A 72,089-nucleotide genomic window follows, 5' to 3' on the forward strand; every position below is an offset into this window, starting at 1 on the left:
TATTTTTGTGTCCTGAATATAACATCACTACCTCCACTGCTACCACCATTGTTATCATTTATCCATAAATATATAAATATTTTGATACTTAAAAATGTATATACCTGAGGGATAAGTAGTATAATATCATTATACATATTTAACAATATAGGAAACTGGGGTACAGAAGAGTAAAATGACCTGCCCATCATCACATAACTTAGTAAATATCAGGATTAACACTACCACTCCAGTGGTCTCTACATCATTTGGCACCTGGCAAATTTCTCCAGAATCGCTTGGTTGAATTGATGATAATCAACCAACAAAAATATTAAGTTCCACTCTATGTGCTAGGCACTGTGCTAAGCAGTAGGGCTGGGACAGAGACTAGATAGGAATTAGAGCTATGATATCACTGGTACAGGGAACTCCCAGGTAAGGAAATATCTAGCAATCCGGACTGACACCTGCTCTGTAATTGTAAGTCTTAAAGACTAAAGAGAATTACCTAGAGAAATGGAGCCTAGAGAAGGGAGTGGTTTAATTACTCATGGTCAAATAGCCAGTATGTATCAAAGACAAGACTTGAAACTAAGTCTTCCTTATGTAGGGATTAGCTGTCTATGCACTATGCCATGGTGAGGATACAAATTTAAAAGTCAAACCTGTCACTGCTTTTAAGCAATCATAAATTCTGATGAGGGAAAAAATGTGTTCTATGTACAAAATGAATGCAAAGTAATTTGGGGGAGAATGTTCCCAAATAGCTGGCGGGGGTAGAGAGTCAGGAAAGACTTCCTGTAGAAAGTGGCTCTTGAGATAAGTCTTGAGAATTCTAGGAGGCAGAAGTGAGACTGGGGAGCATTCAAGACATTGAGTATATCCCATGGAAAAGCATGGAGAAGGGATATAGAGCTCGATGAGTTTGAAACAACACAAGGGTCAATATAGTTGGATCACAGAGGATATGATGAAGGATTAATGTTTAAGAAGACTAAAGATAGAAAGGGCCAGGTTGTGAAGACATTTAAATTATATATACATACTATACACACACACACACACACACACACATATGTCTGTGTGTGTGTGTGCGGTGCGTGTGTGTGTGTGTATAACCTTAGAGGAAATAGGTAATCTCTGGAGTTAATTGAGTAGTATAGTTAAAATAATCAGACTCATGTTTTAGGAAAATCACTTTGTCAACTGGATAGATACTGGATTAGAGTAAGGAGAGCCTTGAGGTAGGATACACCAAATGGGATACTACTGAAATAATACAAGTAACATGTAATAATTGCTTACAGTAGGGGTGTGGTTATATGAATGAAGAGGACACACACATTATCTATAGAGATATTTTAAAGATAAAGTGATTGGATGAGTGAAGTGAAAATTAAGAGTTAAGCATGTGGCCAAGGTTATAAACCTGATTGATTTGAAGGATGATAGTGTGCTTAACAGTAAAAGGGAAGTTTGGAAGAAGGGTGTATTTAGAGTGAAAGATAATATATTCTATTTTAGACATGTTGAGTTTGAACTGGTACAAGACATTCAGTCTGGAATATCATCTTCATGACACATAATTTTAGCTCAGGAAAGAAATGTGGTATGAAAATATAGACCTATTAGTCAGAGGGCATACAGATTGTAATCGAACCCATGGGAGCTGATGAGATAATCAAGTGAGAGAATATAGAAAGAAAAGAGAAGAGAGCCTAAGAAAGAGCTTTTGGTCATACTCACAGTTAGCAGTCAATGGTATGACTGATGAATGAAAAAGGCCAACCAGTCAGTCAGTTAGCCAGGATGATGCATTTATTAATTATTAACTGTGGATGAAGCACTGTGCTAAACACTGATGTAAAAAGAATGAAAAACAATCTCTGCTATCAAAGAATATACATTCTATTGGGGGACATAATGAACCAATAGCTATATACCCACTATAAATATATCTATATATGCACGTATATTAGGTAATCTCATTTCCTTTCTGAAGAAGGTTGTATTTGAATTGAATCTTGAAGGAAATCAAGGAAGCTAGGAGGGGAGGTGAGAAGGGAGAGTATTCCGGGAATAGAGGACAACCAGTGGAGAGACAGATCCTGGAGAGGGAATATCATGTGGGAGACACAGAAAAAAAGGCCACTGTTATTGGAGAGCAACATGAAGGAGAGTAAAGTGTATAAAAGCTGCAAATGGAGGAAGGGGCCAGGTTGTGAAGGACTTTAAAAATCAAACGGAAGAACTTCTATTTGATCATGGAGGAAATAGAGATCCCTGTAATTTATTGAGTACGAGAGTAACCTAGTCAGATTTTCCCTTTACATAGGTCATTTTGTCAGTCAAGGGAAGGAGCATGAAGAGTGGTCATATAAAGACAATGAGAACCAGGAAAGAATAATATCATAAAAACCTGGAGTGGAAAAAAGATCCAAGAACAGAATGTGACAAACATTGTAAATCCTGAAGAAAAGTCAACAACTATTGTAACAACAATGTTAATTGCTGGTACTGTGGCTGTGTAAGACCAATAACACCATATAGCAGTAAGGCAAAATTCATGACCTCAGAGAGGGCCATGGACATGCCCGAGTTGTTTGGAATCGCGAAGTATAAGGGATTCTCTAGGTAGAAGACAGGAAATATAACATTTATTTAGATTCCAGAGGATCAGATTCAAGGACCAATGCCCCCAATTTGATATTTTAGCAATAATATTCCAAAACTGCTAAGCCCACCTCACTGTAGTAAGAAGGAAATTATAACAAAATATTATAGCAAAAAACCAAGCCTTATTGTAGCTTCCCCTTGATGGTAGGGTCCTTCTATAAAAAGATCACCCATGAATCCTAACTCTCTGCTCAGCACTCTCTCCTGCGGCTCTGCTGACTCTTAGTTCCCTGATTTCCACAACTCTCTCTTGTTCAGCACTCTCCCGTCTGCTCTTTCTATGCTGGCTCTCTGCTTCTGTATCCTTCTGCTCCACTGCTCCCAGTCCTGCTGCTCGCAGGTCTGTTGCTCCCAGTTCTGGGCTCTCTTTTTATCCAGTCCTAGCCTCATCTGATTGACTAGAACTCAGCACATATACTATTGCCTCTGGTTTTAGCAACTCCCCTTAGGGCCCTGAGGGCTTCACACCGACATCAACTTATCATCTAGTAAGTAGGGTCTTGGGCCCTACTTACAAAAAAAATCTAATCAGGCTTTCCCATTTAGACCCACCTGAACCCTATTTAATGTGTGGGGAAGATCTTTGATCAGATTAATACTACACACCAGCACAAAGGAGGGCTGCTAGCACAGGTTCTTTGATCTGCTTTGCTAAGGAGAGCAATTTAAAGTGGTTTCCAGTCTCACTTTAATTTAACAAGCATATATCATTCACTTATTTCAGGGGAAAAAGTCAGTACCCTGAACTTCAGAGCAAATACAAACAGAAATTATAAGCAGAGATTACATAAACAGAGCAAAATAACACAAATCAACTGACAGGCTTCTATGTGTCTGATCATAGCAATACAAACACGGTTACCAGAGAGAAAAGCAACAACATCTGGGTTTTCAAAGCCGGGGGGCTCCTTAAAGGCTACCCAGAGTCTCCATACTAACACTCTTCCAATGAGTGTGCCTCCAAAAGCAAAATGCCAGCCTCAGAGCTCTTATACCCTGAGGGCTTAGAGCCTACTTAGGAACATGGTGTGGGACCTGGGGCCCAGGGCTTTCTTGTTTCTTAAGCAGGTCATCAAGGACTCTTGATTCAATCAAAGACTCCCAATTGAAACAAAGGCACTTGATTACTTCAGTGCTAAGAGGCACTCAAACAAAAACAACAAAATCCCTACTTTGCTTGTCATTGCATTTCAAAGGCAAGCTCATCAAAGGTACTTGATTACCTCAGCATTCCAAAAGAAAAAACAGTAAAAGTGTCCTAGCCTGATTACCATTACAATCCACCCCTCCAGGATCCTTGGCCTACACAATCCAAATGGTCATGTATTCTAGCACAAATAGAGGCATTATATTTTGTGATCACATTCAGGGAAATAAAGCATAACATTCTTAACAAGATAACAAAACATATCATTCAATATCATTCCCCCAAATACTTGTTCACAATACAATACAAAGTACATATTTACAATACAAATACAATACAATCCATCCCTAGGTCACAGCAAATTACAATCTCTTTAGTAAGTACAGAGTGTCCAAGTGAAGTCCTTCTTGAGGGTGTGTCCTTTTCCCTACACTGCCATTAGAGGTTTCCTCCTGGCACTCTCAGATACCAGGTATGCTATAATGAGCAAAGTCCCAACACAAATAAAAAAGTCCAAATAAAGTTCTCTTGGGGGTCTGTTCTCCCTACAGTGCTCCACCTCCCCCCCCTTTCAAAGTCCTGAGGGGCAACTAGGCAACAAAGTCAACAGGGTGGGGTCCTTAGGGGTCCATGGCACTTCCCCCCACCCACCGTAGCAAACTCCACCCTCCCCCTGGCTCCCAAACCATCCCAGAAGAAGACAGAAAAAAGAGCACACTCAGCCCTTCCTGCAAAGCTTTTATCTTGCCACAGGGCTGAATTCTGAGCTCCTGGTTCTGAGTTGTCCAGCAGGAACAGGCAGCTCCTGGCTTCTGCCTGAATCTTGATGCAGGCACCTCTCTGTTCCCCTCTTGCTAGGTGGGTACCTGGGCAGTTCTCCAATTTTTCTCTCACCTCACCAATCACTCTTGCCGGGTGTGTACAAAGGCAATTCTCTACTCCTACTTCAGGGCTCCATGTACAATACAATCTCAGGAAATTCACCTTTCCAGCATAGTCTGGATATGGGCTAATCCATTCAAGCACTGGTTCTGGCCATCCAGCCTCCCTTAAGCCTCTGCTTGTTTTCCCCCCTCAGCCTCTGCTATGGCCTGTCTCCTCCATAGTGCTAGTGGGGTAGGGAAGGAGAGATTATTTCCCAGGGGTCCTGTTCTGGGCACCCAGGGAACCACTCCAGTCACTGCTACTTGCCTCTCACTTTATTAAGATTGAGAAGAGATCATTGATTTTGGCAATTGAGAGAAAATTAGCAATATTGGAGATATTATTTTATTTCAATGATGAGGTCATATGAAAGAGGATTTAGATATGAGCGAATGAAGAGAAAGGGGAGGAACTGAGGGTTGATAGCATCTTCAAAGAATTTGGCTGAGAAAGGAAGGTGCTACATAGCATAATTGATAGCAGAAGTAATGGAATCCAGTAAATGTTGTTTGTTTAAAGGAGAGGAAGATTGTCTGGAGTGTATAAATCAGGGAATGAATCATTCGATAGGGAGAGATTGAATATTTGAGAATGCAGATGATAGTGATATCAATCTGGTTAAGAAGGGGAAGGAATGGGATTAATGGACCATGCAAAGGGCTTAGCTAGATCTAGCTGTTCATCAGAGAATAAAATGAAGAAGGAAAGAGTTCGGAATGAGAGAAAGGGGATCTCAAATAAATTATCACAATTTTTTCAGTAAATTATGATATGAGGACTTTGTTTGAGAGGGTAGTGATCATGGTTTTTATTGGAATCTTAAACAGAAAAGTCGAACGATGGTCTAATGATAATAAGTTCATCTATTCCAACAAAGGAATTTGTTTTGTTTATCCCTACATTAACCCCATGTTGCTAATGCTTAGAAAGCCCAGATATATGTGTGAACTCATAAGAGGGATAAGAATTTGGCAGGGTTAGTAATGGGTGAGATTAGAAAGCAATCATCTAAGATGGAAATGATAAGTAATATTAAAAATGACTCATATTCCCTGTCTTCAGGGCCTAGTATCTCAAAGAAGAAAATGTATGAGTTTCTTGTGTATTACTCTGGAATGGTCTGTTCAAGACTGGCACAAAAGAGATAAGGACAGTCTTCATATTTGGGAAGAAAATTTTAATCCGTCTGAGACAGGAATGACAAGGAACATTACCAGTAACTCACCTGCATGTAGATTTACAAATTATAAAGTAGAAATTTCAAGTATTACTATCTCCATTTTACAGATGATAAAACTGACATGGCTTACTTTTCCATAACAAGAACATAAATCCAGACACTTTTGTTCATACCACAGTGCTTTTTGCCTAAATTATACCGTTAGAAAAGCATGAAAATGAAACTATAAACAATAACAGACCTAATTAAAACTTAATTGCTTTTATGATAGTGAGAATTTAAGGTTTTTTTTTGTTTTTTTTTCTTTTTTTTGGAGGGGAGAAGGCAAGACAATTGGGGTTAAGTGACTTGCACAAGGTCATGCAGCTAGTACATGTGTCAAGTGTCTGAGGCCGGATTTGAACTCAGGTTCTCCTGACTCTCTACTACTCTACTCACTGTGCCTCATTTTTTTTAAAATTTAATTTATTTATTTAACATATTTAGTTTTCAGCATTGGTTTTCACAAGAGTTTGAATTACAAATTTTCTCCCCATTTCTACCCTCCCCCCCACTCCAAGATGGCATATATTATGGTTGCCCTGTTCCCCAGTCAGCCCTCCCTTCTGTCACCCCACTCCCCTCCCATCCCCTTTTCCCTTCCTTTTATGTAGGGCAAGCTAAATTTCTACTCCCCATTGCCTGTGTATCTTATTTTCTAGTTGCATGCAAAAAACTGTTTTTTGTTTTTGAACGTCTGTTTTTAAAAACTTTGAGCTCCAAATTCTCCCCCCTCCTCCCTTCCCACCCACCCTCCCCAAGAAGTCAAGCAATTCAACATAGGCCACATGTGTATCACTATGTATAACCCTTCTACAATACTCATGTTGTGAAAGACTAACTATATTTTGCTCCTTCCCAACCCATCCCGCTTTATTGAATTTTCTCCCTTGACCCTGTCCCCTTTTGAAAGTGTTTGTTTTTGATTACCTCCACCCCCATCTGCCCTCCCTTCCATCATCCCCCCCTTTTTTTATCTTCTTCCCTTTTCTTTCCTGTAGGGTAAGATACCCAATTGGGTATGTATGGTATTCCCTCCTCAGGCCAAATCTGATGAGAGCAAGATTCACTCATTCCACCTCTCACCTGCCCTCTCCCCTCCTCCCACAGAACTGCTTCCTCTTGCCACCTTTATGCGAGATAATCCACCCCATTCTATCTCTTCCTATCTCCCTCTCTCAATATGTTCCTCTCTCATCCCTTAATTTGATTTTATTTCTTTTAGATATCTTCCCTTCATCTTCAACTTAGCCTGTGTGCACTCTCTCTCTCTCTCTCTCTCTCTCTCTCTCTCTCTCTCTCTCTCTCTCTCTCTCTCAATATGTGTGTATATATATATATATACATACATACACATTCACTTATATATGTATATATACATAAACATACACATATATGCATATTCCCTTCAGCTACCTTAATACTGAGGTCTCATGAATCATACATGTTATCTTTTCATGTAGGAATGTAAACAAAACATTTCAACTTTAGTAAGTCCCTTGCAGTTTCTGTTTCTTGTTCTTTTTCTTGATTACCTTTACATGCTTCTCTTGATTCTTGTGCTTGAAAGTCAAATTTTCTATTCAGCTCTGGTCTTTTCACTGAGAAAGCTTGAAAGTCCTCTATTTTATTAAAAATCCATATTTTGCCTTGGAACATGATACTCAGATATGCTGGGTAGCTGATTCTTGGTTTTAATCCTAGCTCCATTGACCTCCGGAATATCGTATTCCAAGCCCTTCGATCTCTTAATTTAGAAGCTGCCAGATCTTCGGTTATTCTGATTGGGTTTCCACAATACTCAAATTGTTTCTTTCTGGCTGCTTGCAGTATTTTCTCCTCTCATCTGGGAGCTCTGGGGTTTGGCGACAATATTCCTAGGAGATTTCTTTTTGGGTTCTATTTGAGGAGGCGATCGGTGGATTCTTTCCACTTCTATTTTTCCCTGTGGCTCTAGAATATCAGGGCAGTTCTCCTTGATAATTTCTTGAAAGATGATATCTAGGCTCTTTTTTTGATCATGGCTTTCGGGTAGTCCAATAAATTTTTAAATTATCTCTCCTGGATCTATTTTCCAGGTCAGTGGTTTTTCCAAGGAGATATTTCACATTGTCTTCAATTTTTTCATTCCTTTGGTTCTCTTTCATAATATCTTGATTTCTCATAAAGTCACAATTTCCACTTGCTACAATCTAATTTTTAAAGTACTATTTTCTTCAGTGGTCTTTTGGACCTCCTTTTCCATTTGGCTAATTCTGCCTTTCAAGGCATTCTTCTCCTCATTGACTTTTTGAAGCTCTTTTACGATTTGAGTTAATCTATTTTTTAAGGTGTTGTTTTCTTCAGTATATTTTTCAGTATTTTTTTGGGTCTCTTTTAGCAAGTCATTGACTTGTTTTTCATGGTTTTCTCGCATCCTTCTCATTTCTCTTGCCAATTTTTCCTTTACTTCTCTAACTTGCTTTTCCAAAACCTTTTTGAGCTCTTCCATGGCCTGGGACCAGTTCATGTTTTACTTGGAAGTTTGTGTTGTAGGCTCTTTGACTTTGTTAACTTCTTCTGTCTGTATGTTTTGGTCTTCTTTGTCACCAAAGAAAGAATGCAAAGTCTGAGACTGAATCTGGGTGCGTTTTCGCTGCCTGGCCATATTTCCAACCAACTAACTTGACCCTTGAGTTTTTCAGCAGGGTATGACTGCTTGTAGACTAAAGAGTTCTATGTTCCATGTTTGGGGGGGTGGGATGTGCCAGCTCTGCCACACCAGCACTGCGCCTTCCCCAAGAACCCCCAGCCCGGACTGGGCTTAGATCTTCTGCAGGCTGTGCACTCCTGCTCTGATCCACCACTTAATTCCTCCCACCAGGTGAGCCTGGGGCCAGAAGCAAGAACAGCTGTAGCTGCCCCACTACTGCTACCCCCAGGGCTGGTAGCCGAACCGTGAACTCCTTCCACTCCCGCAGCTTTTCCCACTAACCTTCTCCACTGTCTTTGGTGTTTGTGGGTTGCCGCAGCTCACTGATTCAGATTGGTATGGCACATTCCGCCCGGCTCCTGGTCTGGTTGGTCCGCACCGCTCACACTGGGCTCTGCTCTGCTCCACTCCCAGCTTCCAGCTCCGTGTGGGATAGACCTCACCCAGAGACCATCCAAGCTGTCCTGGGCTGGAGGCCTGCTTCCCTCTGGTGTTTTGTGGGTTCTGCAGTTCTAGGATTGGTTCAGAGCCATTTTTTATAGGTTTTTGGTGGGACTCGGGGGGGAGGTCACGCTAGTCCCTGCTTTCCAGCTGCCATCTTGGCTCTGCCCCCCCCGCCTCATTTTTTTTTAAATCTGTTTTTACTGAAACATAAAAACAGGCTCACACTAATATCTTCATGCACATAAGTATGGTGAGAAATAGGAAGTAATGATTTTTTTTCAGAGAAAAAACACAATGAATATGTGGCAGGTGGGATTAAGGCTACCAATTAGACTGGACAGCAAATTACACTATTAGTAGAAAATGGAATATAAAATTTTTAGAAGTAAAGATACCAAGTTAACAATGTTAACAAGCTGGAAAACATCACCTGAATCAACTACAAAGAAGGAGGTGTCCATTCAAAGAGAGAATCTTTTGGTGAGAAATTAGTAAAATCAAAGCTGTAGGTATTTTGAAATCAATAATTTCAGATGCACACAGCATGTGTGGGGGGAGAGAGACAGACAGATATATAGACAGAGAGAAATAGAGAGAGAGAGAGAGAGAGAGAGAGAGAGATACAGACAGAGACAAATAGAAAAAGATTGAGAGGCACATAGAGATACACAGAGAGAGAAAACGGGAGGGAGGGAAGAACAGTGCAAGGAAGGGAAAGAAGGAAGAAAGAAATGTAGGAGAGGAGAAAATCAAAAATCAGGAAGAAAATTAGAAAAACAAACTAAGAAAATACAAGGTGTGATAATAGTCGTTTGTTAAATCTTCTGACAGAGATTATCTAAAAAATCTTATAGGCTATTATAAAATTAAAATGATGTCCTCAGTGTTATTTTTCATTCTGAATTATTTTTTATCAATTATTAATTGGTTCAGAATATTAGCAAGTAGAAAAATGTGCATTTCTATTGAAAGGCACAGTATACATAGGAGCAAGCCAAGGGATAATCAGTATATAAAAACAACATATTTAGCATGATACAATCATTCTAAAATTCTAGCTAATATAATTAAACTAGAATATCTTAAATATTTAACTACCAAACAATTTAATTTTTTATCACAGTATGTTAAACTATACCATAATTATGTTCAAAAGGCAACTGATTATAATTTCCTACCTTCTTGATTCATGTTCATTACAAAGATAAGGATTTTATATAGCTTAGCACCACATGGACTAAAGAGGCCTCCTACAGAAGCTTGGGGAACATAGTCTAACAACAGCAGCCAACCAACATTCATTAAAGGCCTATTATATGCCATTGCATAGAACCGGGTTTGAAATAATAAATCCCTGCCTTAAATATAAACTGAGAGTCATTTTTCCCATGTTATACAACTTTATAGGGACTCCCTTGAACTTCAGTCACCCTATATTTACAACTAATTAGTCATGTGTAGATGATTACTCCTGCTCAAGGGTTTTATTACAGTTGAGAAAAGTAAAAAAAAAAAATGAATCAATGAGTGATGAATTTCTGACTAAAACTGAAGCTAAGTGGTGCAATTCATGAAATAATTGATGAATGATAATTTAATATAATATAGGACAGAGAGTTCAATGTGCTGTTGAATTAAGTATAAATTGTAAGGAAGGAATTAAAAAGACTAGGTAAGCTACTGGAATTCTATTCTAACAATCCATATTCTGTAATTGGATGGCCCTGAGGAAGTAAATAAACGTGAAACCTTTGGTTAACCAGGTTCCCCTGAAACACATCAACTAAAACCTCAACTGGGGGCTAGTAGAAAAGAGCTCAGTACTTGGGAAAGTCAATAACAAATACATTTGGATACAGCAGGTGATGTACACTATTTCTTACTGTTAGTCTTTGTAAGCAGTGTGGTTTGCAATGATTTTATAAATTAATAAGATTCTACTGAACTGTGTTTTACAGTTATTGATGATGTTTCAATTTCCCACTTCTACCTGCCAAGTAAAGATAAAAGAACAGGTCTTTGAAGAGTAAGTATAGACCACATCATTAATAAAAACTTTTTTCATTGCTTTTTGGGACAATTATCGCTTGCTGGAAAGGGTGACTGTGTAACAGAAGCTGTCACTACAGAGGTGTCTTGGATAGCTTAACTTCCCATGATTATAGTTCTTTGATTTTTAAAATCAGAAATATTCTTTTATCACAAATCTGTGGTGGTGACTACTCAGTACTTTAACATTTGATGATGATGGGGAAGAGTTTTCTAGACCTATACTTGCATTAGTGTAGAGACATCCTGGTATGGAAATTTAATACTAATACTAATGCTGATCAGCAACTTGGTATTTTAGAGGAGTCTAAAGACAGAAAAGTCTTAGGTGTGTGTGTGTGTGTGTGTGTGTGTGTGTGTGACACAGAGTGAGAGAGTCAGAGAGAGAGACAGACAGAGAGACAGAGACAGAGAGAGAGAGAGAGAGAGAGAGAGAGAGAGAGAGAGAGAGAGATGGATCCTTTTAGGCAATTGGAAGAACCCTATAAACCATTTGTCAGAGTAATATTTGAAGTATATAAAAATAAAATGTGATTAGAAAGAAAAAATATATTGAAATGCAGTTATCAGAAAGGATTCTGGGAAGATGGTAGAGTAGGTCAGAGTATTTTCAGCTTTCTAAAATTCCTCCACAAAAAAAGAGAGAACATCATCTCAGAGAGAACATAGAGCAGAAGAAATAAACAAAAGTTAGGGCAGAGGTTCCCAAACTTATTTGGCCTACCACCACCTTTTCAATAAAAATACTCAGCTCCCCTCCCCCCAAAATATTTAACCCTTTAATATTTTTTTTAATTTGTGTCATTTCAAAAAAATATAACTTTTACATGATACATGTTAAATTTAATAATTTATTGTAAACTTGTGCGTTTTTTCCTGCATTGAAATTTTGATGGTGCAATATTGTGTCATGTAACCTTATGATTTCATATTGTAAACAAGTCATTATATGTATATATTCCTGCCAATGCAAGCTGAACTTCCTGACACAGTGCAACAGGCTCACCTGCCAGTACTTGCTTGTTAAGACCTGTCAAACTTGACCACTGATCAGTTAGAACTTGCATTTTGTGTGCTTATTGAAAAATAATGGAATCACTATGACTTTAACTTGTTACATAACAGATGAATGATGTATGAATATTTTTTTCAAAATTCTCTTCTCTTCTTTCCTTATGTATCCACCGCCCCCTTACTTTTTTTCAACACCCCTCAATTGCACCTGAGCCTACTACTGCCCCCTTGGATCATTCCAATACCCACAAAGGGGCAGTATTGCTCCCTTTGGGAACCTCTGTGTTAGGGTAAAGCAGTTGTTCTAAGACAACTTGAGAAGACCATAAGAAAGACCTGATCTCCAGGGATGGAGGTTCAGCCTGAGCTAAGCAGTTCGGCCTGAACAAAGTACAAACACTTCATGTCCAACTCTGCAGAATCAATAAACAAGAAGACCTGAAGGCAGTTGGGTTGGGAGGCAGCCTTAGATATTTTCATCTCATGAACAATATGTGTGTTTGGGAAGTTGGGGAAGGGGTGGGGGAGCTAACCATTGAATAGAAGAATATTGAAGGACCTTCCACTATGGAGGGATGTCAAGAATAGATATGCTAACCAGATGTGTCATAGGCTGTGGCTGCAGTGGACAAGGAGCTAATACACAACTGGAAAGTGCAGCTGCAGTAGCTGCTGGCTGTGGACTCTTACAGGACAGCAGAGTTTCAGTTCTTGGGCAGAGTTAAAAACAATAATAACAAAGTTCATATGGAAGAACTAAAGGTCAGGAACTTCAAAGAAACTAGGGCAAAAATATGTAAAGGAAGCAGATCCAGCAGGACATACCTTAAACTATATTATAAGGTGGGAGCACTGTTGAAAAGTAAAATGGACAATGCCAATTATTTTAAATTAAATTTTTCTTATATAAATAAAACGAATGTAGCCAAGAATAGAAGCAATGTAGAAAATTGGGGGAGGGACTTTTATAGACGCTATATCAGATAGGATGTGATTGGGTTGGAATATTGCTGTGGTGTGAGAAATGAAGACCTGATAGATTTAGTACAAAAACACAGAAAGACTGGGCCTTATGAAGGAAGATGCTATCCACAGTCAGAGAAACAGACGACAACTGGAAACAAGCATAGTACAGTTTTACATATACGTGTATGTTTATAGATATCTTTATCTGTATATTACTAGAGCTATATATAGATGTTTATTTAGAAAGATCTATTTCTATTATCTATATCCATGCTGAATTTTAGCCTTCTTTAGGGAGGGAGGGAGTAGGAGGGCAGTGGGAAGAAAAGGGAAAAAGTAAAGTAAAAAGTACAGAGCAGAGAACAAAAGAAAACTTGCAAGGAAGCAAAGAAAAGCTGGGCAGCTTTGAAAACCATGTGAATATTTATTATATAGGTTTCCTTGAATTTAAATTTATTGTTTTATATTGAATCCTCTTCTATGTTCTGTGTGTACATGGCAATGTTTTTTTTTCTCATTTTACATTTAAATTTAAAATAAATTTTAAAAATTACCCCCCCAAAAAAACTAAGGCAATTATTAAAACATTTTAAAAAAAGAAAATAAATTAACATACCCCAGGTTATGATTCCTTTTCTTAGAGAGTTTTTCAGGCTACTTAGAAAGTAAGCAATTTATTCAAGATTACATAGCTAATATGGGAAACCTATGATTTTTTTGGCTTAGGGAACTTACCCCAAGGTGACACCTTCTCTCTATCAATGAAGATCAGAACCTGCTTATGCAACTTGTACTCTGAAAATTTCTTGGAGTGATGATAGATTAAGTGATTTGCCCAAGCCAATATATGGCAGAGGCGGTATGTGAATCAAGGACTTCTTGACTCTGAGACTAGCTCTCTATCCACTATGCAACATTGCCATTGAAATTATAACCCGTACCTCAACTATCTCCCTTAAAATAATCAGCAGTGCCAATGAGTTGCAGTCTTTGGGCTCCACAGGATAGTAAGTAAATATTAAAGACATGGATTAATCTTCAGTAAATTATTGTTATGCTATGGTCTAGCATGTTATTTCACAATGAAGCAGCCTTTGATCATCTGACAAAAAAACTAAACAGTTGTTCAATATTTAAAGGAACTATGATATCAGTATGGGCATTTTCCTATTGATATAGAATCTAATTCATCTACAAATTTGTAGAAGTCCTTCAAAAGATATTTTGGCCATAAAAAGGTATTACTTTGCAGCTAACCCTATAATAAACCCCTCTGAACAAAAGCTGACTGGAAAACATACATAGCCTTTCACCAATCCCATATTTGAGTTTTACCCAATTGGATAAGTCCCCACCATTGGGTACATTCTGATAACATTACTTTCTAGAATCAAAGGTCACGTCCATGGCACTATATGTCATTAGTTTAGGACTTTATGGAAGAAGAAAAGTGCCATCTTTACTAAAATTTGCAATTTTAATATTGAGAAATCAGAGAGAAGTAAGGTTGTAATGTATTGCTGAGGCAAGTCAACAGTTGCTATGTTGCTGTGACAAAGACAACCGTATCTCCCCAAATGTCCTAACCAGCAATATAATTGCTATCTTGTATAGAAAAGAATTCTTTTTTGGGGGGGAGAAGTAAGGTTATCACAGCCAGTGTGATAAAAAAGTCATAGAATTTAAATTGTTTCTGACCACATGTTAGGGGACACTTGAAATGAGAGACCAAAAAGGAAAAAAGATAGAGGATAGAACAGTGGAATTCAATTAAAAGGATATAAAATTCAGAGAAGAAGTCTAACGAGATGCAAGTAAAAGAAGTATTCTAATAATAAGTCAAATTTTCCTATTAATCTATGTCTCCACAGAGAATACAATGAGAAATTTTGGCAGATTGTGAAGATCGTTGCTTATAAATCAACATGAAACCTCTTTGAGGAGCCATTGACTAATGACATAAATTATTTCATTTCTCTTTTATTATATGATTGCAAATTAGTGGAAGGCTCAGTCAATATTGAGCGATTTCACTTCCAATTGATTTTATTTAGTTGTATCATTTGGTTTTATTGTCAATATATTCTTAATTCAAGATGATATGTTCTGTTCTGATGCTTCATAGATCATTTTGACATTGAAAGATAATGATCATGTGGTATGTCCTATTTTTCTTTAATTTTAAATTAATTCTTCAGTTTAACTGATCATTAGAAAAGTGAAAATGCTAGACCAAAGGTCTAGAGTCAATCGGAAAAGGTTCTTGTCTTTTAGTAACAGGAGATTAAATTTTAAACTAAATGATGTAAACCAGTACAACAAATTAATTGTAATCTAAGAGGGGAAAATATTTATGCCATCATTTTGGGACTCAGAAAATGAAAAGAAAAATAATGTCAAGACTAATGCTCTTATCTTAGATATTTTCTACAAATTTGTAGAAACTGCACATCTGAAAATTCTGCAACATTTTAATGAGACTTAAAGATTGGATGTGCTAAGTCATTCACAACTTGACTTGTTGACAAAAGAATGAGTGACTGCTGTTAGGTTTACTTCGGCAATGAAATTAATGACAAATATTTCCACAGTCAGCTTAACTGCCTCAAGAAGAAATCAGCAAAGCAGGCAACTTTAAATGTTTCTACTCAGGATAAGTAGGGAGGGTGCACTTAACCAACCAAATGATTTTAATTACAGCAAAAGTTGAGGAAAATAATAAGACTTTTTAAAAAAAAACTTATTATTTCAAGTCACCTCTAGTCCAAGTTATGGACTAGTCCCAGAGTCTTTGGAACTTTTAAAGACCAATTTCAAATGAATGCTACACAAAAACATCCAATGCGAACCAATAATTGGCTGAGGACCCTGTTTGTATCTAAAACCCTTTAGATTAGCCAGTTTCCTTATTTTGGTCTCTTTCAAAAAGATGATTTAAGGAAAGACCTCAAAATTAGTTATTTTGATATGTCAAAGTAAATTGATATAGACACATAATTTGGGAGAAATATTTGGTCCTAAGGATATTCAGCAACTCTGCTTCTACATTTTCCCCTGCACAAACCCTCCACTCTGAACAAGTGTTTGTTCATTTTTTCTCCCAAAGTCATATGTCTATCTTTCTAAATGTATTTATTCTTTTTTGTTTATTCCTGGAATGCCTTACTCCTTTTTCTTCTTTTTTTTTCTTTTTAAGTCCTAGCCTTTATTCATGTCTACTTTTTACAAAGACCTCTTTAGATTCTGTCTCAGAAAATAGCATATGCAGACCTCCAATACCACTACAAACCCAGGAAGGTGGGAATGCTACTACTGAGAAAAGAAAAGTCATTGCTAACTCTGAACGAAGGGACTTGACTTGGGCCGCAGCTCTAACCCCTCAACGGGACTGGGATGAAATACGATGATGAAGTAGCTGGATATTACCTAGAACCAGAGGGCTGTCCTCAAACACTCTTTCAATTGTTTACACCATTGACTCTCCTAGCCTTGGCACCTTCATCCTCTAGATAATGGAGAAAGAAATCATTTGAAATGGCTGTTCTTTATACTAGCCTGATTCCTTGAACTTTTGATTTTTGTTTTTAATGGCCAATTACAGGAAGCTATTTTTTGCAAAATGTTTTTTCAGGGGTCTGTTCTGCAAACATTTTATTTGGTTTTTCATTCAGATGCATTATCTAAGTTTTCTACTGTGTATCTAAGATATAAATTGAGGCAATTTTCTTATAACAGTTTATATGTCTTCAATAAATTGTTCAAGTTACTTCTACTGTGGCCCTTTAAGAATATTCCTTGGTATATTCAGCTTTTCTCCTACGATTCTTACTATGTTAATTTCCTCTGCATAAGTGGTTTTGGGTAGTTCCTGAAATATTTTTAAACTTTCTGCCCGACCCTGTGGGAGGATGCACTCATGCATGACTGTTAAAGCAAATGCCAGCTTTTTGGAATCATTCTGTTTATTTATAATTCCATAATTCTCCACTAGTTGGATTCACACCATAAAACACAAAAAGATTTTTGTCTTCCAGTATAAGAATGCACATCTTTTTTTGAAAATCATATGAGGCAGCATTTTTCTCCCATGTCATTACTAGGCATAATTTCTACAGCTGATATTAAGTGAAAAATTTATAAGACTAACTTCTTCAATTTTGCTCTCTTCAGACTTTAGTAAGTCCTTGATTTCATCTCTTAAGTCCTCCAAACTAGGTTTAGGGATGAAAACATGCCTTATGATTTCACTGCATTGGTTGGCAATGGATCCTTTTTGTGACTTAGAGGTGAGGGTATTGTTACGAAAAACACAGTATGAGCCTGGCTTATTACTGTTGAAATTTGATTCCAATTTTCTCATGTTATAGTAACAATGTATAATGAAAGCATTCATGTTTTCAGTACCTATCATGTACCCTCACAACTTGCCTTCCTCAGTGACATTGCTGATTGTAACAACAATGTTGCTAGCAGCTGCTGTGGAGGTGTAAGACCAATAGCACCAGCACACAGGAGGGCTGCTAGCACAGGTTCTTTGATCTACTTTTCTAAGGAAAGCAACTTTAAGGGGTTTACAATCTCACTTTAATCAAATATACATATATCATTCACTTAGTTCAGGGGAAAAAGTCACCACCCTGAACTTCAGAGCAAATAAAAACAGAAAAGACAAACAGATCAACAGAAAGGCTTTGTCTAATCAAGACATCACATGCACAGTCACCAAAAAGAAAAGCATCAACATCTGGGTTTTCAAAGCCAGGGGGCTCTGTGATGGCTACCCAGAATCTTGTCTGATCAAATCACACAACACTCTTGCAGTGAGTAAGAGCCCCAAAACAAAACACCAACCTCACATCTTATAAATCCTTCTCAGGATCAGAGGGCATCACAACCATGTGGCTGAAACCTATGTGAACTAGGTTTTTTTTGTTTCTTAAGCAGGTCAAAGAGTCTAGATTCAATCAAAGAAACAAAAGATAACAAAAAGTCCACTTTGCTTGCCATTACATTTGAAAGGCAAGACTTATCAAAGGTACTTGATTATCTTAGCATTCTAAAAGAGAAAACAAAAAAAAAAAAATCCTACCCTAATTACCATAAAACTGATTTGCACCAGTATATGATGCCTTCTTGTTTAATCAGAACAGGAAAAAAACATTACTCAGTTTTTCATGCTGATCATTATTATAGTCAAATGATAGATACTTTTTTTTTTTTTGCTTTTTGGCAGGGCAATTGGGGTTAAGTGGTCACACAGCTAGTACAAGTGTCAAGTATCTGAGGCTGGATTAGAACTCAGGTCCTCCTGACTCCAGGGCCAGTGCTCTACTCACTGAGCCACCTAGCTGCCCCAAAATGATAGATACTTAATAAGTGTTCATTCACTTGAATGGAACTAATAATTAAATCCCTGTGGGTTCAATTTTCACTTCCATGCAAATAATTCTTAAATCCCTATATACTGCCTAATATTTCTCCTGAACTCTCATCCCATATTACCAAATATCTGCTAAGTATCACCAACTGTGTGTTGGACCTCTATACCTTGATGTGCCTTTTCAAATAACAAGCCAAATAGAACCCATTTTATTCCTGCACTCTCTTTCCTCAATTCCTATATTTCTGTTAAGGCTGCCACTATCCATCTATTCATTCAAGCTTCTACCTCCCAAGACAGCTTTGACTTTTTTCTCCCTTAACTCCCATATTCAACATATCTCTAAGCTTTGTTGATTTCCTCTTCCATAATCTTGCAACCCCTTCTCTGTATGGCTACCATCATAACAAAATCATCATCCCTTTTGCCTCAGTGAATAATTTTAGCCTTTTTAATCAATCAGTATTTATTGTTTTTAATGTGTGCCAGGCACTGTACTTTGCTTAGGATACAAAAAAGACAAAAAAATGCTTAACACAATTCACTTAGCTTCTCTGAGGTAAGGAAACTGAGGGTGAGAAGTTACATAATTTTCAGAAGATGCCTCAGCTAATAAGGATCTGAGGTGGGATTTGACTCCAACTCTTCCTTACACCAACTCCAGAACTCTATCTACTAGAAAATATTGTATCATATGATTTTCTGACCATCAACAAGATCTTTCTAATAACGTTTTCCCAATTACACATTAAAACATTTTTAACATTTTTTAACCTTTTGCGTTCCAAATTCTATTCTTTTCCTTTGTCCTGCCCTTCCCCTTCCCTGAGATGGTAAGCAATCCAATATAGTTTGTGGATGTGTAGTCATGTAAAACATTTCCATATTATTCATTTTGTACAAGAAGACTGAAACAAAGAAAGTCACAAATGGTATCCTTCAGTCTGTATCCAGAAAACATCAGTTTGTTTGTTTGTTTGTTTTGCTTTTTTTCCCCCTCTCGAAGCAGAGAGCATGTTTCATCATGAGTCCTTTGGGGTTGTTTTGGATCATTGCATTGCTGAGAATAGCTGGATGATACACAGTTCTTTATTATACAATATTTTTGTTACTATGCACAATCATCTCCTGATTCTGCTCACTTCACTTTCATCAGTTCATGTAAGTATTTCCAGGTTTTTTTTTTCTAAAATCATCCTGATTGCCATTTCTTATAGCACAATAATATTCCACAGCAATTATACACCGCAGCTTTTTCATCCATTCCCCAATTGATGGGCATCCCCTCAATTTCCAATTCTTAGCCACCACAAAAAGATCTGTTATAAATATCTTTGTACAAATAAGTCCTTCCCCCCGTTATTTATCTTTTGGAGTTACATACCTAGCAGTGATCTTTCTGGATCAAAGGGTATGCAGTTTTATAGCTCTTTGGGCATAGTTCCAAATTGCTCTCCAGAATGGTTGGATCATTTCACAATGCCAACAACAGTGCATTAGTTTCCCAGTTTTCCCACATCACTTCCAACATTTGACATTTTCCTTTTTTTGTCATACTAGCCAATCTGATAGATGCGGTATGGCACCTCAGAGTTGTTTTTATTAGTATTTCTCTAATCAGTAGTGATTTAAAGCATTTTATATGACTATAGATAGCTTTGATTTCTTTGTCTGAAAACTGCCTATTCATATCTTCTGACTACTTATTAATGGAGGAATGACTTGTATTCTTTCAGTTCTCTATATATTTAAGAAATGGAGCCTTTATCAGGGAAACTTGTTGCAAAATTTCCCCCAGTTTTCTTCTTTTCTTCTAATTTTGGTTGCAGCAGTTTCATTTGTTTAAAAACTTTTTAATTTTATATAATCAAAATTATTTTACATTTTATAATGCTCCCTATATCTTTTTTGGTTGTAAATTTTTCCCTTATCCATATTTCTGACCTGTAAATTATTTCATGCTCTACTAACTTACTGATGTTCTCACTCTTTCTGTGTAAATCATATAATCATTTTTACCTTATCTTGGTATACTGTGTGAGATGTTGTTCTATATCGAGTTTCTACTATATTATTTTCAAATTTTTCCAGCAATTATTATCAAATGATGAATTTTTGTTCCAAAAACTTGGATCTTGGGTTTTATCATATAATAGATTAGTACAATCATTTACAATAATTTATTATGTACTTGATCCATTCCATTGATCCACCACTCTATTTCTTAGCCACTACCAGCTTGTCCTGATAATTATTGCTTTATAATGCAGTTTGAGATCTGGTACAGCTAGACTGCTTTCCTTCATATTTTTTTTCATTGATTCCCTTGATTTCCTCGATCTTTTATTCTTCAAGATGTACAAAATCTTTTTTTTTGGTAAAGAAACCAGCAGGTAGTAGATGATCTATTTCCAGTTTAGGGAACAGTCAAGAGTAAAAAAAAAATTACACCATGGACCATATCAGAAATTTGAGATAGGCTTCAGATACTAAGGTAATAGTAGTGTCGGGAACTAGCTAAGTCCAAGTAGACTGAAGAATTGGTATTATTAATTCTTCTGATATATCAAGTTGGCATAGACCAATGCTGTAAAGTAGGTCAAGAAAGGGGATTCTGATGGTCACATGAGCACAAGACCACCTAAGAGTATCTCAGTGCAAGAGTCCATCTGCAGTTGGTCCAACTAGGCAAAGGGACTCAAAGTTGAGGATAAGGATTTGATTTTTAAAATTCATTCATACACAGATCCTAATATTTTGCAAATATTGGGGAAATTTTGGAATTTATTTTCCAAACTGTATGATTTAAGTAGACATCATGCAGAGGAGGGGGCAGCAGATCTGATTTATAGGAAACTCCAACTGTTGATACAAACTGACAACTCATCAGGAATTATCCACTCTAGAAAGTCCCCTGGGGCACTGAGAGTGACATATTTTGCACATGGTCATAAAACAACTGTATGCTAGAGGCAGAAATTGAACCCAGGTTTTTCTGTCTCAAAAATTAATATCTGCCATGTCATACTTTCTTTCTTAAGTACCTTTATTCATAAAAACAAAAGAAAATAAAAATCAACCACTATTCTGCTATTCTCTTCTCTGCTTATAGAGGATATTTAAATACATGTATATATGCAAACACATATAATATCTGCATATGTGCATGCATATGTGTATGAGCACAGTATATTTTTACATACACATGCATCTAGGTGTTTATATAGTCACACTTATATTAACATACATCTTTTTTTTTTCCCTAGGTTTTGGAACTTTAGATAATGGGAGGTGGCTATAAGCTAATTTGAGCTTTTAGTTACAGTTTGCATATAGATTAAATGAAATGTAATATAGAGTTCAACACACTATGTAAGCACTATGTAAATATTATTATCTCCTTTATAAATATGAAGGAAATGCACCTCAAGAGAATTTAAGTGACTTTCCTTTGTCACACAGATAATATTTATTTCCTTGAGGGATTTCAAATCAGGTCTTTTTTATTCCAAGTCTCTCATGTTTTCCATTACACTACAACCAGGAATTAATACAAGAGCAGTATAGAGGAAAAATGAAGAACCGACAAAGCTTTTGGATTTGACTTATAAAGTAAGAGATCTTCCTAACCTAGAAGTCCCTCACACAGATTGATTCTGAAACTTCCTCAAAAAATAGTTGACCATATAATTTTTGATTATGAGTTCATCAGTGCTTTTGATCAAGACACCACTAGTACTAATCAAGTGTATATTGTAAGAGTAACACATGCTAGATTTTATTTTTCATCCTTTTAGTTGCAGTAGAAGTTTCCAAAGAAAACAAAATTCTCCTCTCCTGTCTTCCATTTTCTTGACATCATTTGCAAAAAATAGCCTTTTTTTATTGGCATTACTAATATGATTTCTCCTTCTGATCTCATCTTCAAAAATGTTAAATAGTAAATATAAGAGAGTTCAGTGAGGTTTAAACTAAGAAATATGAAAGAAACCTTGCTATGTGGAAGAGAGGGTGTGTTGGGGGCGGGAACGGGAGATGTTGGGGGCGGGAACACTTAGAGCTAGCTTGCTGCCATATGAGGAGATAAAGTAGGACTCAGCCTGTGATTGGACGATAGAGCTCGCATAGGGAGGGGTAAGGATATGAGAGCACTCGCTTCGGGGAAGTGCGGAGGTCCGGCATGTAGTCGCGACGGAATAAAGAGCGCCTTGATTACCTCAGGTGTTCTGTCTGGTTCATCCTCCGCGAAGGTCGCGGAGGCCCGAAGACTCATCATGCTGCGACTTGGTGAGTGAGAGGATGGGCTAGCAGTGGGGGGACAGTAGCGCGAGTGCTGGAGATAGAGCACTCCGCAAGGGTGAATGTCAGAAAAATAAAATTAAAATGAAGCTATATTCTATCTTAAAACCCATATAATGTGAATCAAGGAATCCATTTGTAGTTATGCTTAAATTTTACTTGTTTCTGACAAAGTATTTAATAAGGACACTGTTTTATTTGTGCCTGCTGACATATGCAAAGAGATTTCTTTTTTTAAAAAAGGTCATTGAATTGGGAATCAGGCATATAGTTTTCCCTTTGCCTCAAACAACATTGGAACTTGGATATGCCACTTAACCTCTTACGGCTTCAGTTTTTTCATTTGTACAATTAGTGTTGGATTAGTGACCATTCCTACACACACACACACACACACACACACATCTGGGAAATGGTTGTGACTAGAGAAACTTTCCAGCTTATCAAATATGAGAAACAGCCATCACTTACAGTATGGTGTAGTGTAATGGAAAACATGAGAGACTTGGAACAAAAAAAACCTGAGTTGAAATCCCTTAAGGAAATAAATATTATCTGTATGACAAAGGAAAGTCACTTAAATTCTCTTGAGTTGCATTTTCTTCATATTTATAAAGGAGATAATAATATTTACATAGTGCTTAATATTACACAACATAATAACACCTAGCTCATAGTGTTGTTGTGAGACCCAATTCTGCTTTTTTTAGATTAATTTATTTATTTTTAGTTTTCAACATTCATGTCCACAAGATTTCAAGTTACAAATTTTCTCCCCATCTCTCCCCTCCCCCACCCCAAGATGGCATGCATTCTGATTACCCCTTTCTCCAGCCTGCTTTCCCTTCTATTACCCCCCATCCACTTGCCCCTTACTTTCTTGTACGGCAAGATAAATTTCTTTTTTTTTTTTTTTTGCTGTTAAATCATGTTTATGTCACTGTATGAATGGTACCTTTGGCAATGTCTACTAATTGTGAAAAGATAAATATGTAGATATGTAAATAATGAATAGCATATGAAAATCCTAAATTACCAAAGCAATAAATTAGAGGATATCTGATTTATAAAAATAAGACACAATAGGTTTCCTTTAAATTGCCAGCTCTAGAAGGTCCATTTAAAATGTGATTCAATTTATCATTATTTAATTCACACAGAATCTTTTAGGGACACATCTATTGGCTAAAGAGAGAGAAAATTATATTATTACTAAACATGACCACTTCACTAAACAATTTTTTTCACATTGAATTAATTTACACACTAGTCAAATTGCAGAGAAGAATTATGACCAATGGAATGAATAACAAGAAAGAAGAAACAGAACCAAAAAAAAACTACCCAAAAACAAAAACAAAAGAGAGAAATAAAGGGGGGGGAGGGGAAAAGCGAGCATGAAGTGTGCCTCAATCTGCATTCATACTCCATAGTTCTTTCTCTGGATGTAGACAGCATTCTCCATCATGAGTCCTTTGGAGTTTTCTTTGCACCTTGTGTTGCTGAGAAGAGCAAAGTCTGTCAGAGTTAGTCCTCACAGAATCCATATACAAGATAAATTTCTATACCCCATTACCTGTAAATCTTATTTCCCATTTGCAAGTAAAAATAATTTTTAACATTTGTTTTTAAAACTTTGTGTTCCAAAGTTTCTCTCTTTTTCCCTCCCCACCCACCCTCATTGAGAAGGCAAACAATTCAATATAGGCCACATGTGTATCATTATGCAAAACCCTTCCACAATACTCATGTTGTGAAAGACTATATTTCCCTCCATCCTATCCCTCCTCCCATTTATTCTATTTTCTCCTTTGACCTTTTCCTTTTACAAAAGTGTTTGTTTCCGAATGCCCCTCCCCCAATCTCCCTTCCCTTCTTACTTTCCTGTAGGGTAAGATACCCAATTGCATATGTATCTTACTCCCTTCTTAAGACAAATCCAATGAGAGTAAGATTCACTCAATCTCTTTGAGCTCCCCCCTCTTCTCTTCCCTTAAAATAGTTTTTTTTCTTGCCTCTCTTATGTGAGATAATTTACCCCATTCTGTCTCTAACTTTCTCCTTCTCCCATACACATATATATATATATATATATATATGTATGTATATATGTATATATATGTATATATGTTTATATATATGTGTATATATATGTGTGTGTATATATATATATATTCCTCTCTCACCACTTAATTTTACCTTTTAAATATAATCCCTTTGTATTCAACTCATCTTATGCCCTCTCTCCCTCTCTCTCTGTCTCTCTCTGTCTCTCTCTCTCTCTCTCTCTCTCTCTCTCTCTCTCTATATATATATATATATATATATATATATATATATATATATATATATATATAAACAGATAGACAGATAGATAGATAGATATTCCCTTCAACTACCCCAATACTGAGAAATGTCTCGTGAGGAGTTACAAATATCATGTTTCCGTGTAGGAAGGCAAATAGTTCAACTTTAATAAGTCCCTTATGATTTCTCTTTCCTGTTTACCCTTTCATGCTTCTTTTGATTCTTTTATTTGAAAGTCAAATTTTCTATTCAGTTCTGGTCTTTTCATCAAGAATGCTTGAAAATCCTCTATTTCATTGAATATCCATTTTCCCCCTGAAGTATTATATTCAGTTTTGCTATGCAGGTAATTCTTGGTTTTAATCCTAGCTCCTTTGACCTCTGGAATATCATATTCCAAGTCCTTTGATCCCTTAATGTAGAAGCTGCTAGATCTTATGTTACCCTGATTGTGTTTCCACAATACTCAAATTGTTTCTGTCTAGCTATTTGGAATATTTTCCCCTTGACCTAGGAACTCTGGAATTTGTCTACAATATTCCTAGGAGTTTTCCTTTTGGAATTTTTTTTTCAAGAAGAGATCAGTAGATTCTTTCAATTTCTATTTTACCTTCTGGCTTGAGAATATCAGGGCAATTTTCCTTGATAATTTCTTGAAAGATGATATCTAGGCTCTTTTTTTGATCATGGCTTACAGGTAGTCCAATTGTTTTCAAATTATCTCTCCTCAATCTATTTTCCAGCATAGTTCTTTTTTCCAATGAGATTTTTCACATTGTCTTCTTTTTTTTTCATTCTTTTGGTTCTATTTTACAATTTCTTGATTTCTCATAAAGCCATTAGCTTCCATTTGCTCCATTCTAATTTTTATGGAGTTATTTTCTTCAGTGAGCTCTTGGACCTCCTTTTCCACTTGGCCAATCCTGCTTTTTAAAGCATTCTTCTAGTCATTGGATTTTTGGACGTCTTTTGACATTTAGGTTTGTCTATTTTTTTAAGGTGTTATTTCTTCAGTATTTTTGGGTCTACTTTAGCAAGCTATTGACTCTTTTTTCATCATTTTCTTGCATCCCTCTCACTTCTTTTCCCAATTTTTCCTCTACTTTTCTTACTCGATTTTTTAAATCCCTTTTGAGCTCTTCAATGGCCTGTGACCAATTCATATTTTTTCTTGGAGGCTTTGGATATAGGATCTTTGACTTTGTTGTCTTCTTCTAGTTGTATGGTTTGATCTTCTTTGTCACCAAAATAAGATTCTATAGTCTGAGGTTTTTTTTTTTTTTTACACTGTCTGCTCATATCTCTAGCCAATTACTTTAGCTTTGAGCTCTTTGTCAAGGTATGACTCTACTTCCAGCGTAGAGAGTGTTCTATCCCAAGCTTGAGGTGCTTTGTGTAGTTGTTTTCAGACTTACTTCTAGTCCCCTATAAACTTTCACTTCTTCTTAGATTGAATGATTAAAAGGGAGGTGTTTTCTCTCCTTCTGGCCTGTGCTCTGGTCTGTGAGTGACCTCAAACACTCTTCTTTGGCCAGGAACTGTGAAGAGGACTCCCTCTCCACAGCCACCACAATCTCTGCCACACCAGCCCTCCTCCTCACCCGAGGACCACCACCCAGGCCTGTGACCCAGATCCAAGCAGGACAAAGCAAGCAAATCCTGCCTCAACCAGTAAAGAGATCCCTGCACTCCAACTCTGATCTGCTGCTTGATACCTGCACTGTCTGTGGGCCTGGAGCTCCAGAAGCGGCCCCTGCTGCTACCACTGCTGCTGCAACCTCCACCTCCTCCACTGCTCTAGGGCTGGGGTCTAACCGTGGTTTTCCCTCCCCCATGTCTGACAGAGTTTTCCCACTGACCTTCTACTTTGTCTTTGGCATTTGTGGGTTGAAAAGTCTGGAAGCTGTCACAGCTGCCAGGAATTCAGCGCCCTGAGGCCTACTCTGACCAGTCTGCTCCAGCCTGGTCTGTGCTGGCACAGCCCATCCCGGCTTGTGCTGGTTTGCCAGCATGGTGTGATAGACCCTTTCTGTAGGCCTTCCAGGCTGTCTTGGGCTACAGATTTGTTTCATGCTGTCATTTTGTGAGTTCTGTAGCTCTGGAATTAATTTAGAGTCATTTATTACAGATATTTGGAGGGATTTTGGAGAGAGCTCAAGCAAGTCCCTGCTTTTACTCTGCCATCTTGGCACACCCCCCTCTCTCTCTTTCTCTCTCTCTCTTTCTCTCTCTCTCTCTCTCTCTCTCTCTCTCTCCCTTTCTTTCTCTAATACATATAAGAAAACAAAAAGAAGTATAGAAAAGGAAATGCATTCAGCATTTTCTTCTTATACCTTCTTAGATTATTTATATATGCAAATATTATTTTAAAAAAATTAAACAAGTTTAGTTTCTAATACAATCTCCTTTCTTATTTTAGGAGGGAAGAAGATACATAAAGACAGAGAGACAGAGACAGAGAAATCATCAAGTGATTGTATGTAATTCATTGTGTTAAGTCCTGAGAATAGAAATAAAAGCAAATACCAGACAGTCCCTAGTCTCAAGAAAGGTACATTCTAAAAGGGGAAGGCAACACCTAAAAAGTGAGAAGGGAATGGGTAACTCCTGAGCTAAGGCAAGGCAGGACAGTCTAGAGAGTCTAGATCACAGCATGGACAGAAAAACTGGACTTAGGGCTACAGGGTAGAGAAATCTCTGAAATATTGAAATGTTTGTAAATAGCCATCAAGTTCATAATATTTTTTTATTTTTTTAAAATAATAAGAAGCATAAATTATTATTTTTGTTTAATCATTTCAGTTGTGTCCAACTTTTTGTGACCCCCAATTGGGGTTTTCTTCACAAAGATGCTGTAGTAGTTGTCGTTTCCTTCTCCAGCTTATTGTATAGATAAGGAAACTGTGGGAAACAGGATTAAGTGACTTGCCCAGGGTCACACAGAGAGCGTCTGAGGCCAGATTTGAACTTATAAAGATGTTTTCCTGACACCAGGCCTGGAGCTCTATTCACTGCACCACCTAGCTACCCCAGCATAAATTAAACACTATTTTCTAGGTACTGTAGAGGTGCTAGGAATACAAAGGCAAAAAAGAATTCCAGTTCCCAGCCAGCCGAGAAACAACATATAAGCAACTAAGCAAATTTTAAAAATACACTAAATAATACAAAGTAAATGAGGTGGAGGGTAGAGGAGAGCAGCAACAGTTAGGAAGATTAGCTCGTGTATTGGATAATGACAATAATAATAATAGGTGACATGTATATCAAACTATAACATGATATTTGATCTGCACAATAGCCTTACTTGGTTGCAAAGGGCTTTGGAAAACTTGAAACCGATGAATAAATGTCACCTATTGTCATGTGCTAAATAATAATAAAAAATTGGTCTAAAGAGTAGCATAGGGAAAAAAATTCAGAAGACAGGGGAAAAAATGAAATTGACACTTTTAAGATTCCATTCTTTGCAAATCTTTCTTATGACACTGAAGTATCACGTGAAGATCTGGCTCAGTAGTCAACTACCGTGTGCCTTGCCTACCTGGCATATAAAAATTGTGGTAATATTTGTGTGTTTGTAGCCTTGAGGCTATGGCATTATAACAAAAACTATTAGTTTGTTTTTATTCAAAGAATGACATCTGTGCACTTTCATCTTCCTGAAGGCTTAAGATCATTCTGCATCAACCACAAATACACAGAAACCTTTAGGCCCACGGAAAATACTTACATTTCTGTTGATTTCCTGCTTTCATTTATCTACAACATTTTTATTTCATTTTATTTTTCTTATTTGGGTGACATACATTTCATTGTTGCTTCTGGCTAGAGGTGAAAACAGCAAAGTTTTTTTTTTTTCTCTTCTCTAAGGAGATATTGCATTTATCTTAACCCAGATAAACAACTCAGATGATGAAAAAACCTTCTAATGAGTAGTATGTCATTATTTGCACCGACTGTTCAATATATGCATCACAAATCTGTTTAGTAGATTTTCTTTGGGTGTTCCTCAGTTGTTTTTTTATAAATAACACTTTAAAAGAAGACGGAAGATGAATGCCCAGTAATCATGTAGAATGGGGATTTTTTTTAGCTACAGTTCATTTGATGTTGGTGGAAACCAGCATGTAGTATCTTGCATTAGCAAGAAAGATTAAAAGCATTAAATGCAAAAGGAAAAAAAATGGGGAAGAATAAGTTATTTCAGAGTACTTTCCTACTGTAACTCTCATCTCTGGACCCAAAGAAATAATTTTGTTTTTTTTTTTTTCCTTAGTAATGCACATATCATGTGGAGTGAAGTACCACATAATTTCTTCTAATGAATGAAGAGTATGAGAATTTTATTTTTCCCATAACAGATGCCATGCCTCCTATTCAGCCACTCTTAGAGAAAATACTCTCCCCATATTGCATATAGTCCCTACCTTAGATACAAGACTCACAGTGAAAATTAGGTAGAGTTCAAATCCATAGCCTCTACCCCTGTTCACTTTGGGAGCAATTGGAGCAAAAAAAGACAATGTTGCAGCTAGAAGAGGCCTTAAGGCTTGTCTAGAGGCTAACTGTGCTGTTTCACAAATGAAGCTTCTTAGACTGTTAGTTGATGTACTTGCTCAAGGTCTCACAGCAAATTAGAGGCAGAGACAGAAAAAGACTTAATGATGATTTAATTCCACATACATTTGCTAAGTAACAGCTATGTGCAAAGAACTGTGTTAGATAACTGGTATAAAAGGATCAACATCATATGTATGTGTAGAATCTGGGTATGACTCTTTATCTCTCTGATCTACATTTCCTCATCCCAAAAATGAGGGAAACTTCTTTTGGCAGAATTTGTGTGCAACTTAAATAATTTAATATACAGAAAATATGTTGAGACTTTTGAAGTACTATCTCAATGGTAGATTATTATTGTTATTCAACCGATAGAGAACCAGTCTTGGAATCATGGAAAACTGGCTTTAAATTCTACCTCTGACATATGCCAGCTATATGATAATGGGAAAGTGACAAATTTTCAGGGTCCCAAAAAATTATCTAATTCTTTTAGACACAAATCTTTATCAATTTTCCTATCAAGATTTCCCCATAATGATGAAAGTACAGATCTAAGCCTCCATCCTCCACCAAAAAATAATACAAACAACAACTAAAAAAAACACCCCAAGATATCTGTATATGGAAGTGGTGAAAATGGACATAGTATTTTTCTCTATATATCATACTAAACTGCAATATCATAACAATTATTTTATGAAATTTTATCAAAGGTTGATAAAGGAAGGAAACAAGCATTTGTTAATCACCTATTATGTGCCCCACCCCAAGCTAAAGCACTTTATAAGCATTATATCATATGAACCTCACAACAACCCTGGGATTCAAGTGCTAAAGTTGCCCTCACTTTCCAGTGGAGGAAAGTAAGGAAGAGAGTTTAAGTGACTTGTCCAGAGTCAAACAGCTAGAAAATATCCGAGCCCAGAGTTGAACTCACATCTTCTTGATTCCAGATTTAGTGCTGTATCCACCACATTACACTAGCTGATAGTCAAAGGAATTATAACAAAGTTGACCCAAGATTTCCTTAAAGATTAGACATTTACTCATTATGGGAAAAACACGCAGAAAGTATTTGTTAAATCACAAAAATTAGAAACCTTAGGAATCAGGGCTATGTTTGAAAACAACACTATTCCTCACATGTTTTCCTTTTTCTAAACTAGAAATGTCAAAATGGGGATTCCACTATAGAGATCTCGGGGTGTCATTTTACAAAATGACTTTTGAGTCACTTAAAATAACCTACAGGAAATAATGTGGCACATGGATTTTTATTCATTGATTTTTATTTTTTTTATTTCAAGGTTTTAAACAAGTACTAAAACCTAAATTCCCTAGCTGTCCAGGAGCATCATACTCTCTTTAGTCTAAGTAAATGTAGTATAAAGTTGAAGTAAGGGAGCTGCTATGTGGCACTACGAACACCGGGACCTGGAGTCAGAAAGACTTATCTTCCTGAGTTTGAATCTGGCCTCAGATACTTACTAGCTGGGTGACCCTGGGCAAGTTAGCCTCGGTTTCTTCATCTGCAAGATGAGATGGAGAAGGAACTGGCAAGCCACTACAGTATCCATGAGAAGAAAACTGAAAATGGAGTCACAAAGAGCCATACAAGACTGAAACAACTGAGCAACAACAATTTTAGTGGCCCTTACCTCCTAGCTTCTGTCTTCCACATTTATATGTTTGAATTCTAAAGCTGTGTGCTTGTACCTAAGTATGCCTAAATACTATTGACAGTCACTACTCTTCTGGTACAATGTAAACTTCAATGATCCCATATTTATAAGACTAAAATGTGAAGAATAATTGTTTGTTAATGAAAGAACTTATGCCCTGAGGCTTTCTGTCTTCTCTCAAAACTCAGTCATTATCCTCAGTTTAGAACGAGGAGAATAAGATGAAAATCATATTTTTTTTAAATTTCATGGAAATCATTCTAAAACTTTACATGTTATTTTTCAACTATCTCTTATGAAAAACATAAAATATTGTACATTTAATTAATATAATGTTCAGTAATATAAAAATAAAGAGAGTCATGCAATTTTGAGATCCAAAAGTTGCCCAAACAAAAAAAAAAACAAGTCTCTACATCTCATTGGTATTGCTTAAGTTGGTGTGAGCTAAGCTATTGGTTTCCTACATTAAAATATGTATTTTAAAAATAAAAAATGTGAATAATAAAAACTAAGATAAAAGTGGTAAGATTGAAAAAAACTATCTTAGTGTTAAATTTAACTCTAAAACAATAACGCCTATGAGCCCCTATTTCTATTTCTTTTTATAAAACATTTGTATCTTTCCTCTACTTTTCAAGTATCATGGGGAAATGACGTATCAGGAAATTAAATTGCATCATTTCCTTGCCCATAAATGGGAATTTTCAATTGTCTTATTATAAGCAGTTTTCTGAATTTAATCATTTTGTCCTATACAAATTTAAGAACTATATGTATCTCCATGCTATTACAATACTTGATGTAGCATAAATTTTAAATGATTGAAATGAATATCAGCATTGCTTCTTCATGAATAATCCAGGAGAAAAATATAACTACAGAAAGGTAAGTTTAAAGGGAAAGAATTCTAAAGAATAAAGGAAATGCTAAAGAATTACAGAGGACATGAAGAAATAAGAACCCTGAGAGAAAAATGAAAATAATATCATGGAACTTTTCTCTTACATAAACAAATATTCATAAGTCTTCAGGAAATCATATGGATATCATCTAAAAGTAAATTAAGTGAAACTAATGTTTAGAGTGTCCTATTCATTTTCTAAGACACTAGGTGACTTTAAATGTAATTCCCAAGCATAAGAGAATATATATTGGCACATGGACATATGTAGATACTTTGACAATAGCTCATTTCCCCATAATGTTTTAAGATTTTGCAGCATGCTGCTTACTACTGCCCCACTGAGTTAGGTAATGAAAGTACCATTAACCTGATTTTACATATGAAGAACAAACATGGAGGATGGTAGGAGTAAAGTCTAAATCGATGAAAAATTCCTAAAGATATAATAGAGACTTTCCTAAAGATTTTGTTTATGTATGGCATTTCATTGACTACATTAAATGTAAGAAAACATAGTGTCTCCAATTATCAAGGGATAGCAGCTGTTCTCAGAGTTATTATAGCCTGGGTTCAAGTCTTATCTTCGATACCTACTGGCTATATAGTCCTAGGCAAATGATTTTGCCTTCCTTTTTCTCAGGCCATATTCTAAGATGATGGATTGAGGAAATAACAAAACTTGGGTGGAGCCAAGATGGTGGTGTACAGGCTGCAACCCAAGGACCTAGTCATAGTTCCAGAACCAAGAGGAGCTGTAGTACTTGTGGTGTATGGAAGCAGGGGCCCTTCCTCGGTAAAGACCAGCATATACATCAGGAAAGCAACAGTCACACCTCTTCCAGGATAACACCACCTTGGAAGCACTGAAAACTTGCAGGCATCCAAAACTAGCTCTTAAAACAAGAGGAAAAAAACTTCAAGCTTAAGATAGAGCCTCCCCTCCTCCAGGTCAGCAGATCCCAACTTCAACATAAAGTTTGAAGTGAAGAAAAGGGCTCGAAAATGAGCAAACAACAATAGCAACAAAAACAACTTTTTTTGTGGTCAGAAAGAAATGAAAATTGAGAAGATGCTCGTCAACTGGGGAATGACTGAACAAGTTGTGGCACATGACTGTGATGGAGTACTATTGTGCTATAAGAAATAATGAGCAGGGTTGTTTCATAAAAAAATGGCAAGACATATGAACAAAGAGAAGTGAAAAGAACTGAGATCATTGTGCACAGTAAGAGCAATGTTGTCATGATGAACATGGCTCTTCTGAACAATACAAGAACCCAAGACAATCTGGAGAAGGAAACAGAAAACCACTCCAATGTCTTTGCTGAGAAAACTCCAAATCAAGTCACAAAGATTCAGACATTGAATGAAAAATGACCTAACAACAAACTGTGATTCCATCATACAGAACATATCCATCAAGTCAAAAAGCATCTTTTTGTTCTTTTTTGAGGTTATCACTTGGCTTGTCCATTGGTTATATCTCATTTGCCAATAATGTACATTACTGAAGATGTCTTTCATGTTACTATTATTTATGGATATTGTTCTGCAACCTATTTATTTGTACCATACATGTTTATTTTGGTTTTTTGCAATCACTGCATATCTTTAAATTGTTTACATGTCCAAATGCATTTCTGATAACATTGTCTTTCCCAGTTTAAGAGGATATTTCTACCTTTTCAAATTCAATGCAACAAACATTTATGCTACTATGTGCAATGACTTTTTCATGTTTGAAAATACTTTCATTAAAAAAAAACTATAGAAAAAGGACACATAAATGATACAGCTGGGGTTTACTTATATTCATCCCCTCAACTTTTCCTAGGTCAAAGTAAAAAAGTCTAAAAATTATTCTCTACCATTCTGTATGAATAGCATTTTTTTAAAAAATAGAACCCAGATCAAGTTAAGAATAGAGATGAGATGTCATGGGATAAGCCCACAATACAAGGTAGTCCCTTCATGTTCAGAATACATTAAAAGTGGCATATCAAAGATGAAATCAGTAGGTAGCCCGGGGTTATGGGCCAAATTCACAGCATAAAGCCTGAAGACCTATACCCTATCAATTTTCAGTTGTCAGTTTAACAAAACAAATCAGAAAAAAATGTTTTAGTGCTTGCATAAATTAGCTTGGGCTTTGACAGCAACAAGTAAATGGGTGGCACCTTTGAAAACTCTGGTAAAATATGATTTGCCAATCATTTTTTTTTTCCTTTTCAGGGAGTTTGTAGCATTCTGAGAAGATTTAAGCTGTTTTTATTTTTACGTCAATCTGAGAACTCTGCATAGTTAGAGGATGGTAAGCTTTGCCAAAACAAGAGAGTTTCCTTATCATCATGGTTCATGGAACCCTCGTTCTCATAATTCAGTTAAAGTATCAGGCAGTGCCTAAATGGTGGAATGAAAACAGGGACATGCCTGAGCTCTCTCACAAATTCTTTCAGATGCCTCTTGAGAAGTGAATCAGAACAGATTTGAGAGAGGTAGAATCCACTAGGAGACAGAAAGTGGCAGATTTCCAAGCCAGAAGAGTCCAGAAAGAGACTCTTGCACCTGGCCAGAAGAGTGATAAGTATGTGGAACCAGCATCGGCCATACTGGAGTACCATGCCAGAACAGGACCAGGCCCAGCCTGCCAGCTGTGGTGGTGATCCCCAGGCCTCTTGGCACAGGACAGAAATCTAGCAGAGGTAGGTGAGACAGAAACACAAAGCCTTTGGAAGCAGCAGTTGCTATTCCTGGAGCTATCAGCCTACAGTCTAAAGGTTTCAGACTCACCTTCTTGAACTTTTGGAGCCATAATGACTCAGTGAACTCTAAAAGCTCTTACCTCTCACCCCTCCCTTGAATAACCTAGAGAATACTGTCATAGGAGAAACTCTGGAATAGAGGAACCAGAAGTGGGGGGGGGGGTTCAGTAGCCTTTTAGCTCAGGAAGCTAGGGTGACAGTTCCCTCTGGCTGTGGCTAAAGGGGATAAGTTCAGAAAGGGAGGTGTCCCAGAAAGCCCCACCTCAGCAGACCACCTGGAGTTCCTGAGTTCCAGGAGGTTGGAGCCAGCAATCACCAACACCAGAACTCCAGGTGTGCCTTTACACAGCCAGAGGAATTGGCACACACCAGGACAGATCTATGGCTAACACCACCCGTGCTATAAAGCAAAGCCCTAGGGGAAGAGGAGACTTCCAACAGCCAGACAATTCTTCCCCCACACCTCATGCCGTGACCACAGGGAAACTCAGAAAGACTTTACTGGGCCGCAATCCTTGGCACACACCAGCAAGCTTCAGCTCAGCAACAGGTGAGCTGCAGCAACATATAGCTTTTAGCTGACAAAACCAGAGGCCACAGCACACAAAGCAAGTAACCAGGCCCCTAGCTCCCAACGTAAGGAGCTTGGGACAGACGGCCCTGGGCCCCAGAAGCAGAAATCCACTTAAAAAGCCAGAAAAAAGTCAACCACCATGAAGAAGCAAGCTGGAAAAGAAAAAGAAAGACCATTGAATAGTACTATAGGAACAGAGAAGATCAAAATATGAATTCAGAAAAGGACAGCATTGACAAAAAGCCACATCCAGAATCTCAAAAGTGAATATGATCTGGTCTCAAGCCCAAAGAGAATTCCTGGAAGAGCTCAAAGAGAAGTTTAAAAGTAAAATTAGAGAGGCAAAAAGCACAGAATCTAACAGGAAAAAATGACTCCTTGAAAAGTAAAATTGGCCAAATGGAAAGAGAGGTGCAGAAGAAACTCTGAAGAAAATAATTTGTTAAAAATTAGAATTGGGCAAGTAGAAGCTAATGACTCTATGAGGCAACAAGAATCAGTCAAGCAAAATACAAAGAGTGAAAAAATAGAAGAAAATGTAAAATGTCAGATTGGAAAAACAACTGAACTGGAAAATAGATCCAGGTGAGATAATCTAAGAATTATTGGTCTTCTGGAAAGCCATGATGAAAAAATAAAACAGCCTGGACAGTATCTTCTAAGAAATCATTAAGGAAAATTGACCCAAGGTCCTGGAACCAGAAGGTAAAATAGTCATCCAAAGAATCCACCCATCACCCCCTGAAAGAGATCCAAAATTGAAAACTCCAAGGAATATAATAGCCAAATTCCAGAATTATCAGGTCAAGAAGAAAATACTGCAAGCAGCCAGAAAGAAACAATTCAAATATTGTGAAACTACAGTCAGGATCACACAGGATTTTGCTGCTTCTACATTAAAAGATAAGAGGGATTTAAATATGATAAATATGCTAAATAAATATGCTAAACGGCACCATAGACAATGAAGTAATATTATTATTTAACATATATGCTTCAAGTGGTAGAGCATCCAAATTCTTAGAGGAAAAGTTAAGGGAGTTACAGGAAGAAATAGACAGCAAAACTATACTGATAGGGGACCTTAACCTCCCCATCTCAAAACTTGATAAATCTAACCTCAAAATAAAGAAGAAAGAAGTTAAGGAGGTGAATAGAATTTTAGAAAAGGTAGATATGATAGACCTCTGGAGAAAACTGAATGGGGATAGAAAGGAATGTACCTTTTTCCTCATTGGTACCTGGCACATAGTCTAAACTTGACCATGTACTAGGGCATAAACACCTCACAATCCACTGCAGAAGGGCAGAAATAGTCAATGTATCCTTTTCAGATCATGATGCAATAAAAATAATTTGTAATAAAGGACCATGGAAAGATTAGACTAAAAATTAATTGGAAACTAAATAATCTAATTATAATAATCTAATCTAAACAATGAGTGGGCCAAAGAACAAATCATAGAAACAATCAATAACTTCATTCAAGAGAATGGCAATAATGAGACAACATACCAAAACTTATGGGATGCAGCAAAAGCAGTTCTTCGTGGGAGTTTTATAGCTCTGAATGCTTACATGAATAAAATAGAAAACTAGAAAATCAATGAGTTGGACATGCAAATGAAAAAGCTAGTAAAAGAACAAATTGAAAATCCTCAATTAAATATCAAATTAGAAATTCTGAAAATCAGAGGAGAAATTAATAAAACTGAAATCAAGAAAAACTATTAATTAATAAATAAAATTAAGAGCTGGTTTTATAAAAAAAAAACAATAAAACTGATAAACCTTTGGTCAATTTGATTAATAAAAATAAAGAAGAAAACCAAATTTCCAGTATCAAAAATGAAAACAAAGAATTCACCTCCAATGAGAAGTAAATTAAAACAATAATTAGGAATTATTTTGCCCAATTATATGGCCATAAATTTAATAATCTTAGGGAAATGGATGAATATTTACAAAAATATAAATTGCCCAGATTAAGAGAAAAGGAAATAAAATATCTAAATAACAACCTCTCAGAAAAAGAAATTGAGCAAGATATCAGTGAACTCCCTAGGAAAAATCCCCAGAGCCAGATAGATTTACATGTGAATTCCATCAAACATTAAAAGAACAATTAATTCCCATAATTTATACGCTATTTGCGAAAATAGGTAGAGTCCTACCAAGTTCTTTTTATGACACAAATATAATCATAATTCGTAAACCACAAAGAGCCAAAACAGAGAAAGAAAAATTATAAACGAGTTTCCCTAACGAATAGAGATGCGAGAATTTAAAAAAAAAAATTACCAAAAGACTACAGCACCATATCAGGATACTCATGATGGAGAAAGCTATGACCATCCAGAGAAAAAATTATGGAGTCTGAATGCAGATTGAGGCAATTTGCCCTCTTTTATTCTTTCTTTTATGTTTTATTTCTTCTTTCTCATGGTTCATTCCATTGGTTATAATTCTTCTTTGCAACTTGACTATTGTGTAAATAAGTTTAATGCAAAGGTATATGTAGAACCTATATAGGACTACACGCCCTCTTGGCAGGCAGAGGAAAGGACAGGGTGAGGAACAAAGTTTGCAACTCAAAAATTTGTGGAACTGAGTGTTGTAAACTAAAAAAAATAATAATAATTAGTTAAAAAAGAAGAAAAATATAAAGCCTACTATTGTGGTTTGCTGGTTTGGTGACTGGACCTGGAATTAGGAAGATATGATTTCAAGTCCCACCACTGAAGCTTACTAAATATAAGACGCTGGAAGGAGGCAGGGAGGGAGGAAGGGAAGGAAGGAAGGAAGGAAGGAGTTAGGAAGGAGGGAGGTGTGATATCAATTGAGTTGGGGCTTTCTTACTGTTTTAAAATGATTAATTAAGTGTCTTTGGGTCTTACTAGGTGCTAAGCCCCAGGCCCAAACCCCAATTAGGTGCTAAACCTATGTGGGTGTGAATTGATAACCAAGGTGGGGCCCCAGGTGGGGCTAACTAGGGGAGGGCCTAATTTACACATGAGTTTGAGTGACATGTTTGGGACACCAGAGGCTTTTAGACCACATGGGTTTAAGTCACCTCTTTGTGACAATTTTAGGTCACATGGTTGACTCACCCTTGACCCTGAAAAAGATATAAAACCAGGGGTTGGCTTTCTCTTTTTCAGAGCTCTTACCCACAGCAGTGGTGGCGAGCATAACTCTGGGCCAGCCCTTGTAATGAGCTCCTGGGCTGAACCTAGATGTTGGTAACTATGAATCATATTTGGTCTGTCTGTCGATGTTTGTAATTTGTTTGTATTTGCTCCAAAGTTCAGGGTGCTGGCTTTTTCCCCTGAACTAAGTGAATGGTATTCGTATGCTAAATTAAAGTAAACTTGTCAACCCCTTAACATTGCTTTCCTTAGTAAAGCAGAGCAAAAGGACCTGGGCTTTGGCAGCATGCTTGTTGTTGGGCTTGTGTTGGTCTTACACCCCCACAGCAGCTGCTAGCCAGATTGTTGAAACAGGAGGGAAGGAAGGAAGGAGGGAAGGAAGGAGGGAAAGAAGAAAAGAAATCAAGAAAATGCTAAGCAATTGGTATCAATCAGACTGTTGCATTTGTGTAGCATGATTTTATCCCCTTTTTCTAACTTGAGTTATAAGCAGTGGTGGGATTCAGCTGGTTGGCACCAGTTTGGTAGAAGGGGTGCCTAATTTTATGTTGAGTTCAGTGAATCCATTAGTGGGGGCTGGCCCTGTACCCACCACATTATTGGAGGGGCCAGCACTTCACTTCTTTTCTGTAGAGAATATATTGCTAATTCATTTCAATCACACTACTGTTTATGAACCTCGTAGATTAAAGGAATGCTATGGATGTATCATAGCTGTATTTCAGCATTTTTTTACAAAGTTTCCCATGATTTCCTTGAAGATGAGATGAGGAAATTCATGTCAAAAATGGTAAATTATTTCTAACTTGATGAACAAATCTAAATAATGGGTATTACTGAATCAATATCAACCTAGGAGAGAGATCTTTGCTGTGATGTCAAAGGCTCTATCTTTGACACTATTGTGTTAAACATAGAATTATTACCATTTGTCTGAATATCTTTCTTCTTCCCCCAACCCCAACAACTAGCTTCTTCTACTTTATATTTATATTTATATTTGCCTTCTTACTACTTTATATTTAACTATATGGTATTTATTTTGTATTAAATTTATAACTATGTGTATATGTATGTGTGTGTGTGTTTTTTTCTCAAGTAGAATACAGCACCTTGAAAAAACTATTTATTGTTATATTTAAATTTGTTTTCCCAGTGTCTGGCACATAGCTGCCACTTAATAAATGCTTGCTGTTTGACTAATCCAATGTAGATGTCATTTATATATATATGTATATATATAATATATAATAATATAATATATAATAATAATATAATAATAGATATATATAATACCTGATGTTTTTTTCATTGAAGAGGTAAAAATAAGTAGCTCAATCGGGGTTACAAAAAGCAAGAGTAGAAGCATAAGATGCAGTCATCATCACAGAAGTACAGGGCTTGACTAAATAACAGTCATGTGAAAAAGACCTGGTAGTTTTTGTGGTTTGTGTCAACAGTGGCAAGGGAAAGAACAATAACAACAATGACTTCAATGACAAAAATTACAACAGGGGGCAGTTAGGTGACACAGTGAGTAGAGCACTGGCCCTGGGGTCAGGAGGACCTGAGTTCAAATCCGGCTTCAAACAGTTGACACATATACTAGCTATGTGACCTTGGGCAAGTCACTTAACCCCATTTGCCCTGCCCCCCCCCCAAATTACTACATAAATCATGCAAACCTAGACTGCATTAAGAGAAACATATCATCTTGCAAAAGTAAGTGGTAGTCCAGTTGCCCTGGTCAAAATGCATCTGAAGAATTTTGTTTATATCTGGGTAGCACTTATTTACATGTCTGTTTGTTTTTCCCCATCATCTCATAATTGTTTCTGTGGCATCATCCCTGCTGGGATTACTTAGGCCAGCCATTTTTATGAAATATTTCTCATCTCTCCTTATTTTCCCTAAAGGAAAATCATCAACTGCTCCAGTGTATGTAGCAACATGTAAATATCAGAATTATGTCTTGGGCAGGAAAACATCTATTTAGAATGAAGGCTTGCCAGGCTGGAAAATACAATTTAAAACCAATGATTTTAGAGACTATGATTAGTCATGCATTATTGTGAACCAAATAATTGAAATGCAGAATTTAAAAACAGAAAATACTTATTTTCTTGCCCTTCCCTTGGTCAAATCTGGAAGTGGTTTCTGGGACACTTCTCAGGTATAATACAGTCTTTTGATATTTTTCCTTGCATATACATATACATAAATGAATATAAATAGTGCTTATGTGTTGTAATGGCAAGCACTACTGAAAAAATGAATTGGTTTTTTTGGTCAGTCAGTTAACAAAGCAATAAACATTTATTAAGTGACTACTATGTCACAGGCACTGTGCTCAGTACTGAGTCACAATTATGTAATGGGATAATGATAATATATTTAAGATCAATTTGTATACTGCGGCTATATTGAGAAATATTTTCCCTAAATATTCATTAAGAACTTTCTAAGGGGCTAATAGAGTTCATGGTATGGTGGGAAATATCCAAGAATCATGACAAAGCCTCTGTTTATAAGTATCTTATCCCTAGACATCAAGGATGTGTGTGTGCAATTCATGTGAATTACCTGAGGACATAAGTCATGTCATCACCTTCCTGATATCATGATCTCTTCAAGAATGAAGAACAAACAACAAACTGTGAGTGGTAAGAGCCGCCCACAAGGGCCCCAAATGGCCATTTCCAGCTGGGTAAAACAGTTTCGTCCTTCCTTCTTTCCTTCCATCCTTCCCTCCTCTCCTTCCTGTAGGTGCTCTGCTCAAAGGAATGTAAATTTTAATCACTGAAACCTCAATCTTGTGGTCTATGGATTAGATATTTTTTCTTAAGGACCATGCCTTAAACCCAAATGACTCTTGCTGTCATTGATTAGCCAACAATAGGTCCCAGCCCAAGGCCACTTGGTCATTGTTTGGACCTCTGATGGCCAAGAGCGATTGCAAATAGCAATTGTTTCTATTTTGGACAGATATTCCTCCCAGATTGATAATTTTTTAGCTAGGCAAAAGAGGCCATTCTTTGCCTCAATTCTTACATAGCCTTAATCATTGGATGGGTGTTGCCTTAATCAAATTGAGATTTGATAAAGACCTTAACATAAAAAGATTAAGGTCTACCCCTGCATCTGGGGCCATCTCTAATCATCCTGACCTATATCTTGCCATCAGATCCAAATGGCTCAGGAGGAGAGAGTGAGGCTGATGACTTTGCACTGACCTCCTTCACTTAAATCCAGTTCACTTGTAAGTCATGGCATCATCTTGCTGATGTCATCATTCTCTTTATGAATGAAGGGCAAACAACAGCAGCTCTGTGATCTTAGGCGAGTTTACATTGCTTTATGTCTCAATTTTTTCATTGGAAAAATAGAGGGGTTGGACTTAATTACCTCTGACGTCATTTTTAGTTATAAAATCATGTTCTTATGACTTAGACATAGCAATTTTCTCCAAAATTTTATGCTATTAAAATATTCTAAAAATCATACTGAGTGATATACTTTTATAAAATTAGGGAACAGTGATGTGGATAAGAATGATAGTACCATGGGTATGTGAACTATTATCCTTTGATAAATGCTTATTTTTTAAAAAGTCTATTAAAATAATTTATTTATCTATTTTCTTATTTCAAATTTGCTCAGGTTTTTTCCTTTAATATATTTTTCACATATTACACATGCTACTTTGCATCAATGAACTCAGTTTCCTCATCTGTAACATTAAGGACTATTGGACTAGTGAACTTTGAGGTCCCTTTTAAATCTATATCTATCTATGACACTATTAACTTCACTGGCATCGACAAATACCAGATATTATTTGTACCATCCAAAATTATGTAAAATTCTCAGTATATCTTGGGGAGAAATTGATTTCCAAAATATTCTCTCTGGGTGGAGAGACAAAATATTTTATCGTTTTTGTTTTCTCCATCCTCTTCAATTCACAGCTCCATTAATTTCATAGATTTTTTTTTGTTTTATTACATTTCCTACCATTCTAATTTGGTTTGCTATTTCCATAACTACCAAAAGATCTATTGCCTTTTCAGCATTTTATAAGACATTAGCTTGCCATTTTTATATAGTGGCAAATAGGGTTATGATGTCCATTTGACATGATTATAAATACTTCCTAGTTTTAATGATAATAATATATCTTCTAAAAGTTTCATATGCTGAGTCAATAAAACAATAAAGAGGATACATTCAGATAATATTGGAGGAAGAAATCATGTCATTTATGTCTCTGAATTCTGGGTTTCCCTTTAGGAAGACAATTTGCACATAAATGTGAATGACCTTCACTGATACCAGGGGAGATAGGGTATAGTTTGCACTAGGTTTTTAGTACATGGATTTATGCACCTTCATCAATCCTTAATAGATAACTTTATTTATAGGAAGCACAAAGGGAGTATTGTTCACATTGCCTTCTTCCAAGTTTGGCAAAATCATGTGTATTACATACCATTATGCTTATGCCTGAATTGAAAATTGAATGCCATTATTCATCAGAGGCAAGCTCAGATCCTCTGAATGACAAATCTGATTATGTCCCATTGAAACTGAGCTTTGGATCTGGAGTCAGATGACCTTCATTTACATCCTCCCTCATCACTTTGGACATATCACTTCACATCTCTTTTTAGGGCTGGGCTTCAGATACCTCATTTTCAAACTGAGAGGCATGGGTTAGATGTCTTCTAAAGCACTTTCCAACTTTAAAACTATGAACCTAATTTCAGTCATTCATCATCTCTGAAACAAGTAATACTTGCACCAGCTATTAGCCACAGTTCTTATGAGGTACAAATGAGATTATGTAAAGTGAATCATAAACCGTAAAATTTCACATAAAAGGCAGTTGTGACTATTATCCTATTCATCTTTTGTTGTCTTAGGTGGACATTTGTCCTCTTGTGGAATCCAGACTATAAAATCAGCAGTCGATGTATAATGCTTAGTACATGATAATATCTCAAATATAACCTAAAAATAGACTTAAAATTGCAACAAGAATTTGTGCTGATTTATTCTATACATTAAATCCTGGTGATTATAATCCAAAAGTGTTCTAAAATAGAGGTTACTTTCAAATAGATGGCAGAAACATGATTTACTATCAAAGAACAATTAAAATTAATGGACTTTGTACTTTATACATATTTTTTTTCAGGCCTTCATTCTAGGCCCACATTTCTAGCCAGATATTCTTCCTTGGACTTTCTGTAAGACTCTCAGTACCTACATGTCTATAAATGAAATGTGAACTCACCATAACATTCCTCAAAATGATCCTCCTAAATAATCCCATTTGTGCCAATGAGATAATCACTCTTTTTCAAGTTTTCTAGAACAGAAATTTTGAAATCTTTTTTATTATTATTCTTTTCCTTGAAATGTAGTCTTAAACCCTTAAAAGGCTTTGTATTTGTTCTTTAATTTCATGCTCACTGGCACTAATCTACTATATTGTACTCCAATTCATACTCCCTGTACTCATTCTTTTCTATCTCCAATTTATTCTACATTTTGCGATTACGCTAAACTTTTTTTTAAAGTTTCATTGATGTTTCAAAAAACACCACAGGATTGGACTCTCCAAACACTGCAGTCACAGCTGTCCTCTCTGTTTCCCCAGATGAAGATGCCAGCAGCCACTATCTTCCTCTTGCTCATAGCTTTTTGGCTACTTCTACAGCTTCTCAGTTCCAAAATGCCTGCCCTGTCTCTGAGAATGACTCCTAGAAGAGTCCCCAAGTGTCTTCCAGGGTGGGAAGGGGACAGCTCTTTTGTCTCCTATGCAATTAAACTTAGTTAGGTTCGGATTTGCACCTGCAATAAGGCACACTCCCAACAGAATAAGGCTTTTATTAAAGGACGGGGAGTTGAATTTACAACAGCAATAACTAACAATTCCTAATAACACAACTAACACAGCAAAAGTGGAAACAGAAAACATAGACAGAAACAGAAAACATCACCAATTCGGGGGAATGTTCTACACCTGATTCTTCAAGCTGGAGAATCCCGGGGTACAGCTATCAAGGTCCCAAGCAGGAAGGTCCCAGGCAGAGCATCCTCTCCATGGGAGAGATTCCAATGCGACTCACCCACATGGAGACTTAAATAGGGCCTTGAACAAAGTTCACTGCCAACTACCCCAGATATTCCCATTCGTAGGGGAGCCAACCCTCACAATGGGCTCTCATGAAATGTTATTCTTAGGAGCTGGCTAGGCCCCCAGAAAGACTCAAGAATGTTTATTATCCTTTGTTCAAAGCATATCACATCTCCAAGCAAGAGAGTCCAGAAGTTTGTCGTTCTTTGCTCTAGGCCTATCACATCTCCAAGCAGGAGAGTCCGAAGGTTTATGCAGAGGACATGCAGGGCCTGGACTGTAATATGGAAGATCTGACATACATATGTATGTCTATATATACATATATATGTGTGTTTCTGTGTGTCTGTGTGTATATGTACATATCCATATGTATATATATATATATATATATATATATATATATATATATATATCCACATATATATATGGATATAATGATTTATCATTCATCTCCTTCAAATCAAAGCTACCTGTAACACAAGTAGCCAGGCTCTATTTCAGAAGTCTGCAACACTTGCACCCATACCCACATGCCAAAGAAGGTAAAAAAGATAGGAAGGAGAAGAAAGAAAAAACATTTAATGAGCAAAGTAGGCAAAATGCCAAAAAAAAGGTGCAAGGAAAATTGCTGAAAACCATCAAGAATATGAAAAATAATTAAAAGCAGAAATAAGCAATATTAGTTTAGCTAAACATCCATTTAACACTTCAATGGAATGTGATATGTCAAAGATGGCAGAAGAGTGCAGCATTTTATTCCATTTGTAATTCCCTACAGAAGTTACCAATATGCACAGAATGCAGAGAAACAAAATTTGTGATGAATTCTTCACATTGTGTCATAAAACACACTAGCGTATATAGTACTGGCTTTGCAATTTTTGTGTGATTTTTGTAAAGCCTGGTTTTTCATGGTAGGAAATGCCTGAGTACACATGCTTTACCTGCCCTCTTATTGACACAGAATTTGTTGAATGTAAAAGTAATATGTGGGACCATGGAGGCAGAATATTAAGCTGCTCTTTTCATCAAAACTTCTTGTGTAAAGATGATCAATTTGAAATGAGCCAGCTGCCAAGTTTTTGGGCAGCAATGTTTAAATGTGTTTCCTATAATTGGTTGGGAGGGCACTCATGTATCTGCTGTAAGACTTGCTTCTATGATGATAACACAAGGAGCAAAGTATTTAAGCAAGAGAAAGGAAAAAAAGTGGGCACAGGGTGAGATGAATAAGAAAGGATGATATCTAAATAAATAAAATTAAGGGGTGAGAGAGGAATATATTGGGAGAAGGAAAAAGGGAGAGATAGAATGGGGTAAATTATCTTACATAAAAGTGGCAAGAAAAAGCTTCTATAATTGAAGGGAAGAGGGGGTAAGTGAAAGGAAATAAGTGAATATTGCTCTCATCATATTTGGGTTAAGGAGGGAATAACATACACACTCAATTGTGAAAATAGAGGAAAGTAGAGAGGAAGGGGATAAGAGGGAGGAATGATACAATGATAAAAGAGAGGGCATTTTGGGGGAGGAGGTAGTCAACAGCAAACATTTTTGAAAAGGGACAGGGTCAAAGTAGAAAACTGAATAAAAGGGGACAGGATAGGATGGAGGGAAATAGAGTTAGCCTTTCACAAAATTACTATCATGGAAGTGTTTTGCTTAACCATACATGTATAACCTATATTGAATTGCTTGCCTTCTCAAGGAAGGTCAGTGGGGAGGGAAGAAGGGTGAGAATTTAGAACTCAAAGTTCTAAAAACAAATGTTATTTTTTTTTACATGCAACTGAGAAATAAGATATACAAGCAGTGGGGCATAGAAATCTATCTTGCCCTACAGGAAAGTAAAGGGACAGGGATAAAGGGAGCAGGTGATAGAATGGAAGGCAGACTGGGGTGGGGGAAGGGACAATCAGAATACATGCCATCCTGGGGTGGGGGGAGGGTAGAGATAGGGAAAATATTTATACCTCAAAATCTTGGGGAAATGATTGTTGATAACTAAAAATAAATTTTAAAAAATCATAAAATAAAAACAATCACAGTAATTTACTCATCCATTACATTGGACCTTTAACAAACAAAATAAATCAAGAAATTGATCACATCAATCAGTGCATGTAGCATTTGGTATCCATAGTGCCTGGATTTTTTTTCATGGTGGGGAGAAAAACATGTATAATCATATCATGGGGCTGAAATTGGTCATTGTAATTAATCTGTTTGAAGCCTTTTAGTGTTGTTTTACTTTATTTTGTAGACTAAACTTCCTAATAGTCACAATCAGTACTACCCAGTTTCTCATTTAACTATTCTCTATTTTTTTTTCTGCAAGTTGCTTTTATATCCCTAATCTTAACTCTTTGAGTTTTGGACCATGTCTTTTTGTTGTTGTTGTTATGTGCTTGAGGTAATCAACTTGAGGTAATCAACTCAAGTCCTATTTCAAAAGAAACTAACAAGTTTTCCATTATTCTGCTAAAATTTCAGTTTTTAACACTATTCCTTTCAGTTAAATTATTTTTTACCTAAAATATAGAATTTTGACTTGAATATAACATTTATTTCAAAAAGCTATTAAAAAATTAAAAGGGAGATGTGATAGATATGAATGACAAAGAGGATTATTAATTTTAAAGCATAGGTTTCAAGACAGAAAGAAAAAGTAAATTCTTAAAATAGTAAAGCAAAGATGAGTGACAAGATCAAAGAAGGGAATAATGAATAAGCTGGATGAGAAATAATCAATGTTTAAGTGATACTGTTATCTCTGCAGATGTGTCAGTTTATGGTTTCAAAAAAATTATATGAAAATTAGTCATTTATAAGGCTGAAAAAGGTTGACCTAACTACTACTAACAAATTTAGTACACAGAATAGAGAGAGGGAGGAGGCTTCATCTGGCTTGAGCTTTCACAACCCTTACAGTACATTGAGCTCTACAGAGAATTCCCCAGAGTAAATAAGATCCAGACAGGCACTGAACTACTCTGTATGGTGCTGAGAGAAAGTTATAAAATATAAGCAAAGCCGGTTCTATGAAGCTGAGAGAGAACATATCTTCATATGCCTTCTTTAATCACACCTGCTGAGAGGAACAGAAGAAGAAGAATCACAATACTTCTGTAAACTTCTCAGATTTTCAAAATAAATTACTCAGTGGTGGAAGACATTGTTTGCTAAAGTGAAAGAAAATTTGAGGACATGGAAAAGCAGGTAAGGCTCATTATGAAAGAGAACTGAAAACCCACGTACTGCCTAAAGGAAAAACAAAAGAAAAGGTTTAAGGATCCCAATGCACTGAAGGAGCATCCTTTGGGACTTTTCTTAATTTGGTCTATTATCCAAAAATCAAAAGAGACTGGCTTTGTATTTCCCTTAGAGATATGACCAAAAAATGGGAGAAATGTGGAACAATTCTGCTACGGATGACAAGCAGTCTTATGAAAAGAAGGCAGTTAAACTGAAGAGAAAATATGAAAAGGTTATCACTACATACTGAGCTAAAGGAAAACCTGATGTGGGTAAAAAGAAAGGAGTAGTCAAAGGTGAGAAGAGCAAGAAAAAGGAAGAGTAAGAACAGAAGGATGAAAAAAATGAGGAGGATGAAGAAGATAGTGATGACATTGTATGAGTTGGTTCCAGAGCAGTTCTTTTTTTTCTATAAAGCATTTAAACACCTTACATACAACTCACTTCTTTTAAAGAAAAAAAAATGAAATGTAAGACTGCATAAAATATGTTTTTAAAAAGTCTGTTTATATAGCTAACACAGTACCAAATTTGTCTTTAGAAAGCCCATGAACTTTAGTGGTACTTTCTTTTTTATTTAGCATTTTATTTTCCCCCAGTCATGTGTAAAAACAATTTTTAACTTTCCTTTTTGATCATTTTCTTTATTTGATATTTTTTAGTTTTCAGCATTGATTTCTACAAGATTTTGAGTTACAAATTTTCTCCCTATTTCTACCCTCCCACACTCCAAGATGGCATATATTCTGGTTGCCCCATTCCCCTTTCAGCCCTTCCTTCTATCACCCCCTTCACCTCCCCTCCATCCCTTTTCCCCTGACTTTCTTGTAGGGCATGATAGATTTCTATGCCCCATTGCCTGTATATATTATTTTCCGTTTGCATGCAAAAACAACCTTTTTTTGAGCATCTGCTTTTAAAACTTTGAGTTCCAAATTCTCTCCCCTCTTCCATCCCCACCCACCTAAGGAGGCAAGCAATTCAGCACAGGCAACACATGTATCATTATGCAAAACACTCTCATAAATAGTCATGTTGTGAAAGACTAACTATATTTCCCTCCCTCCTATCCTGTCCCCCTTTATTCAACTTTCTCCCCTAACCCTATCCCTTTTCAAAAATGTTTGTTTTTGATTACTTCTTCCCCCTATCTGCCCTTTCTTCTAGTGTCCCCCTTTTTATCCTCTTCCCCCTACTTTCATGTGGGGTAAGATACCCAAATGAGTGTGTATGGTATTTACTCCTCAAGTCAAATATGATGAGAGTAAGATTCACTCATCCCCCCTCACCTGCCCCCTCTTCCCTTCCAATGAACTGCTTTTTCTTGCCACTTTTGTGTGACATAATTTACCCCATTCTATCTCTCCCTTTCTCCCTCTCTCAATATATTCCTCTCTCATCCCTTAATGTTATTTTATTATTTTTAGATAACATCCCTTCATATTCAGCTCACACTGTGTCCTCTTTCTTTTTATATATGCATATTCCCTTCAGCTACCCTAATACTGAGGTCTCATGAATCACACACATCATGTTTCCCTGTAGCAATGCAAACAGAACAATTCAACTTCAGTAAGTCCCTTATGATTTCTCTTTCTTATTTATCTTTACATGCTTCTCTTGATTCTTATGTTGAAAGTCAAATTTTCTATTCACCTCCGGTCTTTCCACTGAGAAAGCTTGAAAGTCCTCTATTTTATTGAAAATCCATATTTTGCCTTGGAGCATGATACTCAGTTTTGCTGAGTAGGTGATTCTTGGTTTTAATCCTACCTCCATTGACCTCCAGAATATCATATTCCAAGCCCTTCGATCCCTTAATGTGGAAGCTGCTAGATCTTGTGTTATCCTGATTGTGATTCCAAAACACTCAAATTGTTTCTTTCTGGATGCTTGTAGTATTTTCTCCTTCATCTGGGAGCTCTGGAATTTGGTGACAATATTCCTAGGAGTTTTCTTTTTGGAATCTTTTTGAGGAGGCGATCTGTGGATTCTTTCAATTTCTATTTTGCCCTGTGGCTCTAGAATATCAGGGCAGTTCTCCTTGATAATTTCTTGAAAGATGACATCTAGGCTCTTTTTTTGATCATGGCTTTCAGGTAGTCCAATAACTTTTAAATTATCTCTCCTGGATCCATTTTCCAGGTCAGTGGTTTTTCCAATGAGATAGTTCCCATGTCTTCCATTTTTTTTCATTCTTTTAATTCTGTTTTGTAATATCTTGGTTTCTCATAAAGTCACTAGCTTCCACTTGCTCCAATCTAATTTTTAAGGTAGTATTTCCTTCAGTGGTCTTTTGGACCTCCTTTTCCATTTGGCTAATTCTGCCTTTCAAGGCATTCTTCTCCTCATTGGCTTTTTGGAGCTCTTTTGCCATTTGAGTTAGTCTATTTTGTTATTATTTTATTTTCTTCAATATTTTTTGGGTCTCCTTTAGCAAGCTGTTGACTCCTTATTCATGATTTTCTTGCATCACTCTCATTTCTCTTCCTAATTTTTCCTGTACATCTCTTACTTGATTTTTGAAATCCTTTTTGAGCTCTACCATGGCATGAGACCACTTCATATTTTTCTTAGAGGCTTTTGTTGTAGGTTCTTTGACTTTGTTGACTTCTTCTGGCTGTATGTTTTGGTCTTCTTTGTCATGAAAAAAAGATTCCAAAGTGTGATTCTGAATCTGGGTCCATTTTCGCTACCTGGCCATGTTCCCAGCTAACTACTTGACCCTTGAGCTGTTTGTAAAGAAAGGTATGACTGCTTGTAGAGTAGAGAATACTTTGTCCCAAGCTTTAGGGGCCTTGTGCTGCTGTTTGCCAAACTACTTCTGCACAGAAAGCTCTGCTACACCAGCGCTCCTCCTCCCCCTAGAACCGCCAACCCGAACTGCGACTCAGATACAAGCCGGCTCTGCACTCCTGCTCTGATCCTCCACTTAATTCCTCCCACCTGGTGGGCCTGGGGCCAGAAGTAAGTGCTGCTGGAAGCAGCCCCAGAGCTGCACCACTTCTGTGCCCCCAGGGCTGGGCCCGATTGTACACTTCTTTCACTCCATTCTAGCTATTCTACCCACCAGCCTTCTCTGTTGTCTTTGGCATTTATGGGTTGAGAAGTCTGGTAACTGCCAGAGCTCACTGATTAAGGTTGCTATGCCTGTTTTGCCTGGCTCCTGGTCTGGTTGGTCCTGGCGCTACCCCGGCTGGGCTCTGCTCTGCTCCCAGCTCCATGCAATTGACCCTTCCCCATGACCATCCAGCCTTTCCTGGGCTGGATCCCTGCTTCCCTCTGTTATTTCATGGGTTCTGCAGCTCTAGAATTTGTTCAGGGCCACTTTTCATAGGTGTTTGGAGGGACCTCGGGGTGAGCTCACGCAAGTCCCTGCTTTCCAACCACCATCTTGGCTCTGCCAACATTCACTTTGAAATATTGAGTTCCTCCCTCCCTTTCCACAGCCCTTGTTGAGACGGCTAGCAACTCAATATAGGTTATTTTAATCATGGAAAACATATTTCCATCTTAGTCATATTGTGAAAGAAAACATAGACAAAAAAAACTTAAGAAATAGAAAGAAAGCAAAAAAAAAAGTGTGCTTCAATCCATATTCAGAGACTGCAATTTCTTTCTCAGGGAATGGATAGCATTTTCAGTCATAAGTCCTTTAGAGGCATCTTGGAACATTACATTGCTGTGGATAGCTAAGTCATTGCAACAACAACAATGTTGTAGCAGCTGCTGTGGGGGTGTAAGACCCAACAAGACCAGCAACAAGAGCTGCCAGCACAGGTTCTTTGACCTGTTTTTCTAAGGGGTTAACAATCTCACTTTAATCAAGCATACACATATCATTCACGTAGTTTAGGAGGTGATCAGTGGATACTTTCAATTTGTATTTTACCAACTGGTTCTAGACTATCAGGACAGTTTTCCTTGATAATTTCTTGAAAGATGATGTTTAGGCTCTTTTCTGCATCATGGCTGTCAGGTAGTCAAATAAATTTTAAATTATCTCTCCCAAGCTTTATGGGATTTGTGCAGTTTTTTTTTTTCAGAGATGCTTTACGGACCTGTAAGGTTTCAGTTCTAAGGTGGTATGATCTAAGGAGGTGTGTTTACTCCTCTCCTGGCCTGTGCTCTACTCTGTCAGTGAGCACAAGCACAAGTGACCACTTTTTTCTGCCCTTGAACTGTGAGTTGAATCACCCCTCCACTGTGGCTGCAAGCTTTGCTGTGCAAGCACTCCTTCTCACCTTAGGACTACCACCCAGGACTGCAAACTGGATCTGAGTACAGGCAAAGAAACAGAGTCCTGTCTCAGTGCTAGTGAATAGACCTCTGCAAACTCCTTATGACCAGTAGATCAACATCCCTTACAGTCTGTGGCTTGAGAAGTCTGGAAGCAGCCACTGCCACTGCTCCTGCTTACTCAGTCACTCCCAAGGCTTGTTCCTGGTGTTTTGGTGCCTCTTCTGTGATGTCATGGCCTCCACTGGACTGTGCTCCTCTTTCACTGATCCAACAGACATTTCCTGCTAAGCTTTCTAGTTGTCTTGGGTTGGGAATTTGTTTCTCTCTGTCTTTTTGTGCTTTCTGCTGCTGTAGAATTTGTTTGGAGTCATTTTTAAAGGTATTTGGAGGGGTTTAGGGCAGAGCTCACACTGAGGGGAAAACTTAAAGGATACTGGTAAAACAGGGAAAATACTGAGAAAGTAAAGTAAAGTTTTAAGGCTTTTAATTTTTTTATTAGTTGGTGAAACTTATAAATTCATGCTTTATCCAAATGATATAGAAAACTTTCATCACAATGTACAAAAGAAACATGCTTTAAAAAAATTAAAACTTTTTTATAAAAACCACTAATGTATACTGTATCTAGAAATAATAACACATTGGATATAGTAAAAATAAGTATTTTTGTCAAAATTTTTTTCTGAGAAAACACACTTTGCTGTTAATTGAACAACAATAATTTATTAAACATCTATTATGTGGGTAGAATTGTCTTATGTTGTGGGATATAATGATAAAAATGCAAATCCCTGTCCTCAAGATGTTTATATTCTATCAAGGGAAACAGTGTGCACACAAATAAGGATCTACAAAGATATTAAGAGTAAAAAAAGAATAAATACAAGGTAAAAGATTGATCTCCTTGACTATAACTATATTCAAAAATATGTTATGAGATAATCTTTAAAAAGTTTTGTATATTTTTCAAAAAGTTGCCTTATTGGTTTTCAGAAGCCCCATTTATGTACAATATACATATGTGCACATATAAACACCCATGTATATGACTATGTGTGTATGTATATATACACATACATATATGTGTTTATGTGTGTATATATGTGTATACACACACACACACAAATACACATAAATACATACACATATATATGGGCCCAGATTCAAATTCAACTTTTTCAATATACAAATTGTGTGACTTTGGACCAAGGATTAGTTTTTGTGTGCCATGGGCAATGCTCAAAGACCTTTATGAAAAGGAGGTGAACTGCACTAATATATGGAATTCATTGGGATTTCCCTGCACTGACATAAACACAAGTCTGATAAACATACACATGCAGAAGCTATTTTTAAAAAGTGCTTTCTATCTATGCAGTTTCCACTATTTAAGTTCTATTGATTGCTTTGTGACATTTATATTGAAGTTTAAATACTGATTCAGTGGTTCACTGACTAAACAGGTATCTGGCTCCTGGGAAAGAACAGCTGGTTGGTAGTCAGTAGCCACGTGTTTGTCCTGAATTATGTGACCTTGGGAAAATTAATTAACTTTTCTGAGCCTAATATTTCTCATCTGCAAAATGATGTTGATGAAGTGATACTTAAACCACCTTCACAATCTAACATTTGAACATCCCTTTCTTGGAATTCAGTTCTGATCCAGGGGAAAGACTCACTGACATCATAGATTCTCTGCTGTTTTGAAATGAAATGGAGATGGATGGATGTCAAGAAAACCCTCTGTTTCAGGATTCCAAAAACCTTTCATTCAATACTAGCTTTCAAAAACCAGGGCTATGTAAGATAACACCCACATGGCTTATCATTTTACTCAAATCTGAAGGACTGGAGTGAAATCTTTATGTCTATTCCAACGTAATCTATTCTGAATTCATTCAGGAAAGATAGGTGGCATAGTTAACAATGTTCTGAACTTAAAGTCAGGAAGAACTGAATTTGAACCATATCTCAATCACTTAATCCCTATGCTACTCTGGCAAGTATTTATCTTCTATCTGCCTCAGTTTCTTTGTCTTTAAAATGAAGATAATCATCGCACCTACCTCTTTGGATTTTTGAGATGATAAAATAAGAAAATATTTTTCAAGGCCTTGAAAATACCTTGAAGCACTATACAAGTGCAAGATGTGAAAATGATTGATCATGATTATAAAAGAACAAGTTCCTGAAGGGTAGGTACTCTCCCACACTCCCCTTTGTAAAACCAGTGTGGAGTGCACTGCATAGGATATAGTAGGCTCTTAATAAATATTTGTTCAATGAACAAATTAATAATTCAAATTGAAATAAAAAGACTTAAGAAGGGATTTGTCTTTAGTAACAAAAATATCATATTTGGGATGTGAACTATAGTTGGCTGATTCTAATTTCAAGAAGTTCTTGGTCGTATCTATTAAAGTGAGATTCTATATTTATTCAGAGGTTCAGAGAAGTTTCCCTTGGTCATATGCGTGTTATTGTCTAGAATCAAGCCTAGTATCTTGACTTACATAATAGGGGGCTTCTGATATTATATACTAAAATAAGATTCAGTCCATCCTTGAAATCAAAAGAAATATATGTATATATATGTATGAAATATATGAATGTATATGTATATATATATGAAATATATGTATGTATATGTATATATAATGTGTGTGTGTGTGTATATATATATATATATATATATATATAGGCTTAGTTCATATAGCTATCCCAGATGTGATATCAGAAAAGAATAAGCTACATCTTCTCTGAGATAATTCTTTGTCAACACTTGTTGGCCATGCTTTTATATCCTTCTGAGGACATAGGTCACATCATGTGTTTCTCCTATTAAAACTTTACAATGCAAAATGATCATTCATTGACCCAAGTTCCAGTCAAGGAACGTTAATTTTTATCTAGTGTATCTTGGAAAGAAGAACATAGTCATTTATGCAGGTTTTGTCATATAATATTCAGCAGGGCGATAATTAAGGAGAATGGGGTTAGAAAATTAGGCAAGTCCTAGTTATGATGCTACTGGAAGTCTTAGCTCCAATAGACTATATATAATTGGGTTTCAGGGCAGATATCTTTGAAATATTTGCACCTAACTCTCTTCTAATTGTCAACTTTAATATTTAAAATAGAAGCTAGGTTAAAGTATGCTTCAGAGATGAGTGTTACTTTTTTTAAATGAAGAATGATCTCATAATTATGAACTTTCAGGGGGAGATGTTCATTAAAATACATTTTTGTATGTTCATAGAATACATATTCTATATAATATATGTGTATAAAACAGGTATATATGTATATTTCGAATTTTGCATATACATATAAACATGATATTTCCTCAATTGACAGAGCAATTATACCTATTCAAAATATACTCTGTAATCTCCATCATCTGGAGCCATCCCCTGGATCACCAGACCTACTCCTGGAATCAGCTACAATGAGGCAATTCCTGTGTAGAAAAGGTCAGACCTTCTCACCACCTGTCAGCCAGCTGCCACTTACATGGCAGGCAAATTATCCTAGCTTAAGCAACATGATACCCTGAAGGAGAGATAAGAGGAAGCATGTGCTAGGCAAGTAGATTCATCCTCTTCCTCCTTTTCTGTTATCTTTTGTATATTATCTTCTTGGATTAGAATGTCAGTGCCTTGAGGACAAGGACCATCTTTTTGCCTGTACTTGTACCTGAAATGGCAAGCAAAGTGAGATTTTATGTTTTGCTCTTTTTTTCTTTTGGACTTCTAGTTCTTCTCAGCACTAAGAAAATCAAGTGCCTTTGAGACTTGTCTTTGAATCAAGAGTCTTTTATTAGTCAAGAGTCTTTGATGACCTGCCTAAGTCACATGAGTTTGAGTCACATGGTTGTGACACCCTCGGTGGGCTGACCCTGAAGAAGTGTATATATACTCTGAAGTTAGCATTTTGATTTGAAGGCTCATTCATTGGAAGACTGTTCCTTTGATTTGACCAGATGAGACTCTGGGTAGCTGTTAAGGGGACCACTGGCTTTGAAAACTCAGATGTTGGTGCTTCTCTCTCTGGTAACTATGTCCGTATTCCTACAGACAGACAGAAGTTCTGTCTACTGATTTGTCTTACTTGCTCTGTTTATATAATTTCTGCTTACAATTTCTCTTTGTGTTTTGTCTGAAGTTCAGGGTACTGACTTTTTCCCCTGAACTGAGTGAATGATATATTTATGTTTAATTAAAGTGAGATTGTAAACCCCTTAAAGTTGCATTCCTTAGAAAAGCAGATCAAAGAACCTGTGCTAGCAGACCTCCTGTGTGCTGGTGTTATTGGCCTTATACCTCCACAGCGGCTGCAAGCAACGTTGCAAGCAACAGCACCTCTAGGGCTTGTCACAGTGCCTGGCATATAGTAGTTACATACATAATAAGTCTTTCCTTCCTTCCTTCCTTCCTTCTTTCCTCTTTCATTCCTTTGCCATGCATGGCATAGCCTGGTAAGTTTGATATCAGGGCTGGATAAGTATATTTAAAAAATATTTTTTCCTTTTCCTTGTGTAGCCAAAGAAACCTTCCTAGAGGCAATGGGACATATTAGCTAGAGAGTTAATGCTAAAGCCAGAAAGAACTGAGTTCTAGTCCCACCTCTGACATATTCACTGTGGGGCCCTAGGAAAATCATTTAATCTCTCAATGTTCTTGGCTTCTCTTCAAAAGAAATCTTTATTATACTACTATAAGTAATAACCAGTTATTAAATTGGGATTCAAGTTTCTCTTTACCTTCCTCATTACGGACCCAGTCTTATTAAAGTCAGTCTCTGAAGTACTTAAGCCTCAAGGAACATACTCTTTGCTCTTGGACAGGAAGGACCCCACTGGACTAGGAGACCCAATTTCTGTTTAGAGTGTGTTTAGAATCTAGTCTGGGCAAGTCCTTACCCTCGGAAAAGACCCTCTCTCCTTGTACCATTCCATTAGAATTTAGGGTGACCCAGCTCATGAAATGGACTGGGTGGAGATGGTTTCCCCTGTCCAGATTGCTGCATGTGACTGAATCTCATGATTAAGCCATGCTCTCAGCAGGAGGAGATGAAGACTTTTAGGCCCCCTCCTCATTAAATGTCCACTAATCCAGGTTTATTTTCATTTGTCAAGGGAATTTCCTTTCAGAAGGCTTATTTAAGGCTTTCAGGGTCTCCATTGGGTATCTTCAGTTACTGAGAGAAACTACTGACCATCAATTTATTGGTTGTCAGCTAACCTAATTAATGAATTGATTACTAATTACCCAGGAACTGTCTCAGTATTTTTTATTCATTTCATTTCTATGATCACAAGGTGCAGCACCAACCTAGACTGATAAAAGAATTCCCTCACCAGTACTTTACTATACCTATTAAATCAAAAGTCTGGTTCTCATCCCCTGTGAAATATCCCTTTTGGGTTCAGTTTCCCCCTCTGAAGAAGCTGTGACTTTCTAATATTAGTTTCATATTTGGGGGCTCTCATTTCCCCACATGCTCAAATTCTGTGTATAAGGAGTTTGAAAAATCATTTTCTATAGACATGAGAAAATATTCAAATGAGGTAGGAAGGATGTTTGTAGGCCTGTGAAAAACTCCACCAAAGACCTTTAGAAGTGCTGACTTGGCATCATTAATGGCAGCTTAAAAGTCCTTCAGTAGCACTCTAGCCCTGGCATCTATAATTCGCCATAATCATATGAGAGTTCCATTGAAGTACATTAGTTGTCCACATAACCACATTAAATCATCACTTTGATCTAATAAGTGCCTTTCCTGTCTGCCAAAGCCAGACAAACAGGCTCAAGGTAAACATTTTTGTCCCAAATGCTATCTTTGTCATTCTGGCTGTCTACTGCAAGCATCAGTATTGAAAACAGAGTGGCTCACAAATTTAAACTAAAATATTTTTGGAAAAGAGTCTGGACTCGTTTACTTCCAACAATTTCTGGAGAAATAAAATATTAAACTTCAGCAGCCACATTAATTTTTTTATGTGTTTGTGTATTTAAATTTTTTTGTAGAAGTTCATTTGAAAGGGTGATGTAAATAGTTTTTTTTGTTTGTTTGCTTATTTACTTTTGGTTTTGGTTTAGGGCTGTGGTTTTGTCTAAGAAAGATCTTTAGCAGTGTGTTGGTTGCATTCCATCTCATTACTTGCAGTATAAAAAACCTTCTACTTGAAAATCTATCCCTTAAATAACTCTGCAAAATTTCCCATCAGTCAAGCACAATCATCAGTCTTACTGAAAGAAGAAGGAGGCATTCCATTTGTCTGGAAGTGAATTTTATACTTTAGAGGAGCTAACATCTTAAATGGAACAAGAAGAGAGTCTTTGCCTGACTTTGTGCATTGGTTAGAATGAAAAGAAACTACTCAGGCATTTCATAGGAAAAGAACTGAATAAAAGTCTGACAGATATAGCAAGAAAGCTAGCCCAGCAAGTGAAATGATTTTATGGCAAATAGCGGAAAAGGAAAAAAAAAGCCAACTAAAGGGACAGTAGCTGAGTAAAAATTACAGCTGTATTACATGCACTAGTGGAGTTATCCATCATTGTTTATCCTTGGGTATACATTGTGTTCTTTACTTTCATTATGAGGAATCATTGGCATGCTAAATTCTGCTTAACATTTCAAACTTGCCTTATGGTTAGCATTATAATCATTAGAATGATAACTAGGGAAATGCCACCAAGACTTTTCTTCAGGGAACAGAACCACAAAGGGTGCTGATAGTACTTGAAATTTTCTATGAGTATAAACAACTGAGGTTAGCAGCCATCTAGCAAAGACAATCAGTTAAAACAGGAAGCTACTAAAAGGAATACTTCTTTTCTCCCTATCTCACTGTCTATCTTAGGTAGCAGTCTCACTAGTAGATGCCATACAATGTCCTAGGGCTTCCTCTCTCCCTCTTGCCTGGCTAAATTTTTTTTAAATATTTAGCATAATTATGCTTTTCTTGGTGTTTTGGTCAGGCATAAATATTGCTATTACAATCAGGAGTCTTGAGTTCTAGTTTTGGTTCTTCAGTTTACTGGTTATAGGACCTTGGTTAAATTATTTAACTTCTATGTGCTTTCAGTTTCCCCTTTTGTAAAAAAGAAAAAAATAGACAGGCTTATATCAGATGAACTCCACAGTCCCTTCATTTCTAAAACTTAAAATGTAGGATATGTGACATAAGAAGCACAAGTAAAATCAGTCACAGATTTAGAGCTGGAAGGTACTTTAGTGTGACATTGTCTAATCTGCACTTTACAGATAGAGAAAATAACATCAAAACAGTTCAACAGATGATTGTCTTGTAGCTAGGAGGATCATAATTTGAATCCAGGTCCTATGTTGCCAAATTTGGTGCTCTTTCATGCATGCCTCATGAAATCTTTTTCAATTCGTGTATTAAATTTAAAGTTTCTCTTTGAGGGGGAGGAGAAAAAGAAAAAAAAAGGAAAACAGAAAGCAGTACGAGAAGGGAAAAAAGGTAAAGAAAAAGATAGAATGGGAAAGGAAGACAACATAAAAATCCTTAATTATATAAACTGTCATAAAAAATGTTAAGACTATGAAGCTCCTCAACGTATACATTTGCTTTTCATAAGTAATCATATCCACGTTAACAGTTTTGAATGTCACCACAAAGCATCCAGAGCTTTTATTCATCAGTAATCAAAGTATTACTTGTTGAAATGTCTTCTGGCCGATGGAAATCAATGTCATCATTATTTCCATAAGAGATTTTAAAATATTATTATTCTGAAAATTGTCATTATTTGATAAAGGTCATTGTATAACAATGGTAAGGATGAACGGTGGAAAATCGATGTCATTCTTTTTCAAATCTGTTGGAAATGTCTCTTAAATATTTAAGTCATATCAGACTTTCAGAGTATCCAGATACATTATTCATTAAGCTCTATGTTCTATTAACTTCTACAACATTAGCAATTAAAGACAATTTGGTAAATAGAGTTTTTCACACTACTTAGCACTTAAGTATTGACTAGGACTTTTGCTTGCTTGTTTCTACATTTCTTCATATGTTTTGACCTTGGGGTTCCCAACTAGATCATAAGTTCTTTGAAAAATAAGGAAAATGTTTTATATTATATTGGCATCTCACTCTGTACCTGGCACAGTTCTGAAAATATAGGAAGTGTGCTAGAAGTATTAACTGCCTGATTGGTAAAATAAAGAACAAGAAAATAATACTTCTTATTGTGTAATTGTTTCAGTCATATATGACTCTGTGACCCCATTTAGGGTTTTCTTGGCAAAGATACTAGAGCAGTTTCCCATTTTCTTCTCCAACTCATTTTTCAGATGAAGACACCAAGGTAAACGGGGTTAAGTGGCTTGCTGAGGGTAGCAGAGCTAGTTAAGTGTCTGAGGACAGATTTGAACTCAGGAAGATGAGGTTTTTGATATAATTAAGATTATTTTATTTTTAGTTTACAACACTTAGTTCCATGTAATTTTGCGTTCCAGACTTTCTTCTCCCCTTTCCCCCATCCCTCCCCAAGGCGTCATGGAGTCCAATATATCTTCTACATATAACTTCGCATTGAACTTATTTACACAATAGTCAAGTTGTAAAGAAAAATTATGATCAATGGAATGAATCATGAGAAAGAAGATACAAAACCAAAAAAAAGGAAAAACCAAGGGAAAAAATAGAGAGCATATAGTGTGCCTCAATCTGCATTCAGACTCCATAGTTCTTTCTTTGGATGCAGATAGTTCTTTCTGTCGTGAGTCCTTTAGAGTTCTCTTTGAACCTTGTATTTCTGAGAAGAGTGAAGTCTATCAGGGTTAGTCATCACAGAATCCATATATCTGTGGTTGTGTATAATGTTCTCCTGGCTCTGCTCTGCTCGCTCAGCATTATGTCGTGTAGGTTTTTCCAGGTTATTATGAAGTCCGTGTCTTCCCCATTTCTTATAGCACAATAGTATTCCATTAGCTTCATATACCACAACTTGTTCAGCCATTCCACAATTGATGGGCATCCACTTAATTTCCAATTCTTTGCTGCTACAAAAAGAGCCGCTATAAATATTTTTGTACATACGGGTCATTTTCCCACTTGCGTGATCTCTTTGGGATACAACCTTAGAAGTGGTATTGCTGGGTCAAAGGGTATGAACATTTTTATAGCCCTTTGGGCATAGTTCCAAATTGCTCTCCAGAATACCTGGATCAGTTCACAACTCCACCAGCAATGTAGCAATGTTCCAACTTTCCACACATCCTCTCCAGCATTCATAATTGTCCTGTTTCGTCATTTTAGCCAATCTGACAGGAGAGATGTGGCACCTACGAGTTGTTTTGATTTGCATTTCTTTAATCAGTAGTGATTTAGAGCATTTTTCACATGCTTATAAATATCTTTAATTTCTTCCCCTCAAAACTGCCTATTCATATTCTTTGACCATTTCTCACATGGGTAATGACTTGTATTCCTATAAATTTGGCTCAGTTCCCTCTATATTTTAAAGATGAGGCCTTTATCAGAGACACTAGTCATAAAGATTTTCTCTCAATTTTCTGCTTCCCTCCTAATCTTTGTTGCATTGGCTTTTTTATACAAAAACATTTCAATTTCACATAATTAAAATTTTCCATTTTGTATTTTGTAATGCTTTCTATCTCTTGTGTCATGAATTCTTTGCTTTGCTGTAAATCTGTTGGGTAAACTATTCCTTGCTTTCCCAAATTGCTTATAGTATCAGTATTTATTCCTAAATCATGAACCCATTTTAACTTTATTTTGGTATATGGTATATGAATTTGGTCTATGCCCAGTTTCTGCCCTACCATTTCCCAATTTTCCAAGGACTTTTTTGTGAAATAGTGAATTCTTAGCCCAGAAGCTGGATTCTTTGGGTTTATCAAAGAGTAGATTGCTATGGTCATTGACTGCTGCATCTTGTGTACCTAACCTATTCCACTCATCCATGACTGTTTCTTAGCCAGTACCAGGTAATTCTGATGACTGCTGCTTTATAGTAAAGTTTAATATCTGGCATGGCTACACCACCTTCCCTAGCATTTCTTTTCATTAATTCCCTGGATATTCTAGACCTCTTGTTCTTCCAGATGAGTTTTTTTATTATTTTATTCAGCTCTGTAAAATATTTTTGGTATTTTGATTGGTATGGCACTGAATAAATAAATTAATTTAGGTAAAATTGTCATTTTATTATATTAGCTCAGCCCAAGAATGATCAACTGATATTTTTCCATTTATTTAAATCTGACTTTATTTGCCTGAAGAGTGTTTCATAATTATGTTCGTATAGGCCCTAGGTTTGTCTTGGCAGATAGACTCCCAAATATTTTATAGTGTCTACAGTAACTGAATGGAATTTCTCTTTCTATCCCTTGCTGTTGGGCTTTGTTAGAAATGTATAGGAATGCTGAGGATTTATGTGGATTTAATTTATATCCTGCAACTTTGCTAAAGTTGTTTGTTATTTCAAGCAGTTTTTTGCTTGATTCTCTAGAATTCTCTAAGTAAATCATCATATCATCTGCAAAAAGTGATCATTTAGTTTCTTCTTTGCCTATTCTAATTCCTTCAATTTCTTTTTCTTCTCTTGTTGCTACAGCTAACATTTCTAGTACCAAACTGAATAGTAGGGGTGATAGCGGACATCCTTGTTTCTCCCCTGATCTTATTGGGAATGCATTTAGCATATCCCCATTACAAATAATGCTTGTTGACAGTTTAAGGTAGATGCTATTTATAATTTTAAGGAAGCCTCCATTTATTCCTATGCTTTCTAGTGTTCTTAATAGGAATGGGTATTGCATTTTGTCAAAGGCTGTTTTCTGCAACTATTGAGATGATCATAAGATTTCTTCTAGTTTTGTTGCTGATATGTTCAGTTATGCTGATAATTTTCCTAATATTGAACCAGCCTTGCATTCCTGAAATAAATTCTACCTCATAGTAGTGTATTTATCTCATGATAAGTTGCTGCAATCTTTTTGCTAATATTGTATTTAAAATTTTCGCATCAATATTCATTAGGGAAGTTGATCTATAATTTTCTTTCTCTGTTTTGATTCTTCCTGGTTTGGGTATTAATACCATAATTGTGTCATAAAAAATTTGGTAGTACTCCTTCTTCACCTATTTTCCAAAATAGTCTATAAAGTATAAGAATTAATTGTTCTTTAAATGTTTGATAAAATTAACATGTAAAACCATCTGGCCCTGGAGATTTTTTACTAGGGAGTTCATTGATGGTTTGCTGAATTTCTTTTTCTCAGATGGGGTAATTTAGGAATTTTACTTCCTTTTCTGTTAAGCTGTACAATCTATGTTTTTGTAGATATCCATCCATACTCCTAAGGTTGCCAAATTTGTGGGCATACAATTGGGCAAAATAATTCCTAATTATTGGTTTAATTTTCTTCTCATGGGAGGTGAATTCACCCTTTTCATTTTTGATACTGGTAATTTGATTTTCAATTTTCTTTTTTTAATCAAATTGACCAAAGGTTTATCAGTTTTATTGGTTTTTAATAAAACCAGCTCTTGGTTTTATTTATTAATTTGATAGTTTTCTTGATTTCAATTTTGTTAATCTATCCTTTGATTTTCAGTATTTCTAATTTGGTATTTAATTGGGGATTTTCAATTTGTTCTTTTTCTAGCTTTTTCAGTTTTATGGTCAATTCATTGATCTCCTTTTTCTCTATTTTATTCATGTAAGCATTCAGAGCTATAAAACTTCCCCTAGGAACTCCTTTTGCTTCATCCCATAAGTTTCAGTATGTTGTCTCATTATTGGCACTCTCTTGAGTGAAGTTATTAATTGTTTCTATGATTTGTTCTTTGGGACACTCATTCTTTAAAATTAGATTATTTAGTTTCAAATTAATTTTTAGCTTATTTTTCCATGGTTCTTTATTACAAATAATTTTTATTGCATTATGATCTGAAAAGGATACTTTAACTACTTCTGCCTTACTGTACTGGATTGTGAGGTTTTTATGCCCTAGTACATGGTCAGTTTTTGAGTATCTACCATGTACTGCTCAGAAAAAAGTGTATTCCTTTTTATCCCCATTCAGTTTTTTCTAGAGGTCTATCATATCTGCCTTTTCTAAAATTCTGTTCACCTCCTTAACTTCTTTCTTGTTTATTTTGAGGTTGGATTTATCAAGATCAGAGAGGGGAAGGTTGAGGTCTCCCATTATTATAGTTTTGCTGTCTATTTCTTCCTGTAACTCCCTTAACCTCTCCTTTAGGAATTCGCATGCTGTACCACTTGGTGCATATATGTTAAACAATGATATTGCTTCATTGTTTATGGTACCTTTTAGCTGGAAGTAGTGTCCTTCCTTATCTCTTTTAATTAGATCTATCTTTATTTTTGCTTTGTCTGGGATTAAGGTTGCTATCCCACCTGTTTTTTTTTTTACTTTTGCTGAAGCACAATATATTCTACTCCAGTCTTTTACCTTTACCCTGTGTGTATCCCCCTGTTTCAGATATGTTTATTGTAAACAGCATATTGCTGGATTATGGCTTTTAATCCATTCTGCTATCCTCTACCATTTTATGGGAGAATTCATCCCATTCACATTCAGTTATGATTACTGTCTGTGTCTTTTTCTCCATCCTATTTCCCCCCGTTTATGCTTTTATTTCTCCCCTTCCCCTTCTATTCCTCAACAAAGTTTTGCTTTTGACTGGTGCCTTCTTCAGTTTACCCTCCCTCTTGATTCCCCTCCCTTATTTTACTGTTTTCCACTTGCTGCTCCTCCCCTTCCTTCTGACCACCCCCTCCTTTTTTTTCCACTTTCCTCTCCTACTGCCTGTAGGACAAGTTAGATTTCTCTACTTACCAGGGTATGTTATTCCCTTCTTTAACCAAATCTGATGAGAGTAAAGCTCAGCTACTGCTCTTCTCCCTCCCTTCTACTACAATATGTTTCTGTGCCTCTTCATGTGATATTATTTACCCTTTTCTATTACCTCCTTACCTCTTCTCACAGAACCATCAGTTTATATCTCTTAATTATATTTTTATCATAATATTGGCTATTTTATACTGATATCCACAGTCTACGAATATCCCTTTCAATTGTCATATGAGTATACTGTTCTGAAGGATGTAATTAGTGTAATGTAATGTAATTAATTAGCCTTATTGATTAACTAGGGGGTCCCCCCATTTACCTTTTTATGTCTCTCTTGAGTTTTGTATTTGGAGATCAAATTTTCCATTGAGCTCTGGTCTTTTCACCAGGAAGGTCTGGAATTCCCTTATTTCATTGAATATCCATCTCCTTGCTTGGAAAATTATGCTCAGTTTTGCTGGGGAGTTGATCCTTGGTTGTAGTCCAAGCTCCTTTGTCTTTCAGAATATCGTATTACAATTTCTCCTGTCTTTTAATGTAGAAGCTGAAAGACTCTGCATGATCCTGACTGTAGTTCCATGATATTTGAATTGTTTCTTTCTAGCTGCTTGCAGGATTTTCCACTTGACCTGGTAGTTCTTGAATTTGGCTATAATCTTTCTTGGAGTTTTCCATTTGGTATCTTTTTCTGGGGGTGATCAATGGATTTTTTTGATGACAATTTTATCCTCTGGTTTTAGCCCTTCTGGGAAATTTTTCTTAAGGATTTCATGGAAGATACTGTTCAGGCTCTTTTTTCGTCATAGCTTTCAGGTAGACCAGTAATTCTTAGCTTGTCTCTCCAGGATCTATTTTCCAGATTGGTTGTTTTTCCAATCAGATATATCACATTTTCTTCTATTTTTTTTCATTTTTTAGGTTTTGTTTGATTTATTCTTGATATCTCATAGAGTCGTTAGCTTCTACTTGCCCAATTCTAATTTTTAATATTTTGTTTTCTTCCTTTATCTTCTCTACCTCTTTTTCCATTTGGTTGACTTACTTTTCAATGAGACATTTTCTCCATTTATATTCTGATTTTCCTTAACCAATTCTCTGATTTTACCTTTTAAAGATTTGTTTTCCTCATTGAATTTTTTTTCGATTTTTTCTTTTACCTCCCTAATTTGGTTTTTAAAGTCCTCCTTGAGTTCTTCCAGGAATGCTTTTAGGTCCGGAGGCCAGTTCACTTTCCCTTTTGAGGTTTCAGATGTGGGTGTAGTGCCCATGCTGTCCTCTTCTGAATTAGTATTTTGATCATCCCTGTCTCCACAATATGAATCTATCATTTTTGAAAGCTTCTTGCTATTCTTTTTCTTGATGTTTTTTTTTCCTCCTGGTTTCTTAAGTGGACCTCTACTTCTGGGGCTCAGGGGTCTCTGTTTCTCATGTTGGAATCTAGCTTTATGTGCTATAGCCTCTGGTTTCCTGAGGTGTGGGGGAGGGGTAGTCTGACTGCTGGGTGGTTGCCTCTTCCTCTGGACTGTTCTACAGAATGAGTAGTCTAAGCCCTTGTCTGTGCTGGTGTCTGCCACTTCCCCTGGCTGTGCAAAGTCAAGTCTGGGGTCCTGGTGTTGATGTTAGTTAGTTCCACCCCCTGGGGCTCAGTTGGTCTCATTGTTCTGATGAGGTGGGGCCTGCTGGGACACCTCTCTTCCTGCTCTAGTCTCCTTCCACCACCACAGGAAGGGCCTGCTCCCCCACTTCTCTTGCTACTGAAGACCCACCCCCCCCCCTCTGGCTCCTCTTTTTCTCCTGAGGTTTTATTCTCTGGGTTTATTCAAGGCAGGGATATGAGCCATTTTACCTGACTATCATGAGTCCTGGAAGTTCAAGAAGGTGAGTTTCAAACCTTTAGACTGTGGGTTGGAGACCTCTGGGCTACCTGCTCCCACAGCCACAGGCTCTGAGCTCTGACAGACTCCTGTCCTGGGCTGAGAGGCCTGCGACTCAATCGTGGCCATAGCCAGTACCTCCACCCTGGGCCTGTTCCTCTCCAGCCTTTTGTTCTCCCAGCTACCTCCCAGACCAGCATGCTGGCTGGATTTCTCTGCTGTTTACAGTTGTTTTGGTCTGGTGCCCTTGCGTTTGCCTGGGGTTGGAGGCCTCCAGCCTAGTTGCTCCCTTGGCTGTACGCTCTGCACTATGACAGACTCCCATCCTGGGCTGAGCGGCCTGGGGCTTCATCACAGCCCTCGATGAGGTTTCTTGACACCAGTCCTGACACTATATTCACTGATCCATCTAGTTGCCACAAAGAAATACCTAAGCCATCAAAATAATAAGTTGATATGCCATAAAATAGCAAAAAAACAATAAAAGTGACTTGGAAATACAAACATGGGACTTGGTTAAAACACTGTTAGGATAATTAATTAAGAGTATCAGAGATGGAGACTCAGGATGATGCTGATTCCTATTCTACTCTTTCCATGTCTTTTCACAGACTGACCCCCATCCTAGGAATGCTTTCATTTCATACATTAGCTTCTGGGAACTCAAGCTAAATTTATGGCTCAGTCTGAGTGCCACCTATTTCAAGAAACTTTTGCTAATTCTCCTAGTTGAGAGGCATCTACTGATGAAGTGAATAGAGTGCTGGGCTTGGAGTTAGGAATACTTTAACCCTAGTCTATCTCAGTTATATCATCTGTAAAATGGGTTTAATAACAGCACCTACCTCTTAGGGTTGTGACATTTAAATACACACATATATCACTTAGCATGATGCTTACTACATAGTATGTGGTTAATAAATGATTATTTCCTTCCTTCCTATTATTGTTACTCACCCCACCATAGTCACTACGACTGTGCTTTGTGTCTTTTGCAAATAATGTTTTTACTCATCTATGAACATGTATTCCCTCTAATAGAATATAAGCTTTTTTAGAAAAGAGATCAACTTCCATACTCATATATGTGTATATATGTGTACATATACAGGTATATATGTGTGTGTATATTTATATGCCTGTGCATACACACACACACACACACACACACACACATCTCTATCTCTCCACACTTCCGCTATAGCCACAGAATGACAGAATCTTCAAGTTGAAAGGGACTTTTTGTCCTTGTCAACCATTTTTTAAAAATGAATTGAATGCAGTAAATGTATGCATGAATGTACTTCTATAAATAATATCACCAAGAAGTTATCATTTATTCTTTGCTTGAAGACAAAGAATGGAAGGGAATCATTATTTCCTGAGAGAGCCCATTCCATATTTGTACAGTGTGAATTGTCAGGAAGTTTTTCTTACTCTAATATATACGTTCATGATCCCGCCAATAATAGAGGGTGTACAAATCCTTGGACAAACAATTGTCTTATAGCAAAGATAGGCAATCGGGGCAGCTAGGTGGTGCAGTGAGTAGAGCACCTGACCTGGAGTCAGGAGGACCTGAGTTCAAATGTGACCTCCAACATTTGACAGACTTACTAGCTGTGTGACCTTGGGCAAGTCACTTAACTCCAACTGCCCTGCCTTCCCCCTCCAAAAAAATTAAAAATAAAATAAAAATTAGGCAATCATTCAATCAGTCAGTTAAGGAGTATTTATTATCAATTAAATTAAATGACCTCTAACATCTACTTTTACTCCACATATTTGCAAAGACCCATTAATTTTTGGTGTTGAGAAGCCCACTATGAAGATACATCATAGCCCTGCTATACTAGAATGCTTGTCTGCATAGCAATGGTCAAAGAAATCCTATCACATGGTGGCTAACTTTCTCATCACTGAATCATAGAAGCCCAAAATCTGAGGGTTAGAAGAGGCCACTGATGCCATCTAGGTCAAATACCATACAAAAAATTCTCCACTGTAATATACCTAACAAAGGATCATCCAACCTCTATTCAAAGATCTTCAAAGATGGGGAGCTCTGTTCTTCCTAAAACAGTCCGATTTCACTTTGGGGAACTAATAATTAGGGAACTGCTTCCTTATATGTAGAATAATTCACCTCTTTGTAACCTTAAATCATTTCTCCATTTGTTCTCATTTTTAGTCATTAGCCTCTCTCATCTTTACCAAGGAAACTGGTACTGATGTCAGATGGTAAGCCAACATTGAAAATGTTATTTTTGCTTGTTTTTGTTTTACTTTTCTAAATAGGGAGAACATACCAGAGCTTATTCTCTGTTGGTATAGTGTAGCACCAAGCACTGTGACACACCCAGGATGGCCTGCTAGCACAGATTCTTTGATCTGCTTTTCTTAAAGGAAAAGCAACTTTAAGCGGGTCAACAATCTTATTTCGATTACATTCACTAGTTCAGAGAAAAGTCAGCACCCTGAACATGGGGAAAATAGAAGCAGAGAGAAAATGCAAGCAGAGAAATTAGCACAGAGATTCAACAGACAGGGTTCCAACTGTCTGAACAAAGTAATACAACCATCTACATATACCACTGGATCAGAAGAGCACAAAACATCTGAGTAGTAGCAGAGCTCTTAAAAATAGCCACTCAGAATCCCGTCCAGGGAATCAAAAGTTTCTTCTCATGAGCAAGCCCCAGAGCAAAATTTCACCACAGAATATATATACACTTCTCAGAGCCAGAAGGAATCACAACCCAGGTGACTCAATGCTTAGTGCATTAGCTTAGTACCAAAAGGTGTGAAAGTCTTCCTACAAGCAGGCCTCCCAATAAGCAAGCCTACCCTAAGGAAGCTCCTCATTAGGCAAGATTCTCCCACAATGGGCTCTGTGTGACTCATGGTGTATCATAACTGTGATTGAACACGTGTGGTCACACTGGCCATTAATAGATGGGGAAGATCTTCCTATTCAATTAACATTACATATAGCCATGGAAAATTCAAGGATTCTCTTCAGTGAAGAATCAGAGCAAAAAGAAAAACATACACACACATATATGTCTGTGTGTATTATATATGTATATGTGTATGTATGTGTGTATGTGTGTATATATATGTATGTGTGTATGTATATTCTACACTGTACAGATACTGAATGGACATCTCAATGAATACACGTCTCTCTGCTTCAGTCACACACAGAAAGATGTGTGTGTATATATCTCCCTTTTTTCTTATATTTTTGGAACCTATTCTTACTTTTCCTTAGTAATTTTTATCAATATAATGAAATATTTCAAAATGAATTCAATTCTCTCTCTCTCTCTCTCTCTCTCTCTCTAACACACACACACACACACACACACACACACACACACACACACATTTAGATTCAGCTGAAAGACTGCTTATTTAATGCCAAAACCTAATATTGAAACCATTTCAATTTCTGGCTTTAGAAGGCAAAAAAATGTTATGATGTAATAATACTTTATCATATTAGATAAATATTCTCCATTTGAAATTGTATCTCTATCTCTGTCTGTCTGTCTCTGTATCTCCCTCTCCTTTCATTTTTTGTTGTTTTATTTCCAGTATACTACTTTTTGACATTTATTAGGTTATATTTATAACTTTCATTCCCCGCTATACCTTCAATTCCCTTCATTATGTATGTCTTTTCTTTTCCTCTACAGTTAACACTAAGTGTCTAGAACGTGTAATCTATTTCATTTAATCCTTTGTTCTGGCAATGAGATCAAATTGGGGTAGGCATGTTTGTGAAAGCCTTAGGCTTGGCAAGACTTAATGCAAGTGTCTAACAGTCTGAATGTGAAGTGTAAATATAAGAAATGTGCACAGATTCACAAATCTTTCCTCATGAATTGGATACCTTGCCTCTTCAAAGGGAGCTGTAGTATTCATACGAAATTGTATGTTCTAAGAGAAAGTATTTTAAAGAGTTATTTTTATTCTTATGCAATGATCTTAAAGGAATCTGTGAGGTGAAAGGCCTTGTCCTTAAAAAGGTACTTTTTACAAAAGACAATATGCAGAAAAATAGTACCTGAGAGCCACAGTACTATAAGGTGTCTAAAACAAATATACAAAGGATAGATAACAAGGTAAACCGAAGATTCTAAAGCATGGAGAAAACTTTGACTTTGTGTATCTTGCTGAGACTTGGTAGAATGGTGCCCAGGAATCCAGAATGATGTAACTCATTGCAAAGCACAAGCTAGTTTGGCAGTGAAAAGTAGCTTTATATATTAATTTAACAAAATACTGGCCAAGGAGCTCGGTCCCTACTAGCAAAGTGCATAAAAGTGTTGACTGTAGAAAAGTCTAGAGAACTTGCTTCACTGAGAGTGGTGACATGAAATGCAAGTTCCTTGGAGAGATATTGGAACCATGGTAGAGCTTTGATAACCAGATGTATTATGCTAACAATATGGTAGGTAGTAGCCTCTGACTTAAGTGGTGGAACTGAAATGCGGGTGCCTTCAAAAGGCCTCTCTCTGGGTAAGACTTCCTTCTTCTTTTGACTTCTACTCTTATGGCTTTTTTTTGGCTGACTTCTCCCTGGGTTGATGGCATATAGTAAGAGTCCATGTGGTAAAGGGAAAAGTCTTCAGTCTTTTCCCAATATGCAACCAACATGTCTCCATGAATATGGGCCTTAATTCTTTGTCTGCCTTTGTATCTGCTCTTTCACTTTAAATGAGAATGTTGAAGGCCAGAAACTTGTCAGTTTGGAGAGGTCGAGAGAGCACATGTAGCAAGCATCTCTCTGTGATCACTATTCAGGCTGACTACATTTCTCCTCAGGGTACCTGTAAGGATACAGGATGTCTCTTCCCCTGCTACTATTGTCTTGAATCCTCATTCCAGTTGTGTTTTTCCTCACAGTTAGCTACTAATTACTAGTACCCCTGTTCCATTTA

The 72,089-nt window shown here is 36.7% G+C and overlaps 2 pseudogenes; both read left to right on the top strand.

The window, feature by feature from the left end:
• The first annotated feature begins 22,635 nt into the window (after window positions 1-22,635).
• LOC118854679 lies at window positions 22,636-47,705 on the top strand (annotated as a pseudogene).
• A 220-nt stretch (window positions 47,706-47,925) lies between these two features.
• LOC118854681 lies at window positions 47,926-48,521 on the top strand (annotated as a pseudogene).
• The last annotated feature ends 23,568 nt before the right edge of the window (window positions 48,522-72,089 follow it).

Source organism: Trichosurus vulpecula, chromosome 6 (assembly GCF_011100635.1).
Source record: "Trichosurus vulpecula isolate mTriVul1 chromosome 6, mTriVul1.pri, whole genome shotgun sequence".
In the NCBI taxonomy this organism is placed as follows: Eukaryota; Metazoa; Chordata; class Mammalia; order Diprotodontia; family Phalangeridae; genus Trichosurus; species Trichosurus vulpecula.